Here is a 72,089-nt window from a genome sequence, read left to right as displayed (position 1 = left end):
GCCTCCAGCCGGGCTGGCCTCTGAGGGTCCCACAGTAGCCCTGAGAACAAAGGGAAAGCTTGCTGTTAGGTTGCTCTAAAGTGGACTCACACTGGCCCTCAGGAGTACCATCCTCACTCTTTGCCATCACACCTGTAACCAGGACAGCTGTAAGTTGTTGGCCCTGGCTGTGGTGGACTATACCAGTATCTACCAGTATCTGGGATTTCTGGCCAGTACATGGTGTCAGTGCACTGTTGCCTCAGCACACTCTGTGATGGCCTTCATAGCTCTTCACAGTGAGGAAGCAGTTTGAAGATGACTCCAAATGCTCTTGACTCATTTCTTCTAAAGCTGTACCAGGTCACATCAAATTGACCCTTCTTTATTCCTGAATTATTGTTCAGCCTTCCCACCTGCTCCCTTTCTGGGGATTGAAGGTACACAGAACATCTATGGCCACCGTTGGCCCTGGATCCTGGACTTTTACAAAGCAGGAGAACCATATCCTGGAGGTGTCAGTGCATAGCGATCGAAGCTCACTCTGGTACGATGGGCCATACCTGGTGTGCATAGGTACCTTGGCTTCTGCACACAAGCATCACTCATGGTGCCGCAAGGCCCCCAAGTGGTGTGGTGAAGATGAGGTGCGCTCACACACTCGAGTGCCATGTTCAGCATCAGGCACACATTAAGCATCCTCAAAAGGTAAGGTGGCTGGGCTGGATGGACGTCCCTGCGTCATGAAGGACATCCAGCCATTCACAGGGTCTCAAGCTGAGTCCAGAGAGGAGATGCCCTGAGGTGGGAGCTTCCCTGGGGGCTGCGTGGGGCACAGGAAGGGGTCCCACCTACCGACACCGCTGAGGTAGGGGCTGATGGTCCTCCAGGCGCCGATGCTGCCCTGCCGCATGCGCTGCCCCACGGCCAGCTCCAGGTACAGGAGTGGCATCCCCTCCACGATGAGCATGATGACGTAGGGGACCAGGAAACTCCCTGTGGGAGACCAGAGCACCGGGTCAGCGCGCACAGAGGGGCTCACCCCGCCCCAGTCCTCCTTCCACCCACCCAAGTCGCCCTCACACTTTCCCAGTGAACCTCCATTCTTCTGGCCATGTGTCTTCCTCGCTCCACACACCCACCCTACAGTTCCTCTCACCATACGTCTGTCTGACCATCCTTTGATTCATTTATTCATCTACCCATGCTTTAAAAAATTCCTTCTGTCCCTCATTTTTTTTCCTCAAAATGTCAAGCAATAACCCCAGCAGGCCTAGTGAGCCCCACGGTCAGCTTGTCTCTATGACAGGACCTACTTACTTGACTACTACTCGGGGTCAGGTAGAAGTTCAAGGCCTGGTGCCAAGTTGGAATGGGGACATTTTTAGCGCTGCCCAGTAATCACTGCCCATCACTCTCCCACCCCCAGTAACACAATTCAGGCAAACGAGCCTGATAACCCTCTTGACAAGGACGTTGAGATAATTGAAAATTCATGTAAAAATAAAGTAAGTGCAATCCATGTTATAAATTGTATACAAACATATGAAAGTGAATAATAGACATATATTTATTATCTAGAGCTTAAAACAAAGAAAGCACCAGGGGAAATCTTTAAAACTTCAGGTTAGGCAAAGATGTTTTAGAATAAAAAGTAAAAGCGGCATCTTTGTTTTTTTTTGTTTTTAAATTTTTCAAAAATATTTTTATTTTTAACATTTAATATTCATAATTTTAAAAGTTCTTTTTGAACTGGCACATGCTTGTAATCTCAGCATTTGGGAAGTGGAGGCAGGAAGTTAATGAGTTCAAGTATATCATCAACTACATGTCAAGTCTGAGGACAGATGGACATATGAGACTGTCATCAGAAAAAATTAATTTTGATTTTACATGCATCAGATTATCATACTGTACCCTATATATAATACATAATTTAAAAATAAATAAATATTGAGTAAAAAGTATTAAATGACACATCATTTATGTTGGTTACTGAAACTTTTGGTGTCTCTTTAAGTTGAGTGCTCACGGTGATCGTTTCTCTTGCTAACCTTTTCCCCAAAGACCTCAAAGACTTACATTTCTTTTTTTTCTCCACAGACTAAAACTAAAAACCACCTTAAATTTTCTAGTGACAAAATATGAGTAAATGCAAAGAGGACTGTAAACGCAGAAGTCCTAGGACGATGACAAACCACATACTGTATGAGAGGACACAGCCTCCAACTCAGACCACTAACACTGGTCATTCCCACCAGAACCCAAAAGCCCTGTTCTCATTTCTCTGTTAATCAGGTTCTAGTTTTTTGAAGTCCCACACGCCCTGCGTTCTTTATTGTTTGCTCTTCCTTCTTTTTTTTTTTTTAAATACATTTTTATTAATTTATACATATTACATCTCAGTTGTTAGCCCATCCCATGTATCCTCCCATTCCTCCCTTCCTCCCACTTCCCCCCTACTCCCCTCCCCTCCCCTAAGTCTGTGTCTGAGGGGGACCTCCTCCCCCTGAATATGCTCATACGGTATCAAGTCTCTCCTTGGTGACCTATTATCTTTCCTCTGAGTGCCACCAGGCATCTCCATCCAAGGCACATGTTCAAATATGGGGCACCAGAGTTTGTGTGAAAGTTAGATCTCCTTCTCCACTCAACAGTGGAGAATGTCCATCGGCTAGTCCAGGTAGGGGTTCAAGGTTTTTACTGCCTATTTTTTCCTTGGCTGTTGCCACAGTTTGCGGAGGGCCCCAGGGCCCAGACTTGCCTGTAGTTTTCCAGGACCCACTGGATCCTTCCATTTCCTCTTTCTCCCAGGCTTCTCACACCTAAAGTTTCAATAGGATGTCCTCCCCTCTTACCCACTATTCTGGTAGGTACAGTTTTTCATGGGGACGTACACCTTGGACTAGTGTCTCGATATAAGTGAGTATATACCATTTAGCTCTTTTTGCTTCTGTGTGAACTCACTCATTATGACAATTTCTAGTTCAATCCATTTGTCCACAAATTTTGGAAATTCCTTGTTTTTAATAGCTGAGTAGTATTCCATAGTGTAAATGTACCACAGTTTCTTTATCCATTCTTCTATAGAGGGACACGTAGGTTGTTTCCAAGTTCTGGCTATTATGAATAAGGCAGCTATGAACATGGTTGAGCATATGTCCCTGTTGTGTAGTAGTACATCCTCTGGGTATATTCCAAGGAGTGGAATAGCTGGGTCTTGAGGAAGCCCTATTCCCATTTTTCTGAGAAAGCACCAGATAGCTTTCCAAAGTGGTTGTACTAGTTTGCATTCCCACCAGCAATGAAGGAGTGTTCCTCTTTCTCCACACCCTCGCCAGCATGTGGTGTCAGTTGAGTTATTGATCTTAGCCATTCTGATGGGTGTAAGATGGAATCTCAGTGTCGTTTTGATTTGCATTTCTCTGATGACTAAGGAGGTCGAGCATTTCTTTAAGTGTTTCTCAGCCATTTGATATTCCTCTGTTGAGAATTCTCTGTTTAGCTCTGCGCCCCATTTCTCTATTGGGTTATTTGGTTTGGTGGTGTTTAATTTCTTAAGTTCTTTATATATTTTGGATATTAGACCTTTGTCAGATGAAGAGTCGGTGAAGATAAAAGCGGCATCTTTGGAAGGAAATGTTGAGAGACTGAACCACATTACATTTCCCCCCTTGAATACCACTTAACAGAACAAAAGGCCAACTTCAGACTTGGAGAGTGTATAGATGAGACAGTCACAGCGCAACCTCACACTGACAGACACGCCACTGAATGGCACATTTTGGTGCACTTGTGTTGCACCTCAGCGTACATGAGACTGGGCCTTTCTGAGGAACGGGAAGGCACCGGCGGGGACCACGGCACTGCACGGCACGGCACGGCACGGCACGGCACGGCACGGCACAGCAGCACAGCACGGCACGGCACGGCACGGCACGGCATGGCACGGCACAGCACGGCACGGCACGGCACGGCACGGCACAGCACGGCACGGCACGGCACGGCACGGCACAGCACAGCACAGCAGCACAGCACAGCACGGCACGGCACAGCACAGCACAGCACAGCACGGCACGGCACAGCACAGCACAGCAGCACAGCACAGCACGGCACGGCACAGCGGCACAGCACAGCACAGCACGGCACGGCACGGCACGGCACGGCACGGCACGGCACGGCACAGCACAGCACAGCACAGCACAGCACAGCACGGTGCTTTGAGCCAGTGCTTTCTCAGTGAGGGCAAGAGTGAGATGTGAACAGTTTTCATAACAAACCTCACTTCTCTGATCACAACGATCTGTCGCACAGGCCAGAACTGTGATCGCCTAGTCACTGCTGAAATATCCTGCCTACAGACACTATGAGCAGGGACATGTTTCTAACACACGGCCAGAACAGTGCCTGTAAGTGGCAAATAGCCTCATCAGGAGACAACTCATTAGGCAAGTGCACATTTGTACAAACAACGGGACAAGGGAAATGTGCTGCATATTAATATAAAACATTTTGCAATTGCTTTGAAGTAAGCCCCCTAACCAGCCCTCTTCCAAATGAACTACTCCCATTCCTCTTTGATTTAAAATTTCTGATGTACAAGGAGGCCTTGGCATCGCAGGGAAAGAGGCTGCATGGCGCGCACTTCGTGAGTTAAATAAGTCACTGTTCTTCAGTGCTCCTTCTACAGGAGACATCTCTCCCCTACCCCGTGGGCATAGGCTGGCCTTGGAAAGAGCTTTGCCCATCAGAATGCTGTTTAAAAAGCCGTGGAGACTTGTGACTTTTTCCTCCTCATGGAGTATGCAGTGTACATCAGGTACGGAAGTCCCTCCAGGATGGGAGACTACGTGCTGGAGAGTCGTGGGTACCTAGCTCAGGTACTGGAGGTGGAAGGGCCTGCAGCCAAACAAGCAGGACCACATGAAACTGTAGAGCAAGCACTTAGGTGTCCCACGGTATGAAGTGACTAGGGTTGTCGGAAGCCACTATTTTCCCCCTTTACACCCCAGCACTTCCACTTGGGTCCCATAAAAGCAAGATTCTCCGACTCCAATTCAATTAGCAAAGCCAGGACATTTGCTGTATAGACACTGGAATGTTACCAGTTTCTCAGAGTAGGATCCAGCGTACAGTCAGATCTTCAGATCTGGTCTTAAAGTCGCTTTCTTTCTTTCTTTCTTTCTTTCTTTCTTTGTTGTTGGTTCATTTGTTTATTTTTCAATGAATTTGACACTTTAGGAGTTTAGCAGAGAGTTATTTGTGGAATGTCTCTCATTGGAGTTTCTGGCATAAACACGAAAGCACCCTGACGTCCTCCTGCAGAGGCACAAGAGGGCCGTTTGCTCCTTCTTGGCAGGGTTCACTTCCCTCATGTGGCCTGTGTACCTTCGGCTAGATCTCTCTGCTGAAACCTAACTCTCCCCTTTGGAGGAGGGACTTTTTGTTTGTTTTTTATTTAGAACATGGTCTCGTTATACAGCTTAGGCTGACATCTTTCTGCCTCAGCCTCCCAAATGCTGTGTTGTAGGCATTCATGGCCACTGCACCGACTTGGAGAATTTTGAGACCAGTTGGCTACTGCATTCTCTTTCTTTTGTGTGGTTGTTGTACGTGAACCAGTAGCTCTTACCTAAAACGGTGCTTTCTGAGTTCAGCGTACTTTATAATTCCTCAGCATTATGTCATCTCCACTGCATCTCTACACTGGTTTTTTAGCTCCTAGCTTATAGTTTTGTCAGAGACTCTGCCTACTTTATCCCTCAGCCTCTTACCTGGGCAAACCCGTTTTTCTTGCTCCTTATATTTGAAATAAAATTTGTGCTCCCTCCTTGATCTCTGAGGACTTATTTCCCTCTGTGGTACTGGAAGATAATGGTGGAAATGTCTTGGAACTTAGTTATGTTACTAATAACAGGGCATCTAAAAAAAATCATATAGGTGCCAGTAAGATGGCTTAGCAGGTAAAGGTGCTTTCAGCCAAGCCCGATGACCCCCGAGCTTGACTCCTCGGACACAAATGGTGGAAGGAGAGAACTAATTCTCAAAAGTTGTCCTCTGGGCGCACCGCCTGTAGGAAGCTGTGTCGTGTGCAGCCGGCTGGGAAGTAAGAAGGGCCAATGGGACCTCAAAGCCTCAGGAATGAAGAAGACATTGTCCTTACCCTGGAGTGGCGTGCAGTCAGTCTAGGAGGCAGACACTAGAACACAGTTGCCATATAATGTAAGGAAAGAACTGAAGAGGCATGCCTCAGAACTGGGGAGACACCAAAAGGAAGTGGCCTTGGAGAAGGGAAGAGCATGCCCTGGAGCTTGAAGCAGAGAACACAGCAGCTGTTCAATGAACTATTTGCTTACATATGTTTGAGCATAATAATTACAACCCGGACAGTCACAACACTTGGGAGAGCGGGCCCTGCCATGCCTGGGCAGCACAGTACGGCTCACCCTGGTAGAGGGGCGCAGGTGACAGCACCAGAGAGCTGCAGTGTCACTTGTCTGCTGTAAGGTGGCAGAGGTGATGCCTTTTCCCCCTCCCCCTTGGCCACCTTCAGTAGTTAGGAGAGTTGGCTCGGAGGGCAGGAGAGCTGGCCCTGCTTCTTTGCTGGCTGTAGCACTCAGGAGAATGGGCCCCACATCTAACCTGGGCAGTACAGTAAAGCTGGCCAAGATGGTGAAGGCGGGGTGAGCCAGCCCCTCACAGGCTGCAGCACTTGGGAAATTAGATCCTGTGCCTTGCCTGGGCATGGGTGCCTGTGAGTGGGCCCTGCCTCCCACTCAGCTCATGGCTGAAATGGGTGGCCTAGCTAGAGCAGAGCTGGAGAACTCCCCTGGTGGTACAGATAAAGAAAAGCCAGGACGCTAACCAGCTCAGCTACCACCCATGCCCAGATCCAGGGCTCTCAGTTGGCCCACCCCAACATCTATGTAATCTGCAAACAGCTGGGACTGTGAAAGGACCAGTCCTGCTGATCCAAACCTGTAGGATCTCCATGACACAGGGCAACAACAGCATAACTGGCAAGGGTCCCGGTGAGCACCCAGTACTGATGGTGTCACAGAAGCCAGAGGCCTGGGACCAGACCGATGACTCAGTGCAATGGACGTTTGCAAGTGAAGGTAAGTGGACTGGGGATATACTGTGGGACACACTGTGACAATCCGTGATGTGATGGCATTCCGTGTGTGCGTGTTCCTTATTTTGGAAGAGAGGTTGCAAGAGCAAAGGCCAGATATGAGGGGGTGGGGAGGTGAGTGGGCCTGGGATGCATGATGTGAAACTCCCACAGGATCAATAAAAAGTTAAATTTAAAAAAGTTACCCTGACTTCTACACAAACAAAATAAATAGATTAAAAAAAAACCAGCCTAAGAATTCACATAGAACTATTTTAACCTCCTCTGACTTTGCTTGTGTGTGCATTAGATAAGACACAGGAAAGTCTATCCGTGAGGAAGGGCAGTCAGAGGTACTCTCTGAACTTATGATAAGACACTGTATATCAACATAGAACAAATAGCACCCTCTGAAATGAACTTGCTGTGAGAAAGAGAAGAAAGCAGAGGATTTATATTTACTGGATATCATGAAGAGCAGTACAGAGGAGAAGAGGGTTCATAAAGATAAAAAAGTAACTGGGCAACAGTGGCGCAAGCCTTTAATCCCAGCACTCAGAAAGAAGAGGCAGACGGATCTCTGTGAGTTCCAGGACAGCCAGGGCTACCCAGGAAACCCTGTCTCAAAAATCATAATAATCAAGTCAAATAAAGATTAAAAGAAAAAGTATGATGGTTGATTTTACAGCCCAGTGGGAGCAAAAAGCAGACCACGATTGAAATGATAAGGAAAGCTCACAGAAAAAGAATCATAGGTGAACTTTGTAAGAACAGAGAAGGCACGGCTAGTGAGCTTGAGCCCTCACTCTATCTAGGACTGAGGGGCTCACGACAACACAGACCCAGCAGTTGGAACAACTGCAATTATGAGATTTGTAAGACAGTTTCCTAACAGCGTGATTGAGATTATACAACACCACACACATTTCTGATATTTCAAGTGCCTAGGTTACCTAAAAATTAATAAAATTAGCTGCAGAATTCTCCTTCACAGAATTAAACATCTGAAAACAGTAGGAAAATGCAGATTTTGAGCAAAAGAGATTGCAACCCATTCATAGTGCTGCAAAGGAAAGATGGTCTCAGACACTGAGTCCTTTATTTTCTGTTGCTGAAAGAATCCCTTGTTGATGAGCTGCAGCACAGAGTCAGAAGAAAGACTCAAGTATAGAGTTGTGTAAGCAAAACCATGAAGTCTAAACACAGAGCTGTTAGCCTGGTGGTGGCGGCGGCGCACACCTTTAATCCCAGCACGTGGGAGGTGGAGGCAGGTGGATCTCTGAATTGGAGGCCATCTTGATCTACAGATCGAGTTCCAGCAGGACTACCAGGGCTACACAGAGAAACTCTGTCTTGAAAAACAAAAACAACAACAACTACAACAACAACAACCCCCTACAAAAACCAAGCCAAAACAACAACAATCCTTGGTGGTTTCATTGGAAAAATAATGTAAAAGAGAAAAGGAATTCATGAGTAGGACAATGTAATATTAACAGTAAAATCGTCATCGTTACATGTATGAAATACCGGATTATATTTTTTAAATGTGCTAGATAGGATGAGGTAAGGAAAGGAGCAGGAAGAAAATGTATGTTGTGGTGTGAAAGTGTTCCTCGCGCTTCAGGAGCTGGAAGCCTAAGTCCTTAGTTCGTACGGTACCGATGTGTGGAGCTGGGGCCCGTGAGAGGTGGTTAGAATAGGGGTGCTCTGGGCTAACGAATTAATGGAACATATAGTTAAGTAGCTCTGAAATCAAAACAACTTTTTCTAGGCACAGTTGCTCTGTTTCATGCTCCTTTGTCATGTTGTGACACAGCATAATGGCTCGCCAGGTGCCTAGCAAACTGCTCTGAAGGCTGATCTCCACTGTTAACTTGGCTAGAGTCATTTTAGGAGCACACCTCTGGATGTGTCACTGAGGGTGTTTCCAGAAAAATCTGATGCGAAAGGGAAGACCTACCTTACATTCAGGGGGCACCATTCAGGTGGGCTAGGGTTCCGGGCTGAATAAAGAGGAGAATGAGTGGCTGGTAAGATCATCTAGTCAGTAAGCTCTGGCCCTTCGAATATGAAGACCTGAGTTTGATCCCACCCACAGAAAGAGCTGAGTATCCCTTCCATGCCAGCACTGAGACAGGAGACAGTAAATCCCTGGGCTGCTGGGCAGCTAGTTGGACAGAATTGGTCAGCTGCAGGTTCAGTAAGCTCGGTCTCAGAACACAAGGCGGATGGCGGGAGATATGACTCAGTGGTTGAGAGCACCTGCTGCTCTTGCAGAGAGGACATGGGTTCAATTCCCCCACAGGGTGGCTGACAGCTATCTGTAACTTGTTTTAGGGAATTCAACACCCTCTTCTGGCCTTCTTGGGCACCAGGCATGGACACAGGCATACACACAGACCAAACTCTCATACACGTAAAGTTAAAATGACTCTTTTTTAAAATTAAGAAATAATGCTGAGCGTGGTGGCGCACACCTTTTAATCCCAGCACTCAGGAGGCAGAGGCAGGCGGATCGCTGTGAGTTCGAGGCCAGCCTGGTCTACAAAGTGAGTCCAGGACGGCCAAGGCAACACAGAGAAACCATGTCTCAAAAAAACAAAATAAAACAAAAAAGAAAAGAAAAGAAAAGAAATAAGGTGAAGAGCAGTTGAAGGTGACACAATGGCAACCTCTGGCCGCTATATATGCGAACAGATAACATTCCCCACACACCCTGTGCATGTGCGTGTGCCTGTGTGTGTCTGTGCTGTGTGTGTATGTATCTATGTCTGCATGTGTGTGTGTGTGTGTGTGTGTGTGTCTGTCTGTCTGTCTGTCTGTCTGTCTGTCTGTGTCTCTGTGTGTAGAAATGACAGTGATGGTGGTAGTAGGGAAAACAGCAGCTCCCGTGCCCCTGCTGCCACCACTTCCGGGATGGAAGACGCTGTGAGCCCAATGAGCTCTTCTTTCCTTGGGTGCCTTTGTAAGGTATTGAAATAGCAATGAAAAAAGTCGCCCGTAGAGGCATCATACTCTACGAATGTTCAGCCTTCAGACTCGTGAGCTAAACACACACCCGTGCATTGCAAATCACTCACTTGGTCTGTCCAGTTATGACAACATAAAATGGAATTTCAATCTGTTATGGAATTTCAATCCCACAGGGTAATGTCAAAGGTAACGTTTCATGATTGACACTGACTGAAGAAATAAATATCTTTCTTTCAAAAAATTGAATTAACTATTAGTAGAGTAAAATCAGAATTTAAAACGTAATCATTTGAGAGGAAAAAAGCAAATATATTTTATAAGAGATCAAAATAAGGGCTGGAGAGACGGCTCAGAGGTTAAGAGCACTGGCTGCTCTTCCAGAGGGCCTGAGTTCAATTCCCAGCAACCACATGGTGGCTCACGACCATCTATAATGTGATATGGTGCCCTCTTCTGGCCTGCAGGTATACACGCAGACAGATCATTCATATACATTAAATAAATCTTTTAAAAAGATGAATACAAATAAAGCAAATATAGTCTGATAATGATTATAAATGGATCCAACTCTCCCACTAAAAAATTACGATTCAATAATAAGTGTCAAACCTTAGAGCGATTAGGTTCCACAACTGGAAAATGGTTAAACGTGTTGTTACCTCTATAAATGGAGTGCTATAGAGCTATTTTATTTTTCTTAAAGAATATGACGTGACTTTGAAAACTATTACAATAGTTTTTTCCCTTTTACTGTTTCTTCTTTTCTTTCCTTCTTCCTTTCCTCCTCCTTCTCTTCTTCCTCTTTTTTGTCTTCTTCATAGATTTCACTATGGATCATAGACTGGTCTTGAACTCAACGTTTTTCTGCCTCACCTACCTGAGTGTTGTTATTAATCATGCCTGGCTAGGCGTTCTCCTCTTTCCCCCTCCCCCTCCCTCCATGTCTGTCTGTCTGTCTGTCTCTCCCCCCCCCTCTCTGTATGCATGTAGGATGGGGGCACTCATATATGTCAAGGCCTTTTACAGGGGTAAAATGCAAAGGTTGGAGGACAATGTGCAGGAATTGGTTCTCTCTTTCCATCATGTGGTTCTGGGGACTGAACTCAAGTCATCAGGCTTGGAAGCAGAAGCCTTTACTCACTGAGCCAAAATGACCCTAGGCTAGGTCATTTTAAGAGCAAACCATCAAAGTGAAATGTAAAATGTGGTTCTAATTTTTAAAGTAAAAATAGGAACAGTTATTATCTTTGGGTGGTGGAATTTCAGCTATTTTATTGTTTGTTTTTGTTTTTTTGTACTAAGGATTCAACTTAGGGCCTCGCTCTTGGTAGGTGAATGCCTTACTACCTGGCTATATCTCTAGACCCTGATTTTGTATTTTATTATTCATATGCTTCTCTATTTTCCCGAATTTCTACTCATACAATAGTTTATTCTACAGTATGCGACTGCCTCTCTGATGATCATCGTAACATATCCTATCTGCTGAACCCAGGAATATCACTGAAGAGTCTTTTCTGTGTGTGACATTTATCCCTAGGGCCAAGGCCTTACATTGTGTGTTTTTTCTCTCTGAGACTCAAAAGAGAGAGAAAACCCAACGTTAACTTCTTAGCGGAAGTCAACCCGTGTTTCCAGACTCTGGGTCTCCCTCCACCTTTGTCCTCTACAAAGCCCACAAGCAAGTGTCCACTAAGCCGACTCCCTTCTTGAGGCGTGAGCCTCCTTGACTTCTGAAGGACACCCTAGATGACCTGTAGCTTGCTGTGATGGGGACCACTTGAATAACCACTGTTCTGCTCAACACAGGACCCATTTTACTCCTTCCTTATCTTCATCTTCCCTCCCACTTCACTTACTCTAGAAGTTCCCACTGGGGGCTTGATGAAGGTCCGTATTTTAAAAACAAAGAGCACAGGTGAGGAAGACTGAAACCATCCTTGTTCCCCATGACAACCTGTATCTAAAGCTGCCAGAGAATCTCTCCTAGGCCTTCCTGTATACCTGTCTGGTAACATCCTCCCTTCATCCACTACCAAGCATGTCCCTGGCCACCATTCTGCTGTGCTTCACAGTGATGACCTTGTCATTCTCTGGCTTAGCTCCAGCCTTGCCCTCAAGAGCGAGAAGTGAGGTTCTTCCTCAGTCTGTGAACCTGAGCCCTTGAGGACACACGGGCTGCTTATTCACCCCACCTCACCTCTCCTGCCGTTGCTGTGCTCTCTGTCTGCTTCACGTATCACGGCCACCTGGGGTTTCTGGCCATGGATGCTCAATGTGTGCTCTCTGTGCCTCTTGCACAGTTTACTCTGCTTGGAGTATTTTACCCTTCCTCTGTCTCATTTAATGATGCCATTGCTAGAAGCTTTCTAGATGCCCTCATACATCCAGCCCTCCTTCAGTTTTTCAGTACACAGCCTTCTGTGAAAGCTCCACCTGCCCTGTGCACAGGCTGCGTATCCATTTGCCCCCTTCCTGTCCCAGTGTAGTCAGTGTAGTCTCCATCTCTGCTGGCTCCCCTACAGTACAAGTCCTACCTTGTGGCTGATACTGAGTTAATATTTATGAAATGACTTAAGTGCCTACAATGTTTATACTATTCATTTAAAATTGTTTTATGCTTCTTACTGCTTAAAAGAAAACATAAGACAGTAATTATAGGCTGTAAAGAATCCCACAGGGAAGTTTTAAACCACTCTAGGTTCATATCTAGACCAACTCAATCAGGACTTCTGGGAGTGGGGTCCTGGGAATGCTCACACACACACACCTATATATATATATATATCACAGCTACTGATGACTCATGCAGGTGAATGGAGGCTTTCCCACCAACACATGGACATTAAGTTTTTTCATTTATCCTCTTCTGTCCCGAGCTGACCATGGTGGATATGCCTCTGGAGGCTGAGACCCAAGGAATACATGTCCTGAGGATTTCAGCCCGTTTGGGCCACCACTCTGTTTGTTGCCCTCTGGTCACCACATCCCTCATAATAAGAGTTGCGTGAGAAGTCTATGGGGAATTCCAGCCCCTCCCTGGCCTCACAATAACAATGCTTGATCTCTTTCAGGCATTGCTGCTGGAGCAGACTAATGATTCAGTTACTATCCTTGGAAAGAAGTTAGAGATGCAGGTTGTTAGCAATGGCCACCACTTTTAGAAAGAATTTGGAAAAATAGATTGAGTACTAAGGCTAGGTAAAGATGTTTTGCTAGTGGCTCTGATGTAGAAAATCTTAGGGAACAATTTGAAATTCAGAAAAGTACAGTCTTAATAGTTGATCTAGGGACCTTTTGAGGTTGGAGAGCAAAAACAATACCCCAATTAGCACTAGCTGATGTGATTCTCCCACTGACGCTAGGGTTCAAAGTGATTAATTTTTTTATATCCAATTTTGCACTCAGCTTCCTGATTTAATAAAGATTATTAATGAGTAGATGTGTACCTGAGGATTTAAAGTAAAAATGACTGCTTTTTTTATACAAAAGTTTAGGTTTATGATTCTTTTGAGATTTTTATAAGATTATTTATTAAGATAATTGATTCTTTGTAATCCAAAATTACAACCTGCCTGATTTGGAAGTTTTGGTTTCTTTGAAAACTCAGCTATGTTATGTAATTATGCCTTTGTTTAATCTCAAGTGTGGGATTTTAGTTTAGGCTTTAGTGTGTGCACAGCTGACAACTGCCTCCTGTGGGGCCTGTCTTTGCCTGCCTCCTGCAGCACAGAGCGGGCATGGTCTAGGATTGTGAGTAAGATAAATAGGAGAGCCTGGAGAGAGAAAGTGTGGCGTGTGGTGGTGGCGTATGGCGTGCAGCCGATTGTAGAGACCAGAAATGGATGAGAGAAACATTTCAACGTAGTAGCTCAGAGAAGACTGTCTGCTGTGTTTGCTGTTGATGGAGATTGGTGTTGCCACAAAAGAACCCAACTGACCCTAAGCAGTTGGGAGAAGTAAAGGGGTCTGTGCCCCCCTCTCCCCACTAACATTCTTTCTCATAACCAGGGTTAAGGGGTTGGTGGAAGGGTTCAATGCCTCGAATAAAATAGAGGTTTAAAAAACACTGCCAGTAAAGAGAAACTGGCTGAAAAAATTTACCTTGTTTGTTTACACTTTGTTAACCTATAACAAATTGCTTATTTATAAATATATTTGGGTTCTTGGGAATAATTTGTTTTTCATATTTGTTTCTCATCCATAATATGTAAAACATTTGATCATGTGAGGGCACTGAGGAACACGTTTTTCCTACATATACTCATTGTAATTGTTTGCTTAAAAATAGAATGTAATTGCATTATAATTTTTATAGTCCTTGAAAGATTTTGCTGGGATATATATAAGTTGTGGGAAAAAAATAAAGTTGTTGGAGTCTGTTGGAGTTTCTCCATCCACTCAGTATGCAAGTGTGTGTATGTGTATATATGTAAAGTCGGTTGGAGCCCTTCTTTGAAGTTTGCTCCATCCGTTCAATAACAGTCCAAGCATGTTGGAACATGTTTGTTGGAACTTGTTTTATTTCATGTGTGTGTGTGTGGTGTGTGTGTATGTGGTTTGTATGTGTGTGCATGTGTGTGTGTGTGGTATGTGGTGTGTGGTGTGTGTGATATGGTTTGTATGTGTGTGTGTGGTGTGTGTGTATGTGGTGTGTATGTGTGTGTGTGTGTGTGTGTGTGTGTGGTGTGTATGTGTGTGTGTGTGGTGTACATGTGTGTATGGTGTGTGGTGTGTATGTGTGTGTACGGTGTGTGTGGTGTGTGTGGTATGTGGTGTGTGGTGTGTGTGATATGATTTGTATGTGTGTGTGTGTGGTATGTGAGATATGTGGTGTGTGTGTGCATGTGATGTGGTGTGTGTGTATGTGTATGTGTGTGTGTGGTATGTGAGGTATGTGGTGTGCGTGTGTGTATGTGTGAGATGTGGTGTGTGTGGTATGTGTGTATTGTGTGTGTATGGTGTATGTGTGTGTGGTATGTGGTGTGTGTGTGTATGTGTATGTGTGTATGTGTGTGTGTGTGTGTGTGTGTGTGCGTGTGCAGGAAACATCAGCTTTGTCTCTCTGCAGTTACAATCAGTTGTGGCTTATGATTACCACCATCAGTGGAAGCCCCCTCCCCACCAGTAACAATCATTCTAGCCTGGAGAATCAAGCGTTTTACCCTCAGAGAAAGTCTGCTGGGTGATCAGCCAGCTGCGTATCTGCACCCTGCCTCTGTTTACCCTGTGGTGTTGAAGCTGGTCTTTGGCACTCTCCATCATGGGTTGAGACCCCACAAAGGAGGAATGGCTTAGTCTAAGTGTCTGGGGAGGAGGCAGTTTCCAGGGAAGGATGAGGGGATGACGTCCATGGAGTAGAGGGAGGGCAGCAGGCATTGCTATGTGTACTCAGAGAAGAGGCTGGAATAAAAGGGACACAGGACTCTTAAAGGAGAAAGCGGAGGATACCCAAGCCCTGGGCTATCTAAAACCCTGACTGAGAGAACCACAAGAGGAAGTCCTGTGTTTATACAGAAGCTTCAGAGTCCCATTTGGAGACAGGGATAATTTGAGCCTCTGTCACTCCTCCTGAAGCTACCTCTGCTTCTCTGAGCCTCTGTCACTCCTCCTGAAGCTACCTTTACTTCTCTGGGCATGTTTTCCCTTTGTAACAAACAGAGTCCACCCTAGGAGTGCTGTGGAGACTGGCCTGAACATCTGCAGAAAATGCTCTACAGCATGCCTGGCTGACATGTGGCAGAGGCCTGGTAAAGTAGGTCGTCACTAGAGTGGATGCTGGAAACACTGGAGAAGAACAGCCGAGGGTCCTCTATGGCGCAGACCACAACTTTAGGGCCGGGCACCTGGAAGTTCATTTTGGAAATTGCATGTGCTACTTGGAGACTTAATGCCTGACCTCTGACACTCAGGATCTGTTCCAGCAAGAACTATAGGAACAGCACAGCCTGAACGTGCACGCACATACTCTAAGTGTACATGGTAGGGTAGTTCCCTGTCCATTCCCAGACACGCTGGTGTGCACCATGCCCAGGCTGGTGCTGGTGTGAGCCATGATCACCACAGTACCTGACTCCACTGGTGTACAGGCTCTCCCAGAGCGCCTCACATAGCTATACCAGTCGCCACCTCTTTCCTTGGGACTGTGTAACATTCTGGGGCCAGCCACAGTGGGAATATTTATACCAGGACCAGGATGGAAAGCAAATGCTATGACTTAGGCCCCAGCATGCAGGCCAGGCCCCCAGCTGCTGATATAATGGTGACATCTGAACAACCATTACCTTTCTTCCAGATATGGTCTGAAGATAGGCAGTATCAGTCTCAGGCCTGCTCATAAAATGTCGGATTTTGGATCTCTGAGGGGACAATCCATTCGAGATGTAGCATTTTGAGCAATTTGGGTTAGCAGAATTAAGAGAGCTAAAAGAGTTTACTTCCTGTTCTGGAGAGAAATGAGGGCTTTGAAGAGGAACAGAATATTAGCTCTGAGAATGATATTGACCCTCTAAAGAGTCAGATGCCCTCTGATTTCCCCTTGTTTAAATATCTATAGAATACGTATGGGGAAGCCCATAATTCATATTTTCTCCAGCCTTCCAGACATTTTTACATGCATTTGAACCCCCCTCTCTCCCTCTCTCTCTCCCTCCCTCCTTCCCTCCCCCCCTCTCATACACACACACACACACACACACACACACACACACACACACACACACATTTATATAAGCTGCTAGTGGGTGTTTGTTTTCACACATTGGTATTCAGCGTATTTGCATCCCAGAAGGAATTGACACCTTAGACTTTGGCCTGCTGACTTTTTTGAAAATGGGATTTTGTCAAGTTTCTTCATCATCCTTTTTAGTCTCGCTTTTTTGGCCTTGTCGCAGGGAAAGTTGTGCAGAGAAGAAGGGGACCTGGAGCACAGTGCTCAGAATTAACCCTCTTTCTTCAGGGCTGAAGGGAGCAGTCACACAAAGGGCCCTAGTCTGTTGGCTTCAGGAAGGTATTTGGCAGTTTATAGACAAGCTTGTTGTGGAGTGCTGCGACTGTGTCTGTGTCAGGAGATGTTTTATAGCCTTGAGATTCTAGAGCAGTGCTTCGCAGCCTTCCTACAGATCCTCACACTGCGCTGACCCCAACCATAAAGTTATTTTTGTTGCTACTTCATAACTGTAATTTTGCTAGTTATGAATCATAATATAAATACCGTGGGAGATAGAGGTTTGTTAAAGAGGTTGGAGCCCCGAGGTTGCAAACCACTCCTCTGGAGTCTAGAGTTTTTTCCATGTTGTGGCTGGTCCATTCTTAGAATGGAAGCTAAGAATGAATTTAAAACCACTTTGGTTTAGTGGTGATGTAATTAACTTGTTGGCAGTTGACTACATGGATCCAGAGTGGAATGGGAGTGACAATAGCACTCCCCATTGTCGCCTGTGTGTACACGTGTGGGTACACATGTGTGTATATACATGTGTCCATGTATTAATGTAAGTCTGAAGTTGATGGTGGACATCTTCCTCCTTCAGTCTCCACTTGATTTACTGAGATAAGTGCTCTTAGTTGAACTCAGAGTTTGCTGATGGGCTAGTCTAGCTACCCAGCTTGCTCTCAGGGTCTTGTCTTAGCGCCTGAGTGCAGACCCTTGCACTGGGGGATTAGATGAGCAGAGTGAAAGGAAAACTTGAACTCTCCCAGTTTGTGAGCACCTGCTCATTTGACGTCACAGGTGAAGGGACTCAGGAAGATCAGCAAGGGAGGGCAACATGAAAGCTCTTCAAGTGGAGAGCGGCAGGAGGTGGAGAGCGGCTGCCTGGTGGGTGGTGGGTATGAACCTGTGGCTCGTTACGGCAGAGAGGAACTCAGGGACTGGGCCGGAGATGAACTACATACAACGAAGCGGAAATATCAGCCAAGAAACCGTCAAATGTCTACTGTGCCAGGAAAAACAGTTTGGCTTTTGTTCTGGACACGTTTGCTTTGTGTCTAACCTGCAGTTACCCCCTCTTGCCTGCTTCACACTAACCCATTCACCAGCTCCACCCTCAGCCTCAGCCCCAAGCCACCTGTCTGAACAATCGCACCAGACGCAGAGTTTCCTTTGCTTTCTTCTTCTTCCGGTATCTTGGAGGTCTCCCCATACCTATTCAACCTCACAACAATTCGGCCTCATTTGTGCCACCTGAAGACTGTTCAGGTGATGGTGCCATGATAAACAAGGAATTAAGCAGTCATGTGACTCTGTGGTTTACCTGCCCTGGTGGTTGGGAAGGCTGGGACGATGGTATTAAGGCAGGTGTACTAAGCACACAAATATGTGAAAATCTGCTTCTGACAAATCTTTCCAAAGCCAGTTAGGAAGCATTAGACACATGGGATGGCATATGTCCTCTACACACGGAGCATCTGAACACTTCAAATTAAAACAACGGAGCCAGAGAATTAAGAATGCACTGTTTCTTTAAATCTATAGATTAGCCTTTTGTTGGGTTGATTTTGATCTGGCTAGAGTGACAGGAGGGAAATTAGATTTTTCTTCAACAGCTAACTTTTATACTACACTAATTTAATATCTTTCACTGTCCAATGGTGAGGGAAAAAAAAGGTGATTAGATTGCTCTTTCCCCCCACGTGTAAATACACACACATGCTATTAGGTAAACAAGAGCCACCTAGAGAACTATTGTGAACACGTTAAAATATTTTTCTCTTTTCCTCTGTATGGTTTTAAGCACAACTGTTACACAGTTTTGAATCATACCTTCTTTTCCCTCCCCTTGTCATATGATAAAAATGGTAATATAAAATCTTATTAAAACTTTATGGCTGTCAAGGGCACTCCTAAGTGGATGGTCCACAGTTTATTGGACCAATCCCTTTTCTGAAGGGCTCAGACCCTTTCTAACATTTGATCTTATTGAAAGACACTGAGCAGATTATTTTCTGCCTCTGTTAGAATGCTGGTTTTTCCTTTAGATGAGGTTTTAGAAAATGGAATTGAAGAGGGGAATCTTTTTTTTATACTAAGACTGCTTCCAAACCTCGGGGGTCCCAGTCCCAGGAGTTCCCAGCTCCCAGTTAAGGGAGCACAGGGTGAGGGGCAGCAGTCTGTCCCACCCCTCACCCTTAGTTTTCCCCCTGGGTCAGAGGAAACATTCATAAAAACAACAGCAGAACCAAGAAACAAATTCTCCGGGCATAGAATTATTTGTTTTTCCTGCCTTTTGTGATTCCAAATCTAAACCAAGTCTTCGCATTTACAAACCAGGCTTTTTATTATTATTATTATTAAGAAAAATTAAAGAAATCTCTCACGAATCCTTTTGACTTGTTTCAACTTGTGGTCGGGGACTTTCGGATCTGCAAGTTGCATGACAAGTTCCTGTTAAACAATTTACAGCTCACTTTTACACCTCTGTGGAGGAGTGACCCGCCTCCACGGGACAGTAGGTTACCCACCACTGCCCTGGACCTGTCAGAGACGCAGCTCGGGCTCAGTACAGCAAGACTTAGTATCTTAGGGCAAAAGGCCCCGTCCTTGGCGTTCTGGACCGCGAAGCACTTTGCTGAACCGCCACCCTGAGTTGGGACGAAGGGATTAAACGCCACCGCCACTACCACTCAGCACCCAGGCACCCTCCCCGTCCTGCGTCCGCACTCACCTCCGCCGTACATCTGGCACAGGTAGGGGAAGCGCCACACATTGCCCAAGCCCACCGCGTAGGAGATGCAGGCGAACACGAACTGCAGGGGGTTGCTCCACTGAGGCCGTACCTTCTCCATGTCCCGCGCTCGCCCTGTCAGGGCCTGGCCTCTGGCCGCCGCTGCCGCTTGCCCGCCTTTTAATTGCTAATCTCATTAACGCGCCCAGAGGGGCGAGGCCCGCAAGTGGGGAACGGCGAGCCCCACCCTGCTGAGCCTAGTCCATGAAGGCGCCCCTCCTTGGTCCCGGGTGTGGACTTCAGAGCTCGGGGAAAGGATCGCGGTTCCTCGACCTCTTACTGATTAATCGATGACAATTACTATATGCCTGGCACGGCTGCGTGACCGGAAAACACAGCACCTCCCACCCTACCAGGGCTGACATTCAGGTGGCAGAAAGTTTTAAAGGCCACGGGATGACTTGTTCTTAACTTCTTTTGACCCACTGGGGCAGTTTCACTGGGTTCATACCACCTAGCTCACCTAAGTCGGAGATGCAGGGACACTTTAAGCGAAGAGGTAAGTCCTAGAGACAGACAGGGACTCAGGGCTGCCAGAGGAGAGATGGTTTTTGCACAGAGAAGTGGTGGGGAGGCTCAGTGGCAGAACACTCCCCTAGCACTGGAGAGCACTTGTGTGAGTTTGATCCTAGCACACACGCATTCTACAGGCCCTGCCTGCACCTGTAATGTGGGCACAATCAGGTTCTGAACACCTGCTGTGAGGCCGAGGGGAGCCACAGTCTCATCCTCTAGGCGAGGTGGAAACCGAAGATTTCCCACGCTTTTGCCAGTCCAACAAGGAGGTACACAGTTGAACCTGACCCCACGAAGTTTGCTGCAGTGATGTAATCTGTTCTTCGTGACTCTGCCCCACCCCCACCCCGTTCTCCCAACAAGCTCAAATTATCTGTCCTGGAACTTTTGACCTTAAAACAGTGAAGAAGAAAGCAAAGTCACAATACAGCAGCAGGGACTCTGGACAGTAGGGCTCAGGTGATAGATTTCTTCCTTTCCTGCCTCCTCCCATGCCTAGGTCCAGTCTTGTGTTGGTCCAGTTTGTGGCTACTATGAACAGAACCAGCATATTCCTCTGATGGAGGGACTGACTGCTCGTCTTTGGAACTGTGGGCAGCACTAGGAAACACCTTCACGTCCTTGTCAGTGCTAGCTGCTCCGCACTCTATCAATCACTCCCTGGCCTGTTTCTATTTTAGAAATAATTTATTTTATATGCATTGGTGTTTTGCCTACACACATGCCTGTGTGAGGGTGTTCTGGGCTCCGGACAGCTGTGAGCCACCATGTGGGTCTGGGAATTGAACTCAGGTCCTCTGGAAGAGCAGCCAGGGCTTCTAACTGCTGAGTCTCCAGCCTCCTGCCCTCTGCTGTTTTAAAAAAAACATAAACAAACATTTATGGGGACAGGTGCCACAGCACGAGTGGAGGTGAGATGATTTGTGGGGGTCAGAGCAAGTGACCCTACCATCTCACTGGCCCTGCCATTCTGTTTATAAAGTTCTGTCTAGACTTGTGCTGATGCTTCAAGTTGCCTTTTGATTTTCCTGACAACTGACAAATCTGCTACCTTTCCATATGCTCACTGGGCCACCGAAAGAGCCTCTTGCCATTTCTTCCTCTGCTGCCTTCTGGCCCTCCCGAAGTGTCTGGGCGGAATGTGCTTGGCTAACATGCACTTGGCCCCCGTGCTCAGTTCCTAGATTTCCATAAACTGGGTATGTATGGTGCTGTGTACCTGTAATCCCAGAACTTGGGAGGTAGAGGCAGAAGGACCAGAGGTTCAAGGCTATCCTCATCTACATAGCAAGTTCAGGACAGCCTGCTATAGGAGACCCTATCTCAAAAACAAACAAGCAGGCTGGAGGTTGAGGTTCAGTTTTCAGCACCTTCCTGGTTAGTCCACTGCCACCTGTACCTCCAGCTCTAGGGGATCTGATGCCCTCTTTTGGTTTTGGAGGGCACCTACATACATTTGCATACATATGGATACAGTACACACAAAATAAAAAAAAAATAAAAAAAAAATTAAAAGTTACCTTCATGGTCTTTCCTCCCTCTTATGTCTTATTTTAAACAACATTTTCTTGCCAGGTGAGGTGGTGAACTCTGTAACTTCAAGGGCAGCCTGATTTACATAGTGAGGCCAGGACAGCCAGGACTACATAGGGAGACAAAACAAACAAACAAACAAAAATAACAAAAGCCCAACCTCCTCTTTATCAACCCCAAGGTCATGAAGTTATCCCTGGACATTCAGCTCCTTAGCAAAGCAAGTCCCTGCATGATGGAGAGTTACAGCCTCCTGAGACTCTGCCACCAATCCTAGATGTCCCTGCTTCTGCAATGGCTGGCTGGCTCCGCATTCCCTCCCCCCAGTACTTGGAGAGATAGTCGTGTGCACAGTCCCTGGCTTTCTATGTGGATGCCAGGTATGGAGACTCAGACCCTCACGCCTATAGGCAGACCCTTTACCAGATGGGCCATCTCCCCATCCCCAGCAGTCCTGGCAAATGGTCTGCCTATAGGCACAGTGGAGAATAGTTTGGATGAACAAGATGTTGCTGCCTCTAGTTATATACTTATACGTTTTTTGGCATCAAAAATTAGTTTTTCTACAGCATGCTTGGCTACACAGTGACATTTGGGAATTGGACATCTCAGAAAGATACCCAGAACAGCTACCACCTGCTGGATACAGGAGCTGACATGGAATGTGTTGGTTCAATGGAGGCAATGTCTTTTTGTTCCCTACCCCAGGAATAAGACCAGCATCTGTACTTACCTTGGGAAGCACCTCTATCTCTATCTCTCTGTGAGGTGTGTGTGTGTGTGTGTGTGTGTGTGTGTGTGTGTGTAACACAAAGAATCACATAGGCCAAGTAACTGCAAACATAGTAGTCAGATCACTATGCCATCCTAAAAATCCATTTGAAAACTCAAGTCTGACAAGATCCATTGATTGATTGATAGGCTGCTGAAATCACAGAGTGTGGTGGTGAGGACTTCCACATGAAGAGAGAAATGCAGTGTGCGGACACTGATGGTAGGCTGACAAATGTTTATGCATTTTCTGCAGAAAAATCTCTCATCTGTTTGTTAATTTCTGTGGTGTAAATACCCCAACTTCAGGCCATCTTGTGCCTCCACTATGGCAACCCTGAGCTGGTGTTCTCACCAGGCACATACAGCAATATAGCCATATAGGTATAGCCTAAACAGCTTAGCGGATGGTAGAGAGCACTAAATAACTGGGAATGGCTCTTAAGTATTAATTCTTCTTTAGATAATCTATATGCTCACTTACTCTTCAGCAACAGATTTAATAAAACAAGTTCTCAAAACCCCTGCACGAGCCCCAAGCACGTGTAGCATACTCAGCACCCCACAGAGGACTGGGCAGCAGAGTGAGCTCAGCTCTCTAAGCTGGTTCTCTTTTGGGGTGTTTGGAGCCCCAAAAACAGAGTTTTCAGACAAGCTGAAGTGCTCAGAGGTGCCTGCTCTGGCTTAAGGACGAACTCTCTTCAGACTGTACCTTTGCTGTGTCTATGACACCCAGACACAGAGGCCTGCGGTCCGTGTTATCCACACTGTGGAAGAGAGGAGGAGGGCTGAGTATGTGGGCGTGGGTCACTAAGTTCTATACTCTTGCCCGCCCTGTCAAGGCCATGCAGCTGTCAATCATTTGCTCATCTTCCTGATTTCCATTGTTACCTAACTACCATCTAGAGCTTCCAGTTCCTCACAAGATAAAGTCCAAACTCCTTAGCTTTGTTTGCAAAGCTTTGAGAATTTTTTTTTAAATTGAGTCCTGAGGAATTTGACCCTTGCATACCTGGGTTCTAGAAAACAGAGTTTAACCCTTAAGTATAAAAAATACACAGCATTTTTCAGCAAGTGGGAAAAAAAAATCTACCTTCTGAGGATGAATAGGACACAATGTCAGCCACAGTGCAGAAAGGACACCTACAATGCACTTTTCTGAACAAATGCACCTCTGCAGGGCTCGAGGCACCATAGCTGCCTCAGTGCACTTGTTATTCTTGCAGAGGACCTAAGCCAACTCCCAGCACCCAGGTGGTGGTTCACAACTGTCTGAAATGCCTTTAGCAGGGGATCTGACACCCTCTTCTGACTTCTGAGGGCTCTGGAACATTAAAATGAAGCTTTATGAGACTACGATGCATGTAAAGTTAGTCCTTTCTCATGGATTTTAAGATAGACATTAAAAAAATTAAACAGACTCTTCTCCTGTATTCCCAGGGGCAGATCTCTCATACTAGGTACTCTGGCCATTTTCAGAAACTGCCCACAAAGCCCTAGAGTCTCTAGGATTTTGGTACTGTGCACAGAGTGGCCCCAGTAACTTGTGAGTATTTTATTTCTGTGTGGTATTTGCCAAGTGTTAAGGTCTTGCCAGGAACTTGCAGCTAAGCCCATTTTTATAAAGAACCTGGGATTTGCTGTCCATTATGACATTTGCGGCTGGTGGCTTCTGTGTGGGGAGTAGACAGACACAGAGCATGCCCATTGTTACACAACGTCCACTGGACAGTCCTGACCTGCTGTGAAGCAGGCCTCTCTGTGTTCACGCTGTAGGCAGCTGTGTGAGACAGAGCAGTATATTGCATGCTGCACTGTTTTCCTCAGGAGAGGATGTGTCTTTCTTCTGGGTGCTGACCAGGGCATCACAGGCTTCTCCAAAGCTGTAGAACCTCTTCCTCTGGCAGCGAGGCTACATATGCTAAAGGTGACTCCATCCTTTAAGGCAACTCTCACTGCAGGATGGGAAATTCCTGTGCTCTCACCCAGGTGCAGGCCCCTGTTCTTTCTGCCTTTCTGTCTCATGGACTCCAGCCTCAGCTCTGCATCTCAGCAAGCCGTGACCCTGGCCCTCCCCACTTTTCTAAAGTCTCCCCCTCTGCCTGGACCTCACAGGTGGTGGATCTGCTCACACTTCTTGCTTCCACCCACATTTCCCCTGTACCTTCTGTGTTTTATTCCTGTGCAATCCAAACCCCCAGAGCTCTGGACCCTTGGGCTGCTGTTAGGAGCTTCTGGAGAAGCTTCAGGAGGCTGTGGCTGTGTGTGGCAAGCACAGGTGCGAGATGTCAGCAGGGCCAGGTGGGAGATGTCAGCAGGGCCGTGCCCCATTATTAATCATCTCTGGCTGAGGTGTTAACCTGTGGCCCTGAGTCCCATCTTCTCTGTGTGCCTCAAACCTTTCCTCCCACATCGATTATTCCACTGATGACTTAACAGAAGCCCAGTGATTCCATAGATAGCTAAGGGGGAAACTCTCAAATCTGACATCAACTTTCCTTCCTAGTTATCTTCAGCAACTCCTTAATAGTCAGCTCTCTTTTTCTGGCATTCATTTCTTACAGGTCTTCTCCTCCTCCACTTTCTCTCCTTTCCTCTGCTTGCAAATATTCTCAAGGTCTGCTAACATGTTTACAAACTTTTTAGGTCTGCTGGTCACCAATTCTTTATCTAAATATGTGGCCCACATTTGTTGCTACTTATGATGCCCTTACTATTTTGCAAAGGGTAGCAGTGGTCAAAATTACAACGAATTTATTCTCAAACATAGCACATCGTTCTTCTTCTTCTTCTTCTTCTTCTTCTTCTTCTTCTTCTTCTTCTTCTTCTTCTTCTTCTTCCTTCTTCGCTCTGTTATGCAGGAGGGGTAGGGAAGTGCCCTTCTTTCTGGCTAAGCCTCCTCACAAGCCAGGACGACAATGTCCCCTCAGCTTGAGTCATCATATATCCACACTGGAACTACTACCAGATACCTAGACTGACACACTATGTGCACGTTAACTTTTAAATTAAGGCAAGATGTCATAACCGAAGGACAATTTCCTTTGTCTCAGGAAGGGGTTGTCAGCACCCGTTCCTCTCCTGCGTGCCTTTCAGATACCAGTCCTCTCCCTGAAAATGACCTATTGACACTCCCCTACTTTTCTGTGCATTCACTTAGACACAAATCCCTGAAAACTGCCTGGATTTTACCTGTGTTCAAACTTCATATTATGGGAAAGTTTAGTGTTGCTTCTTTGGCATCTGATGTCTGCCACTCATACTGACTTCTCACATTTACACTGGCGTTATAGCTGTAGTGGTTTTGCCTAGTCTGTAATAGTACTTACATGGTTATAAATTTATATGCTTTGCTGTTGATATATATATCTGGGTTATTTAAAGTTCCATGCTGTGATGAAGAATGCTGCTAGCTACTTTGTGGTACTTGTATTCTGGTAGATAGGTATTAATACAAATATTTACATGGACAGCAATGAAACATGCCAAGACATCTTACAAATAATCCATGCAGTAGTCATAAAAACACATATATGAATATGCATGTAAATGGATAAACATGAATGTTTATGTGCTTGTATAACAGTACTCCTGCTGGGTGGTAGTGGCGCACGCCTTTAATCCCAGCACTTGGGAGGCAGAGGCAGGTGGATCTCCATGATTCGAGGCCAGACTGGACTACAGAGTGAGTTACAGGACAGCCAGATCTGTTACACAGAGAAATCTTGTCTCAAAAAAACAAAACAAAACAAAAACAAAACAAAACAAAAAAACCAACAACATCAGTACTCCCGTATTTATCTTAGAGCTGTAATTGCTCATATTTCACATAGTCTGGTGAAGGAAAATATTAAAATCCATCATCAGTACAAAATACAAAGGGAGACCAAGTGTGATGGAATGTGTGTAATCCCAGACTCAGTGAGGAAGAGAAATGAGGGTCATTACAATTTGGGGCTAAGGATGTCCCATTCTCTTAATTACTTACTTACTCAGGTAATTAATTTTATTCCTTCTCAAGTCTCCGATGGGGTTGAAGACCAGATAGTTTAGTTTTAGTTTTACAATTAAGCTTAGTTGTATAGGAGTTAAGATGCTTTCAGGTCTAGGTAGATGTTTTAAGTTGATAATGATGAGATATGATAGATATTGATTTACATTCAGAATTTTAGATGCACCAAGATAACAAAGATGTTTTCTTCATGGCTGCCAAATACAAGTAGTCAAAACACTATGAATGTAACATTTATGTAATTCCTGATTGTTTCATGGTTCTTCTTGCTGTAGGCAGTTTATTGTATATATGTATAATAATATAAATGTATGTGTAAAAATTATTTAGTAAAAAATTCTAAAAAACAAAAACAAACAAACAAAAAACAAAATTGAGGCCAGCCTAGGATTTGATTGTTTCACTGTGAGATTTTGTTCTTTCTATATTTTTCTCTAGTTACTTGCAGAGAATTGCTTAACCTAACCCTTTTATGCATACACCTGTGAATATATAGTGACAAAATAGATAGAATTCATCTATGTAATAGTTGCATTTGTTATGAAAGAAATTTTGGGGGAAATGGATACTTTTTGAAATATGTATAACCTTTCTCAGTCTATATTTTGCACTTTTCAAGCGGGGGAACAGTCTTGACCCTTCACTGAACACTGATTTCCAAGCAGTTTAGATTATATAACAAATTTGACAGGAGGCAGACAGCCCTAAGGACAGCAAGAAGTTGCTAGCCAGAACTGAAGACAAGGTGGCAATCACAGAACTGCGTCTGAGGTGACAGCTACAGGCTCTGGCTGTCTCCTGTCCTTTTCTGTTGTGAAATTTACCAAGATGAGAAAATAAAATCAAGCAAATGTAATATTTGAAAGCAAACTCTGGAAAAAGTAGGGAAAATCTACAATAGATGTTTTTATTAACATAATGGTAGAAATGCAGGACTTCTTAAGACTTCAACTAATATAAACTCAGCACAGTGTGGCCTTTTACCCATACACCCACCTCCAGAGGACAGCGTGGTCAAGAGTGTAACTAACTTGGATGAGTTTCTGTGAATCGAAGCTTGTGGAACCTGAAATAATTAGGTGGTGTACACGAAACAAAGTGGACATTGTTTGCTCAGAAAGGCCCAAATGGAACAAATACATTTTTCAGGTCAGTTCAAACAGATGCAGAAATAAGCTTATTTAGAAAACACTCTGGCTTCTCACCATGACCACTCAGCTGATCACCGTGGGTTAAGCAAGACCCAGCCACGTGTTATGGAAACAGAGGAGCCAGGGAACAGCGGTGAAGCCTTGGAGACTTTGTTAGTCTTGGCTATATTTATTCCTTCACCTCAAATATTTTTGATGGGAACAAGAATCAAGACTAACTAGAAGGCATAATCTGGTGGGGAAAACAGCTGGAGCACCGTGGAAATATTTTCCAGGGTCAAATGTGGCTGGGGCCATGCTGTCTTTACTAGTGACCCCTGAGAGATCCACCGTGTCCTGCTGGGCTGTTTTGCGTTTGTTCTCTCATCTCACAACAGCAGAAGCTCTGTGAGTCCCACAGTGCCAGGAAATACATATGCTTTGTTTCACAAGCTCAAGGTTCAAAGTATATTCAGATTTCTTTTCACCTCTGGATCCTCATAGAGTGGTCTGTCAACGAGCGTGGGCAGCACAGGGGAGAGCTTCAGACATGCAGACTCTTGGGCCCACCTTAGAGAACCCAGGAGTTTGTATGTAGGTTGATATCTTAAAAGCATACTGGATTAAAAAAAAACCACACTTTTTTTTTGAGATTATAATCACATAAATTTTGCCTTCCCTTTCCTCCCTCCAAGCCCTCCCATATGCTGCTCCTTGCTCTTTCAAATTCATGGCCTTTTTTCATTGTTGCTACACACACACACACACACACACACACACACACACACACACACACACACACACACACCCCTTAAATACAGCCTGATCAGTGTGTATAATGTTACCTTTGGTGTGTTTTCGGGGCTGACCATTTAGTATTGGATAATTAACTGGTGCGCTCTTCCCTGGGGAAGACTATTTCTTCCCCAGCATTGCTTAGTTGCCTGTAGCTGTGCGGGGTTGGGGCCTTGTGAGCGTCTCCTTACCCACTGCAGCACATCTCCTGTTCACGTCCTCGTTCAGTTCGTGCCTAGGCGGGCACGCTGGTGAGGCTCTGTAATGGCTTGTCATTACTAGGAGACACAACCGCACAGCAAACTCTGACCTCGACTCTTAAGAATCTTTCCACCCCTTCTTCTGCACTGTCCCCCAAGCCTGACTTCCATCAATTGTTTTGTAGATGTATCTGTTGGGACTGGGCTCTACAACGCAGCCTTTTGATTGGTTGTGGTTTTCTGTCGTGGTCTCTGTCTATTGCAAAGAGAAGTCTCTTTGATGAGGGTGCATGTTGTCTGTGAACATAGTTGTATATGAACAACTATTTAGAATGTAGTTAGGGGGTGTGCTTGTTTAGTAAAGGGCTGGTCGTAGGTGACTTTCTAAGATCCACAACTTCACTAGCCTTGAGCAGCTGGCTAGGTTTCCAGCACAGTCATGCGTTCTCTCTTGTTGAGCAAGTCTTAAGTCCAGTTAGGGAGCTGTTGGTCACTGCCGAGGGATGTGTGCTGCCTCTGCACCCTTAGGTGATTGTGTGATGCTAGCCACTTTCTGTAGCTCTTAAGCACCATAGCTAGGCATACTGAATTTTATACTTGACTACATATCAGAATAATCTGTGAGACTTTGAAAAAGCAAAAGCAAGCCATGTGTGACTGCACATATTGTTATCCCAGCACTCAGGAAGCTGACGTAGAAAAATCAAGAGCTCACATGCACATTAAATAGCTACGTCCTGTCTAAAAAGTAAAGCAATAACCTCAAAACCCCAAATCCACGGATGCTTGTCTCAAGGAAAAAAATGTAGTTGACAGCATTGTGCTGAGTATCTGGCACCTAAAGGTTGTTGTGGCAACGGGTATATACTGCCCTTTTTATTTTCAGAGAGCAAGAATGCTTCCTTGCCACTCCTTACATGTCACTGAACTTTTCCCTTCTGAGCTCGTCCTCCATTCTCCACCATCTCTAATGCCATCATTTATTGTCAACTTCTGATTTTTCTACTTTTAAAATTTCTTCTATAAAGCTGGGATGGTGGTGGCACATGCCTTTAATCCCAGAACTCGGGAGGCAGAGGTAGGCAAATCTCTACAAAGTGAGTTCTAGGGCAGCCAGAGCTACTCGAACAAAACAAACAAATCTTCTGAAAACAAAACAAAACAAAAATATCTTCTGTAAAATAGGTTCAGATCAAGTAACAGGCATGTGTGGGAGGGAGGGAGGAAAGGAGGGAAGGAGAAAGAGAAGGAGTAAGGAGAGGGGGAGAGGGGATGGGGAGGGAGAGGTGGGGGAAGAGGATGAGAATGTGTGTGTGAGCGTGTGCGTGTGTGCGTGTGTGTGCGTGTGCGTGCGCGTGTGCGCGCGTGTGTGTGTGTGTGAGCGTGTGAGTGTGTGTGTGTGTGCGTGTGTGTGCGCGCGTGTGTGTGCGTGCGCGTGTGTGTGTGCGCATGTGTGTGTGTGCGCATGTGTGTGTGTGTGTGCGCGCACATGTGTGTGTGTGAGCGTGTGAGTGTGTGTGTGTGTGTGTGCGTGTGTGCGCGCGCGTGTGTGTGTGTGTGCGCGCGTGTGTGAGCGTGTGCGTGAGAGAGAGAGAGAGAGAGAGAGACAGAGAGAGAGAGAGAGATCCCAGTAGTGCTGGGAATACTGCACCATCATTCCCAGGTATGACAAGGATAATTTTGCCATATACGTCACACAAATTTCTTCTCATGAATTCAAGGAGCCCAAACCTTTCCCTGCTTTCTGAGATGCCGATAGAGCCTGGAAACAGCTCAAGAACCACCTAGGAGCAGCTTTGCTAAATCCACTTCCTGCAGTATTTCAAGAAATGACAGTCTTCCACAATTTCTCTTCTGATTTTTGTTTCCATTTCTTAATATCTAACCTACCCAGCATCATAATTTTTATTGATGTTTTCTGTTTTATTTTGATCCATGAAGTACTTTTGTGTTGTGGCATGTCACAATTTATGTGTAACAAAGCAAGTGTCCACATAGTTACCACATACAAAAGTCGGAGAGTATGCCAGGCGTGGTGGCGCACTTGGGAGGCAAAGGCAGGTAGATTGCTGTGAGTTGGAGTCCAGGACAGCCAAGGCTAAAACAGAGAGACCCTGTCTTGAAAAACAAAACAAAACAAAACAAAAAGTTGAAGAGTACAATCTGTCCACTTCTTCAACTTTTCTCCCTTCCCCCAGAGATTAGACAATCTGATTTTTCACAGTATAGAGATTATAATTTATTACCTTTCTTCATGATTCTATTACTCTGTTGTGGTTTGAATGTGAACCGTTCTCCCAAAGATTCATGTGTTTCAACAGTTGGTCCTCAGTCAGTGCTGTTCTGGAAGGTTGTTGAACCTTCAGGAGGTGGAGCCTTGCTGGAGGAGAGGACCACTAGGGTCAGACTTAAAATTTTCTGCTCTGACTCCACCAGCTGCTCTCTGTTCCCTGACTAGAGAGGAAAATTTCTGTCATCTTTCCTACCAAGGCACACTATACCCAAAACAAACCCTCTTTCCCTTAAATGATTTTTCTTTTCTCTTCCTTCTTTGTTCTCTTCTTCTTGTTCTTGTTCCTCCTCCTCCCCCTCCTCCTTTTTCTTCTGGTCAGATATTTGGTCACAGGAACGACTACACTTTCCTGCATACTCTGAAAAAGAAATGCTTTTGATTTGCATGGGTTTGAGCTTTACAGTGACATCATCTCTTTCATGTTTTACTTTCTTTACTGCCCAGACATTCTGTTTGCAGCTGTTGTTTCATTACTCTGGACATAACATCTGGTGATTTTCTAAAACTACTGTTTTAGAACCCATTTGGCTTTGAAACATGGAGCAGTATAAGGCTGGCTGATTTTCATAATATACTAGTACTGTGCTTAAGAGGAAGGTGGGGTGCAGTGCAAAGAGGGTTATGTGTGCTGTATTTACTGGGCCCAATGTGTTACTTCAGTCTCTATATTCCACTTCCTTACTAATTCTGTTATCGGCTTGATCAATCAGTCACAGGGAGAATTGTATAAAATCATATACAATGACTATGGACATCTTTCTGTTGTGTCAACTGTTACTGTATAGAACTTGAAGCAACAAAGACCAACTGAATTACATTGCTGAATTTTTCTTATAGGTGAACACTTTGACCATGTGTGGTAGGTAGACTCCACAGCCTCAAGTTCTGCTCTCATAGCCCTGCAGAGCGCTGTTTTCAACATGCACAATCATTGTCACCTAGAAGCACTGGCCATTTTGTTTTCTAGCTTTTGCTTTGGTTTAGACCTCCAAGCACAGTGTTGATGCAACTTGGGGATAACAGCAGAACTCACTGTGTTCTGGAGATTAAAGGGTTAGCATGTGACACATCACTGCTAATCATGGTGCTGAAGCTTGTCAAACTAGGTCAAACCATGTCACTCTTTGGCCTTAACCCTCTGAGCAGCTCTCCCATTCAGCACAAAAGACAAAGTATTTGCAGTGAGCTATGAGGAACCATAGCAGTGACCTGACCCCTCACTGCTTTTGTGACCAACTTTCCCACTATTCTCCCTGTTCAAGGCTCCAAGCATAGCACACCACCCGCTGCTCTACCAGAGCCTCATCTCTGCACTGCTGTGTCCTCTCCAGACACCCATGCGCAGCTCCCTGACTTCCTTCACGTCTTTGCTTAGAAAGTTTCATTCTCATCCTGTCCCTAGTGGCCGCCCTGTCTCTCTTCCTAATACTTCCTCTAGTTACTCAGGCCAGCCCGTTCTCACCGGCAAAAGTCAACAGCAAAACTAGTATGGTCTCAAGCAATGCCCTGCGCGACATACCTCACTGAAATGGCACCTTGTCAGTCCTCTTCTTGCCCTGTCTGACCCAGACAAACCTCTTCTTGCAGATGTATTACCCTGAGGTTGCCTCTAAGGACCCTCTAGGTTTCCCTGTGGCCTGACAGGCTCCTGCTATTTAGTTTCCTTGCTGACTCTCTCTTCTCTTAGATGTCATGACGTCAGGGCACCCTGCGCTCCCACCTTACTCCCTTGGTGGGACCACCTCTGCCACGCTTAGCATGCCCATTCCTGACGCTCCTAGTGCTTCGCGTCTAACCCAGACCAAGCCCCTGTGTGGTACCCCATTTGGCATCTCAGGCTTATATAAAACAAGTCCTACTTTTCTATCCCTGCTTCCAATACAACTAATACAGACTGAGCCCTTCCAGCCTGGCCCAGCTGCAAACCCTTGGAGTCAAGCCCCGAGTTCTCTTCATCGTCTGTGAATCAGGGATGATACGCTGTTAAAATTTTACCTCCAAAACCAAGCTCTCCTACAGTGTTGGCAACTTGGAAAGACTGAGCAATATCCACTAATATTGAATATTCATGTGCTGTGACTGAGAAATGACACCACACTTTATGTTTATATAATTCTCTGTGCCCAAACTGGAAACCTCCAAATGTGCATCACTAGTAAAACAGGTGATTAAAGGACAGGGTATTCACAAAAGGTGAATTCTATATAGCAATAAGCAGCAGCAAATGATTGCTATATGCAATAACAGAGATGAAATCTCTGAAATTTTACCCCAGTGGTGGATGGAGGAGGACGCAGTGGAATACATAGGATGTATGGTCCCATTACATAGTTAAACAATGGAAACAACATAGCCAGACAGCCCAGATGAACCATAGGTGCTACAGCTCAGGAGAGTGGGTGCTTTTGTAGGACGAAAGTACCTGGGAGAGGCCAGAGTGCTCTGTGGGTGCAGATACGGGGTGAGTCTTCATCTGGGCTCTAGAAGAATCCTGTGGCAAGATTCTGTGACTTATGTGCGTATGGTGTGTACACCTTGCAGTCTGCTGAGTCTCAAACACTCGTCCCACCTGCACACTTCTAGTCTAGCTTGCTACTTTTACCTGTGTGGCTCCCGAATGGCTCGGATGGCCACAGAATAGCCTCCTCTAATATTACTGTCAGGTGTGTTTTGTTTTGTTTTGTTCTTTTTAAATCATCTTAAGATTCACAACCTTGCAAAAGCTTTCCACGTTCTTAAGTGTAAAATCCTGAGCCCATAGGGCTGGATAAACCAGTAGTTAAGTGCACTGGCTGCTCTTGCAGAGACATGGGCTCTGTTCCCAGCACCAGGCATGCATGTGGTATGCAAAAACACGCAGGTAAAACACTCATACATATAAAATAAATAGCAAATAACTCTTTAAAAGTTCTAATCCCAGCATGGGGGAGGTGAGGCAAGTGGATCTCTGTGAGTTTAAGGTGAGCCTGGTCAACAAAGCAGGCTCCAGGACAGCCAGGGCTACACAGTGAGACCCTGTTCCAAATCAATCAACATTGAACCTTACAATATTCCCACTGGCAGGCTTCAGCCACATGATTCCTCGCTGCCTTTTAATGTACCAGATCATCCCCAGGCAGTGCGTGTGGCTTGCTGTTCTCACTGCTCTTGTTCGCTGTCTCACCGGACTGTCCTGACCACACTACTGACCTGCAGTCCTCCAGCACCCTTGTCTAGTTACTCTACTTTCCTGTTAACACTGTTTAACACTTGGTGCGTCCACCTACAATCTAAAGGGTTCTTCCGGATGTAATTAAGGGTCTCAAGATGAGAGCATGCTGGATTAGCATGGACAGTAAATCCAGTCCAAGTGCTCTTGGGAAAGGGAACATAGAAAAGAAGGTGACAAGAGCGTAGAGCAACGCTCGGAGTCAGAAGCCCCAGGAAAGGCACAGGGCACATCTTCATCAGAGTATACAGCAAGAGCCAACTTACCACATCTTGACTTAGGGTTTTTGGCTTCTGTAACTAAGAAAGAACACACTTCTGTTATGGTAAGCCACCAACTGTGCAATTCGTTAGACCAGCCATAAGGAGCTAATGCCTGTAGTTATATAATCTAGTTACTAATGTTTGTTTTCTAGAGCATCTTTAACCCCATTAGGCACATGGCGTTTCATTCATGCTGTATCTCAAATGGCACACAATAGGCACCCAAGCAAAAAAAAATATATATATATATATATATGAGGTTTAGTAAATATCGCTGAAAGCACTGTTGAGATTTGGTTGAATAAATTATGATAGACCATACACTGGGGCACTTCTCAACAGTAAAAGGAATATGTTACTGGCACCTACATGGAAAAGGACAGATCTTAAATAGTAAATATACTTAGTTGAATGAAAGAAGCCACATTTAGCAATTACCTTATGATTCTATCATATGAATTTTTTAAAAGGTACATTAAGCTATCAGATCAATGGTTGCTCAGGTGCCAGAATCAGGAAGACTGATACAGGGGCTGGGAAAGATACAATATCCTATTTCATAATTGTGGCAGTGTCATGTGGGGATTCACATTTACCAAAATTCATTATATATTCCCTTAAAATGGATACATATTACCTAAAAGGTCTGATAAAACAAAGCAATTAAAAATAGGATAATGTAATAATCATCTAAAGTAAACCCTGTGGATCCTAGAAAAAGCCTAAAATGTCATTTTGAGGTCGAAAAGTATGTGGTAAGAACACTCAGCACAGGAAACGGAAGCTGGGCAGCTGAGGACTGTAAGGAACAGTCACAATACCAGCCACAATACAACACTGATAGCTGGCTCCATACTGTCCACTCTGAAGACACGCCCCATTGCTGTGGAGCCCAAGTCACGCAGGACCTCTGCTGGGTTGATGGGAACTGTCCTGAGAGACACAGCGAGTTGGTCATTGTTCCTACTACTCACTCCCTTTCTGCTCTACTGTCCTGTTCTCAAAACAGGTTTACTTCAGATCACTGTCTGTACTTATAAATGCTGGTTCAAGTATTCAAAGGTTTTGCTGAATATGACCGGAGATCAAGCTTTTTGAGAAAAAGTTAATTATTTATGGGCTTAAAAACATTGTTGGCAGCTTTCAAGTAACAGATGTTTACCAAGGAAGGAAAATTCCAGACCAGTTTTGATGTGAATATTGTAAAACATTCAATAATATGTCAGCAATATATAAAAGGACAACTTATCACTGAAGTCAGAGTGCAGGGGGAGGCAGGCCATGGCACAGATATGCCGGGCGCCTGAGGGCCACAGCATGAGAGTCAGCAGGTGGCTTAGACCCTGGGAAGACAAGACACACTGGGCCTGAGAGCAACATCTTCATACTTCAGATGACTGCTGCTGGGCAGTCTCCTCCCCTTTCCTCCTGAAGGAGCATAAGCTTGGGTGAGGCACTTTCTTCAGCTACACAGTCCTCAAGGCGCAGATATGGCTCCTGGATACCTAGGTATACAGCAGCAGCCAAGTGAGATCAAGGGCAGACAAGACAGAGGGGCTGGTTTTAGGTTCGGGCAATTTATTACTTGCATCAATAACAAACGAGAGTGAGGCAAAGGTGCCAGCTTCTTGGGTCTCCTTCCCACATATCAAAAAGGACAACAGCTCATCAAAGCAGTTGGGAGGTCTCTATTACTGAGGAGCCAAGTCTAGACCCCCTAGTAAGTATTTCTCATTTTGCAGGTCAGTCTATTCTGAGCTCACTGCAGCCTCCCAAGGGACAAGGATGTGAGTGGGAGGCGGCTTCAGATGGCTTCCCATGCTCTCCTGTTCTGGGAGAATCAGAAGGCATCTTGCCAAGTCTAAGATTAGAAACAGTTTGATACTTGCCTGCAAGGCCTACTAGAGGACAGAGGCACCCTCCTACAGCACCTACCCACTGCTGTGGCTAAGCACTATTAACAGCTGAGGGTAGTTTAAATATTAAAAAAAAAAAAAAAAAAGCACCCGGGAAAAGAAGGTCCCAAAAATCAAGATTTCAAGACCACCCTGGGTTATGTAGTAAGACTGTCTTTAAAAAAGTAAACCAAACTTAAAAAAAAATTAAGCACTGTAATTTACAATACGAATATAAAAAGAAAACTGCATTATCATCTTAGTAGATGCAGAAAAAGAATTTTGAAAATTTTAACACCTGTTTGTGTTTTTTTTTTTTTTTTTTTAGGAAACTAGGAAAGAACTTCCTTAACTGATACAGAATATTGCGTATATACTTCTTTTTAAAATATTTAAAGCATTTCCCCTGAGACTGTGAATGAAGCAAAAGTGTGTTTTACAACCATTTCTAGTTAACTAGAAATCCTGGCAAGTGCAATACAGCAAAAGAAACAACACACAGAACATGTACTTATCCTTACAAACTTCATGTATCTAAAACAAAACTGATAACCTGGAGGACTGGTAATCTCATGTAAGGCAATCTAGGAAGTCTTGAGGATACTGAAATGCCACACACCTCTAGACCTCACTCTTAGGAACAGGTGCTGAAGCCCTCATCCTGGATGGACATGAGGTCCTAGTAAGCTTGTCTGTTTTGCAAGGCCACATTAGAAATGAAAACAGATATTGACACACTGGGTAAAACCATTTTGTTAGCACCCAGTTTAATAGGAAAGGACACAGGCAAACCATAAAACATAGACACAGCAATTCAAAGAACTGCTTTTGTGTTTACAAACTTATTAAAGAGTTAGCTTTCTTTGAGAATACTGAAGTGTATAGTAGTCATTAAAAATTATGTTTAGTAACTTCCTTTTACAAAGGTAGGAGATTCTATTCTACATTAAAAACTGTTTTAGTGCCCAGGTCATATGGAAAAATTCAATATTAAATAATTAATTTATAGAAAACATTTGATTTATCCTGAACTATATGACTAAAATCCAGTTATATTTGAGTACATGCCATGTGTGTCTTTTTGGGTCTGGCTTACCTTACTCTGGATGATCTTTTATAGTTCCATCCATTTGCCTGCAAATTCCAAGATTTCCTTGTTTTTAATAGCTGAGTTATATTCCACTGTGTAAATGCACCACAATTTCTTTATTCCAAATTCTGGCTATTAAAAATAAAGCTGCTACGAACACAGTTGAGCAAATGTCCTTGTTGTATGGTGGAGCATCCTTTGGGTATATAGCCAAGTGTGGTAAAGCTGAGTCTTGAGGGAAAGCTATTCCCAATTTTTTGAGAAAGCACCAGATTGACTTCCAAACTGGTTGTACAAGTTTGCACTCCCACCAGCATTGGAGGAGTGTTCCCCTTTCTCCACACTTTCCACCAGCATGTGCTGTCACAGACCCAAAGAAGGTAAGTAACAAGGAGGCCCTAAGGCAGGATGATTAAGTCTCACTCAGAAGGGGAAACAGAATAGATAGTGCGAGTGGCTGAAGAGAGGAAACAAGGTAGGAGAGGGAGCACAGAGAGTGATGAGGGTGGAGATCAGACCTGGAGAGCGGGGTAGGGAAGACAGAGGGTCTGCCGAGAGAAGACAAACCGTGGGTGGAGGCATCTCGGTGACAAGCTGGAGACACAGGAGAGGGTAGGCTTCAGGGAGAATAAGGAGGTGACTCTAGCTGAGACTCCTAGTAGCAGGGGTCATGGAGACTTAAGACAACACCCTCTAACTAGACAGGACTTCCAGGGGAGGGAGGGGAACACCAACCCACCCACAAAATTTACCCTGCCTACAAGATGTACAGGGTACAGCAGAGATTGAGGGAATGTCCAACTGGCCCAACCCAAGACCCACCCCATAGAAGAGCTCCAACCCCTGACACTATTAACAGTACTCTGCTATGCTCACAGACAGGAGCCTAGCATAACTGTCCTGAGAGGCTACACCCACCAGTGGCTCAAAACAGATGTGGAGACTCATAGCCAAACACTGGGTGAAGAGTCTTGTGGAAAAGTGGGAGGATGGCTAGTAGGACCCTGAGGTGACAAGAGCCTCACAAGACGACCAATAGAACCAACAAATGAGGAGCCAGAGGGGCATCTGGAGACTGAAACACCAACCTAGGACCATGACTAGATTACACAGATGTAGTCCATGGCAGCCCATGTTTTGTGTGTGTCCCCTAGTAAGGGGAGCAGGGGCTGTGTCTGACATGGACTCTGACTGCTTTTTGATCACTTCCCACTGGCAGGGCTGCCTCACTAGGCCACAGGGGAAGAGGATGTGCTCATTTCTGTGCCCACCTTCTGGGGTGGGAAGGTGAGGCTCCCCTTTTCTGAGGAATAGGGGAGGGGAGAGGGGAAAAGGAGGGAGGGTGAACCAGGAGGAGAGAAGGGAGGTGGCTATGATAGGGATGCAAAGTGAATAAGTAAATAAATTAAGAAAAAAAGAAAACAGTTGATTTTATAACCTAGATGAGTTTGCTTTTTTAAAAACACTGCTTTAGACAACACTTTTGCTGAGAGCAGTTCAATTTCATCAATATCTGTACTGAACATATACAGCTGGGTGGTAATGAAAGACACCTTTAATTCCAGCACTGAAGAGGCAGAGGCAGGTGAATCTTTGTGAATTCCAGGCCAGCCAGGTCTAAATAGTAAGTTCTAGAACAGAAATCCTGTCTCCAAACAAAATAAACAACAACAACAGCATGTACAATGAGTGGGCCTGACACAAATCACAAAGACAGAGGGTGGTACAGGTACAGAGTCCAGGGTTCTTTTTTTTTTTTTTTAAAGCCCAGGCCAAATTAGTGTTGAGGGTTAGCAGTCTAGGACAATCCCCATAACTCAGGGTACAGTCCTGGCTTCCTCACTCCTCAGGCATTGCGCAGTGGTAACATTCTTTTCCACCCCTTGCCCTATGCCCTCATCCTTCCTGGGACAGGCTCCCAAGTAGACTACTTAAACCAAAATCTCATAGATTTGGGAGAAGTCCAAAGAACAAAGCTGATCCGTGAATAGCCCCAGAAGAGAACTTTGTAGGCACCAGCACTCATGCACACAATTTAAAAATTGGCATGAAGTCCAGCAGTGGTGGCTCACGCCTTCAATCCTAGCACCTGGGAGGCACAGGTGAGAGTTTCAGGCTGGCCTGGTCTGTAGAGTTCCAGGACAGCCAGGGCTGCACAGAGAAACTGTCTTGGAGAAAAAAAAAAGCACAACAAACAAAGATTGGCATGAAGAAAAAGGCAGATTAGCCTCTATTAATACCTCAGATGTCGTAGCAACATTTGGAGGTATCCAATTTCCATTCAGAAATATGCTCAGAATCAGGCCCAGGGACTGTAAAGGTTATACAGAGGACCACATTCTCAAATTCCATGCCTGGAAAACCTTGTCTGATCCTGTGCTCTAGTTGGAAAGGGGTTAGACCTATCTGGGTCTGTCCAGATCCTAGTTTCCCAAAGTTCCCTGAACTCCAGGGTCTCACACAAGTAACTCCCATTCCCTTCCTTCAGGAGAGTCGCCTCCCATTACATGGAACATGTCCTCTTTTGAAAGAAGCCTAGTAAGGCTTGTTCTCGGTCAGCATGGAGGGTAGTGTCCCTGGTTCTCAGTGTCTCCACTTAATTCAAAGCCATGGCTGCTGCCCAGGGAGGAGTGGCCACAGTGGCAGAAGGTGACTTACCTCATTTGTCATATAGAGCTGGGACTAGTGCTATGTCAGGGGCAATGGGTGTTCATAGGAATGCATGGTGATATTTGGGGACAAGGTGAGCAGGGCTAACCAGTAGAAGAGCTAGTTGAGGGGAAATCTAGACTAGAAAAGGAGGACGAAAAAAAGCTCCCTTTGGCTTCAGTACAATTCCCAATGGTAAAGAATGTAGCTTGTCCTGTTAACCTTGTTGGTATTTCTCTTTTGTCTTATTGTTGAAAACATGGACTACCAGGCACCGCCCCCAAGACAAAAGACTCTACCGTGGTACACAGGGTGGCAGAGGCTGACTGGGCGCATACTGTATGAGCTGCCTCCTGGTTGCTTTAACGTACCACCCTTTACATCCAGATGTTTACTTTGTGATATAATTCACATATCAAATCAACCTTTTTGAACAGTCTGATTCAGTGGATTTTAGTATATATATATATATATATATAAAACGTTGTATAACTACTACTACTAATTCTCAAACATCTCAATTAAAAATAAACTTAGGCTGGGCATGGTGGTGCTTGCCTGTAATTTAGCACTTGGGGAAGCAGAGGCAGGCAGATCTCTGTGAGTTCTAGATCAGCATGGTCTACAAAGCAAGTCCATGATAGCCAAGGTTACACAGAGAAACTGTCTCATCACAACACAACAAAACAAAACAAAAACCACAAACCAAAATAAAATCCACATACTCAAAAACACAAAAACAAAAAACCCCCAGAAACCAGTAGCCATTGACAATCACTCCATCGATTCTTAGCTTTGCTTCTAGGCAGCCCCACCATGTGGTTTCCTGACTGGACCTGAAGGCAGTCTGACTAGAGGGAGAGCTTGACCCTCACTCATTGCAGCTGGACACAGCACAGATCAGTATCTCAGATTTGTCATACTTCAGTAGAAGTATTTGGAGCTGTTTTTGCAAATGTCTTAGGGTTCCAGCATGCACCCAGACCAAGAACAGAGGGTCGGTTACAGCTAAAGCTTTCCTCAATAAGGTTACCACAGGGCCTTTGTCAGTCGCTTTGCTCAATTCTGATGTAACAAAATCCTAATGTGACATGACCACAAGGGGCCAGAGAGATGGCTCAGCAGATACAGGCGCTTGTGGCTATCTCCCCTTCCCCAAAGCTTGCTATTTAGACAAAAGCCAGCATCCCTTCAGGGACTTGAGAAAAATAGTTCCTACTCGCTAAAAGGAAGCATTTTCTTTATTGCTGGTAAAAGGGATCCTTGGGGTACCTGCAGTTTATTAAGGTCTGTGAAGGAACCAGCCTCCCCCCCCCCACCGCCAGGATCCCCATCAAGGCCAAAGTCTGAGAAAAGTTGGCTACCCAGTCCTCCCTTAAGGACCCCCATTAAGGCCAAAGCATGTAAATTTCTAGAGGGTCCAGCTTGACTCAAAGACAGCCAGCTTGTGTAGGGTCCAGCCTGAACCAAGGACAGACAGTAATATCAGATCACTGTGTGTGTGTGGCAGGGACAGGAGAAACCTTGAAAAGTCCAGTTGACTCAAAGACAGTTTGTGTTTAAAAATTGTACTTACCCCTCCCCAACTAAGAAAGTCCCAATGCTGCTCTATTAACCAGTCAAATTTCTCTGCTAAGTTCTGCTTAATAAAAAGCTCATGCTTCTGCTTCTCGGGGTCTCCAGCTCGAAAGAGCTTGGCAGACCCTGTAGCGTTGGCTCAATACATTCCTACGCATTTGCATCGACACTGGACTCCGACTCTCATTGGGGACTCCGGGTATACATTTATCTTATATTTATAAGATATAGTTTACAACAAACAGCTAAAGACAGACAAAAATTAAACACAGATATGATAGTCCTCAAGCTTATCAGACATCTGCTAAATATGACATTAAATATATTTAAACTAATTATGACAGAAAACCCTACATCCTAACAGTAACTCCCATGGTCCAAAAAAAAATCTGACACGACAGACTCCAACTCTGTACCCTCTGTCCCTCCTCACAGGCCTGTTGTGCACTTCAAAGTCCTCCACCCCAGGTTCCAGGTTCCCTCCCTCCCAGGTACCTGTTCCTTTTAAACCCTGGAAATTTCCTCCGTCATCTCCCCACCCCCATGCCCTTTCCCAAGGGACAGCCTTGGTGGTTTGGAATAAATTTTTCCCCTTTTACGCACAGAGCTATTTTGGTTTTACTATACCCAATTCATTCATGTGGTATTGAAACTCAGGACCAGTCATGTCTTTTTTTTTTAAATTCAGTTGCCAAGTCTGATGAGCTAAGTTAGCTTCCTGGAATCACATGGAGAGAGCCAACTCCCACAGGCTGTCCTCTGACTTCCACATAAACACCGTGGAATCCACATCCCACACTCACACAGGGAATAAGAACATTTAAAAAATCCTAAAAATCTACTCTGTTTCTCAATTTCTTAACCCCCTTTAAGGATTTATTTATTTTATGAGTATATATATATGCGCGCATATACATGCAGTTGCCTGTGGAGGCCAGAAGAGGGCATCAGATCTCCTGGAACTGGAGTTAGATTGTTGGCGACTTTGTGGTGCTGGGAACTGAACCTGGGTCCCCTGCAAGACCAGAGCAGGCAGCTGGGTGCGCTAGAGCTGAGCTACAGGCAGGGGTGCTGACTCCGGGTCCTCTGAGGACTGCTACCAGCTCTCTGGACCCCTTCTTTATTTCTTCACTTTTGTTTTCTTCTTTCAGCAGTGGAGGTTGTACATGGTAGGCAAATGCGTCACCACTTAACTCTATCCCTAGCCCTCTACTCACTTTTGTTTTGACGCAGTCTTGCTCAACTGCTCAGAAGGGACTGGACCCCACTCTGTAGCCCTTTCAGGCCTTGGACTGTGGTCCTCCTACGCCAGCCTCCCAGGCTGCTAGGCCTGTGTTCCCAGGTCTGATTTCTTGCTAGCAAGTGATCATATTTCTTTTTTAGTGCTCATAAACCCCCATTTTAACAAATTGATATTTGGCTTGGTATTGGGCTTATGGATAAATTTTAAATTACAAAGGATGGGAATAGGGAGGTCACTCAGTGGGTAGAGCATAAAAACCTGCATTTCAGTCTTCAGCACCTCTTGACACTGGCATAGTAACACAGGCCTATAATCCCAGTGCTGAGAGGGAGAGACAGAAAGAACCTTGGGGGCTTAGTGGTTGTCCAACCCAGCCAATCGGTGAGCTCTACACTGGAGATAGAGCCTGCCTCAAAAAAAGAAAAAGTAGAAAATGCTACCACATTGACCTCTGATCTACACACACACACACACACACACACACGCACACACACACACACACACACACACACACACAATTTTCAAAGTATTTTTTGCTCATAATTAACAATTTGTAATTAAATGATAGTTATAAGTACAAAAAGAGAAAGTACTATAAGAGATTGATTTTTAAAATTTTCTTCTTTCTTTTGATTTATTTATTTTACTTTAAGTGTTTGCGTGTTTTGCATGTATGTCTTAGTACCACATGAGTACCTGGTGCTTGTGGAAGTCAGAATAGTGTGTCAGATGCCTTGGGACTAGAGTTACAGATGGGTATGAGCTGTCAAGTGGGTGCTAGGAATTGAACCTGGCTCTCTGCAAGATCAATAAGTGCTTTTAACTGGTAAGCCAGATTTTCAGCTCTGAAAATTTTCATTAATTAACATTCTAAAATAGGTGATTGATGGCAGTATGAAAGATACCTTTATGATTTCCCTTCAGGAAATATTGAATGCCTTTTGTTTGGTTGCTTGGTTTGGTTTTTGATGGTGGTTTAGCTTGCTGAGATGGAATCATCCTCAAAGACTTACTTACATGAGATAAATCATATCTTAAATTTCTAATGGCAAACCTTAGAACACAGACACTATTGCATAAACAGAGGGCAAACAGTACCAAAGTTTTATAATCTAATATATTAAAAATGCAAGCATGTAAAAATGTAAAGCTATAGAAATTTCATTCAGCTTATCAAAATGGAAATTACAGTAAAGGCCTTATCAAATATTATTACATACTAGAGAGCAAAATATTCTATATAATCAAATTTATAAGACTAATAACTATTTATTTAATACAGACAGATACAAATGTAAGATGAGAACAAAAACCATTTAATTGTCAAAATGAAGTTATTAGTAACAAAACCTTTTATATTTTATTTTATTATTCAGATTACATCTCAAGTGTATCTTTCTGTCCCCCCACCCCTGTCTCGCTCTAGTCCCCTCCCCTAGACCTCTGACAGAAGGAGACCTCCTCCCCCACCACATGACAACAGCTTATCAGGTCTCATCCGGATAGTCAGCTCCCCTTCCTCTGACTGGCACTGGGCCTCCCCACCAAGGGGAAGTGGTCAGATTGGGGACACAGGGTTCATGTCAGAGGCAGTCTCCCGTTCTCCGCACAACTGTGGAGAATGTGCTGACCATTGGCTACATCTAAATAGGAGGTCTGCATGCATTGTCCTTGTTGGTACAGCAGTTTGTGCGGCCCCCCTGGGTACAGATCTGCCAGCACTGACGGTCTCCTTGTGGGGCTCATGGACCCTCTGGGTCCTTCCATCCTACCATTCTTCCGTACCACTCTCACCTGGATTACATTTTATTTTTGCGAACAAATGTCTCAATCATAATTTTGAAGGCTTGAATTTTAAAGTTAAATCAAAGCTGCATTTTATTTGGTTTTGGTTTAGTGTAGGGACTGACCCCAGAGCCTCATGTACAGCAAACTAAGAGCTGTACCCAGCTCAAGGCTTCAGTAGGATGGGTTACCAGCAGACTGCTCAGTTTCCAGGACACTAACAGCTCACTCAGAGCTTGACCTGGTTTCCTAAAGAGCCAAAATGCCCTTTTCAGCTAAGTGAGGTAAATCTTAAAACTAAGAAACCAAGTGAAATAAACATTTAAAACTGCAAAAGCAAAACAGAACGGTGACAAAGCCAGAAGCAGTAAATGTGTAAGTTGAAAGAGGCATCACATTGATTATGCAACCTATTTGTTTATCTACTGCTGAACAGCTTTTAAGGTTTCCGAAATATTTTTGAATTTATTATTTAATATGAAGAACACACTACACAGAATATTTTAAAGCCACTACTAATAAAACAAATAAAAATTTTACCCAGCAATGTATTATGCATTTCTTAGCAAGTCTTTCCTTCCTGGAATTAAGCTGAGAAAGATGTAGGGAGAATACAATAAACAGGTTCTGAACGACACATGTTCCGTTTAATCAGAAGTTCTGGCTTCTGACTTACACTGAACATCCTGGTCCACAGTGATGGGATGGAGTTTAGAGAGGGAGCACAGGGTGGAGCCAGAGCCCTACATGGAACTGCAGTGATCCAACTACAAATAAGGGGCGAGAGAAACGTGTAGGAAATGTTGGCTTGTTACTGTATTGTCCTCTTCTTTTTCAGATTCATTCATCCTAAGATTGCCTTCCCTGTTTTTTGTTTGTTTGTTTTGTTTTTTTTAGGGAGAAATAACCTAACTATCATTTGTTCCTTTTAGTATTTTTAACAAAGCCTACAAAAACCTCACAGTACATTCAAAGCTAATACTAAAAGCTGGAGTGAAAATAACAAAGAGGGGTAAGCTCTTCTCAGTGTAGCCTTACTGGGAATAAACTGCCTATCTGTGGACACAGAAGAGCGCCTCTTAAGGTTGTCCACACAGGATGTGACGTGTTTGCTTTGAGACATAGGAAAACTTCCTCCATGCTAGCATGTGAAGGTAAATGCTTTCTCCTGAGGTTACTGCCTTGTGAGCTTTATTCTCACACCACATCATTGACCACACACTGCAGGTGTGATGTCCTGTTTCTAATATTTATATATGCTTGTTCAAGGAAAAGTACACTAATAGAAACATTAAAATCTCTTGAAAATGCCATTTCTCTACACACACACAAACCACAACCCAAAGTCCAACCTGGAACCTAGTCACTGACTTTATGTTGAGTCAAAGTTTGAAAAACCTCTAATTCACATATAAGCTAAAAGGATATTCTGCAAATAATTATAAAGATTACACGTCCATCTGATTTCTAAACTGTGAGACTATAGGTTCAATGTGACTGCTCCATGTATAACACAGACCCATGATAAGTCAGGATGTAACACTGTCTGCAACTCCTTTCACAAGCAGCACTCACAATGGGGAGACGCCAAGTTAACTGAGGCATCACTCACTGAAGCTCACTCTCCCTTGTCACTGATTAAAAATGCTAACCAGAGCAGAAAATAAACATATGTCCCATGAGTTTATACATTTTGATGATTAGACAGAGTAAATTCATTAAGGTTTCATTATTAAAAATAAAAGGTTTATTTGTGCATCTTAACTGCGTGCCTTTCTGTTCAGGGCTGTACAGCATAGATGCTGCCAGCTTCTCTCACAATGGGAAGGTCACTCTCTAACGCCAAAGGATGGACGGCTCTTCTTTCCACTCTTTTCTATCATGAAGCAATCTCACTGTACGAGCAGAGACTGGGGCACTTGACAGCGGTGTTGGGGACAACAGGAAAGAACCATTACATTTTTTTCTCTTCTCAGTTACAGAACTGAAGATAAGAATGTTAGTTCTAATGTTACAGGCAAAGCCTAAACACTAGGAAAAGGAAAGAGCATGACAAAATGCTTCAAATACATGCCTGATGAGGGTGGAGACAGCTTGTATGTTCGTGTGTGGCAGATTTAGACAAAACCTTCAGTCTTTAATCTTCAGATTCGTATCTGGAAAGACAATTTAGAGCATAACGTCGTGACCCTTTTCTTCTTGCTGCTGTCATGGTGCCTCTGGTAACTGGCCCAGGCAACTCCATTCCTGCTCACTTCCCACCCTTAGCATAGAGAAGTCAGCCTCACCCAAGGCTAGTGTTACAGTGTGGTGACCTGGGGTCTACATCAACTCATCTAATATGTCCTCAGATTCCAGGCCTGCATCTGGAATTCAGACCTATGATAGCCTACTGCAATTACAACAACCCTCAGATCAGCATGAACAGCTGACATGACTATGGGTTAAGGGTTAACAAACTCCCTCCCAAGACAAATCTAATCTTGAATTCAGTTTACAGATGTTTTCCCTGAGAACAAAACGTCAGCTTTAGCTAGGTTTCTATGCAAAGCTACTGATGGCAAAAGTGACCCAACTAGCAAGGGACATCAGTACCAGGAGAGCAGCACGGAGCATAAACACCTGGTGCTGCCTTGCTGGCGGCTGCTTCTGTGCCACTGCCTGCTTATGGATCCCGCTAAGGACCTGAGCACAGTGTGGGAAAAGGCCCAGCTGAGCCTACAAGCAACCCTGTGGACTCCACAGTGGCCAGCCCAGGGCCGGATGCGGTGGTACCAGCAGGCAAGCGGAGAGAGGGACCCCATGGCGGCCAGCTTACTTTGCCAGTCTTTTCCGCAGGTCTTTGATTTGGTCATTCTTTTTGGTGAGAATCTCTTTCATATTTCGATAAGCTGCTGTTTGTTGAAATTTCTTCTCTAACTCCTGCTTTGTAAAAAATGTCAGCCCATTACTAAGAAATGTTAAGGAAAGAATAACAAATGTGATAAAAATGCACACTGTTTGTTAATTTTCTAATTCCTTAAAAACATACTTGTATAAAATTAAAACCACCTGAACTTAAAAAAACCCTTCAAATGAGAAGCTAATAAAACAGTACAATTTTCCAAAGTAACAGTGTTAGCAAGTAACTGGATCACACTCTGCCCTAGATATGGGAACCTGTACAACAAACAAACTAAATTTCACTTAAAATATGTACAATATTTTTCTAAACCCACATTTTTCTAAATCCCAAGGAAGAAGGTTTTTGAGAGTCTTTAAAAAAATCTTTCTTTTCTACTTACGTGTATGTGTTTATGATAGTGTGGGTTTATGTAAATGACATTCATGCCAAGAATTGGTATTATAGGCAGTTGTGAGCCAGCTGATGTGAGTGCCGAAAGCCAACCCCATCCCATCTGCAAGAGCCATAACCACTGAGCCATCTTTCTAGCTCTTGAGGACTTTTTAAGTTCCCAGGACTGTGCACACCTGGTAGCACACCTGCCTAGTACTCATGGAGGGCAGAGGCAGGATGTGGAGGAGGAAGAAAGCAGTTTATCGATTATCACAAAGATGGGAGAAGGCGAGTGGCCAGAAATGATAGCTCTCCAGAACATACACTGGCTAAAATGCAGGACAGAAATAATCTTCCCACCCCGAAGCTGTCTAGCATTTATCTAGTCATGTTTGCTCCTCTCCACCGTATGCCTCAGATAATCAGACATGAGCAGGTGAAATCCTTCAGTACATGCCCCTGACCTTCTCAGCCATGCTCAGCTGCTCCTGGACTCTGAGCAGGTCATGTTTGGCTGCTGCTAGGTTCTCCTCCAAAGACTTCTGGTTTTCTGTCTTGTCATTAAGTGTCTTCTGAAATTCACTCCGAAGAGCTGCAACTGTGTTTTCCAAGTCATCCAAGTCTTGGGCCTTTATAAAATCCTATGAAAAATAAATACACGAGTATAATTTCTCTTGATCCACTAAATAACAGTTGTTTTTAAAACAGTTACCCAACAACCAAGGAGAGAAAGAGTAATGGTGTGCTGTGTGCACACACAGCTTTTCTCATCAGTCTGGGCAAGTGCCAGCCCCGGCAAGGGTGCCAAGTAGGCTCAGTCCAGCCTCAGCCTCGGTGTACACATAGCAGATACTCAGTAGTCACTGTATTACAAATATAGAAAACAGGATTTTTGAACTGCTTGAATTTCAGTTAAAAAATGAACTAGACAGAAATGAGATCTTATTTGGCAGTTGTGTGTACCAGAGTTGGAATGACAAATCATTTGGAAAAGGGTGGGTGGGGGCGGGGCAGAGTTTCCTACAAATCAAGCTGGCCCCAAACTTGCTTTGTAGCCAGAGATGACCTTGAACACCCACCCTCCTGCTTACACCCTCCCAGGTGCTAGGATGATGAGCAGGCAGCAGCATGCCTGGTGTATGCGGTACCAGGGATCAAACCCAGGGCTTTGTGCTCACTAAGCAAGCATTTAGTACACTGAGCTGTATCCTAGCCCCTGACAAATCATTCTGAAAAGCTAAATTTAAAAAAACAAACTTTTCTTGCTCTTCATTCCAACTTTTCTGGACTTAATTCTTTGTCCTGTAGCAGCCTATTTTCTTTCCCACCACATCTCCATTTCTTGGGTCTGCCTTTTGGTGCGGACCCCAGTCCCCTGGTCTCTCACGCTGCCGCGTCAGCTTCTCCTCCTGGTCCATCTCCATTCCTTCATGTTACCCTACAGAAGCACTCCATGTGCTTAGGACACAGAGTGGGCAGTAGCAAACAAAGAACAGAATACCCACCCAAAAAAGACACAACCAGATATCTGCACCAAGAAACACTTCAAACACCTTAAATGCAGATGCCTAAATCTCAGCACAAAACTACCAACATGAACATGTGCCTCCTCCAGACCCCAGGAAAACATGGTAACAGGACTTGAGCAACACAAGACAAGGGCTTCACAATAGCAATAGGAATCTGTTCAAGGACCCTAAGGAAGACATAATACTTAATGAAGACAGTGAAAACACAAATGGGTGAATGAAATAATAAAAACATTTCAAGGCATGAACGTAGAAACAGAATCACTAAAGAAAATTCAAACCAAGCTGGGCATGGTGGCACACACCTTTAATCTCAGCACTCAGGGAGACAGAGGCAGAAGGTCTCTGTAAGCTGAAGGCCAGCCTGGTCTACAAACTGAGTTCAGGACAGCCAAGGCTACACAGAAAGCCCCTGTCTCAAAAAGCAAAGACAAAACAACCAAACAAATCAAACTAAGAACTTCACAGATTACAAAACATGGACAAAAGAATTTCAGGTCTTAAAGACAAGATAAAAGAAAAGGATAGTTTAGCCAAAGAAAATGTTAAATCTTAAAAAAATCCATGTACAAAATAGCCAGGAAATCCAGGACACTGAAAAAAGCCAAAAAGCAAAAACTAAATCTGGGGCTGAAGAGATGTCTCAGAAGTTAAGAGTACTGGCTGCTCATCCAGACGTTCTGAGTTCAATTCCCAGAAACTGCATGGTGGCTCACGACCATCTGTAATAGGGGCTGATGCCTCTTCTGTCATGAAGGCACACATGGAAATACACATAACACATATACATAAAATACAAATATAAATAAATAAATAAGTAGATCTTTTCTTTAAGAATCTGCAATAATAAGGACAGGAGAAAAAGAAGAGACTCAGATCAAAGTTACATAAACTATTTTTAACAAAATCATGGATGAAAATTCCCCCAATCTAAAGAAAGAGGTGCTTATCAGGATAAGAAGCATACAGAACACCAGATATATAGGACCAGAAAATAAATTCCCCACAACACATAAAAATCAAAACACTGGGGGCTGGAGAGATGGCTCAGAGGATGAGTGCTCTTCCAAAGGTCCTGAGTTCAATTCCCAGCAACCACATGGTGGCTCACAACCATCTACAGTGAGATCTGGTGCCCTCTTCTGGCTTGCAGGCAGAATACTGTATACATAATAAATAAATCTTAAAAAAACAAAACCAACCCTGACTCAGAGCCAGTGTGGCAGTGCATACCTTAAAAAAAAAAAAAATCAAAACACTAAATGTACAGAACAAAGAAAAGATACTAAAATCTGCAAGAGAAAAAGACCAAGTCACATATAAAGGCAAGGCCATTTGAGCACCATCACCTGACTTTTCAATGGAGACTCTGAAAACCAGAAGGGCCTGGACAGTTCTACAAACTCTTAGAAACTACAGATGCCAGCCTAGACTACTATACCCAGTAAAACTGTCAAAATCATAATTGACAGAAAGAAAAATATTCCACAATGGAACCAAATTTAAGTGATCTACTAATCTAGTTCTACAGAATGGACTGTAAGGAAAACTTGAGTCTGGGAAGAATAACTAAAAAAAAAAAAAAGTGCAAATAAATAATCCCAGAACAGTAAATTTAAAAAATGGAAAACCCATATCACAAGAAGAAAATAACAGGAATCAACAGATACTGCTCATTAATAACTCAGTATTAGTGGTCTCAATTCACCAATAAAAAGACACAGGCTGGCCAGGCAGTGGGGGGAAACATTTTTAATCACAGGACTTGAGAGGCAGAGGCAGGCAAGTCCCAGGACAGCCAGGGCTACACAGAGAAACCTTGTCTTAAAAAAAAAAAAGACACAGAAAAACAGATTGAATTAAAAATAGGATCCATCTCACCATCAAGGATAGACATCACCCCAGGATAAAAGCATAGACAAAGGTACTCTAAGCAAATGGACCCAAGAAAGCAAGAAGGTATAGCCATTTTACTATCTGATAAAATAGACGTCAAACCAAAACTAGTCAGAAGTGATAGGGAATGACACTAAATACCCATTAAGGAAAAACCCACCAAGAGGATATTATAATTCTAAACATTTATGCACCAAGCATAAGGACATTCAGCTCATAAAAGAAAGACTACTACAGCTAAAGTCCATATTAATCCTTACACTGCAATAGAGGGTGACTTAGCCCACTCTTGCCAATAGACCGGTCATTCAGACAAAATACATCACAAACCAAATGGCTTTAGTAGACATCTACAGAGCATCCTACTGAATCACTATAGAGTATACTTTCTTCTCAGCAGCTCATGGAACTTTCTCCAGAACTGACCACATACTAGGACACAAAATAAGTTTCAACAGATACAAGAAAATTTAAATAGCACCCCACATCCTATCTGACCACCGTGGATTAAAGCTGGCTATCAACAGCAACAGAAACTTAAGGGAACTGCACAACTCACTACTAAATGAAAAAAATGGGTCAAGATAGAAATCAAAATGGAAAATAAAAACTTTAAAATTGAATGAAAATGAAAACATAGCATACCCAAACCTATGGGATACAATGAAGGCAGTTCTATGGGCAATTAGTAGCACCAAGTACCTACATTAAAAAAAAAAAACTAAACAGATCTCATATTTGAAAGATTTAGAACAACGAGAAGAAATGATACAGAATAGAAACAAAACAACAATACAATACAAAGAACCAATGAAGCAAAGAAGTGGTTCGCATGCATGCAAGCACACACCAGGATAGCTAAAACAACCCTAAATAATAAAAGAACTGTTAGAGGTATCACTGTCTCAGATTTTAGGTTTTATTACAGAGCTATAATGATAAAATAGCATGGTGTGGCAACAAACAAACGGATCAGTGGGGTCAAGCTGAAGACCCAGACATAACCATCCTATAGACATCGGATTTTTGACAAAGAATCAAAACCACCCACTGGAGAGAAGAGAGCATCATCAACAAATGGTGCTGGTCAAACTGGATGGCTGCATGTAGAAGAATCCAAGTAGAACCACACTTACACCCTGCACAGAACCCAGTCTCAAATGGTTCAGGGGCCTCAGTACAGGGGCCAGATACACTGAGTCTGACAGAACAGTAAGCACGGAATAATAGTCTTGAACTCACTGGCACAGGAGGAGAGGGCTTCTGAACAGGACACTGACAGAACAGGCAACAAGACTAACAATTAACATATGGGGCCTCATGAAACGGAAAAGCTCCTGTAGGGCAGAAGACACCAGCATTTGTACAAAATGACAGGTTACAGAATGAGAAAAAACTTTTATCAATTATACACCAATAGAGAATTAGTATTCAAAATAGATAAAAAACTAAAATAACCCTGACCAATAAAACAAGTAACCTAATTTTAAAAGTGAGGTATACAACTAAGCATAGAGTTCCCAGAAGATGCAAAACCAGTGACTGAGAAAACACGTAAAGAAATGTTCTACATGCTCAGCCATCAGGGAAATACAAACTACAATCACTTGAGAGTTCATCTTGCCCCAGGCAGAATGGCCAAGATCAATAAAGCAAATGACATCACAGGCTGCCAAAGATGTGGGAACACTGCTGCTGGGAGTGCAAACTTGTCCGGCCACTATGGAACCAGTGAGGTGGCTCTTCAGGAGATTGGAAACAGAGCCACCTCAAGCTCCAGCTGTCCCACCCTCGGGCATATACCCAAAGAACTCTGCATCCTACTACAAAAACTTGCTCATCCGTGTTGATTGCTGCTCTACTCATAACAGCCAGAAACTAGAAACAGCTTACACGTCCATCAATTGATGAATGGACAATGAAACTGTAGTACATTCATTCACATAATGGGATTTTAGTCAGCTTTAAGAAAAATGATTTTTATGAATTTCACAGGTAAATGGGTAGAAATAGGAAAAAAAATCATCCTGAGTAAGGTAAAAAAACAGACTCCAAAAACCAAACATTGTATGTTTTTTCTCATATGTGAATATTAGGTTTTAAACTGGTGGTTTTTGTTTTGTTTTGTTTTTGTATCTTGCTATAATAAAAATAATCAGAGCTTAGGTACCTAGCAAGGGACTACAGGGGAAGTGAGGATCTCTTAAAGAAGTAGAATAATATGGGGAGAAAAAGGAAAATGAGAACAGGAGGATTAAACAGGGAGGAGATGGGAGAGAGGGGGAAGGCAGGAACATGGGAGGACACTAACATTAAAGGCTATTAGTGGAGCCACTGGGCATTACTACTGCAGAAGCTTCCTAAAAATACATAAATGAATGGAGTCACCAAACAATAGGGAGAGAATGTTCCAACTAGACGTCTTATGCCAACAGGCAAAACCTGCAGAGCCAGGAGTGAGTTACATCTTGTTGAGCTGTTAGCCCCTCCAAGTACCTCAGGCTCCTGCCCAAGCCGTGATTCACACTCCACAATCCACTGGTGAGGCCTTGCTGCTGAAGACAGCACTCACTTACGTCACTGAACTTGGAGAAGCTGAGCTGGTGCCTACTAGAAGCTTCAAGCCTACTGACTAGCACTCTGGAAAATACTCTGCACCCTACTGAAGGAGAAAAATATCAGTGCCTCACGCTCCCCCAGCTATGAACCCTGAGACCTATAACAGTAACCTGCCTACAGGACACTCAGGTACAATAGTCACACAAATGTTACAGGAGTGACCAGCCACTTTTTTATTAGACTGAAGGCCCACTCCATGAAACGGAACCCATACCAGACACTGCTAAGGTGGCTAAGAACCCAAGACTAGCTAGATCACAGACCGAGGGAAAAACTTGATAGCATTGTTCTGTTAAAGAACAAAGCAATAAAATGGCATTGTGCTATACCCATAGATAAGTCTGCTTAATCCACATCAGAGAAGCTGCTCCTTGCAGTAGATGGGAACAACACAAAGAGCCACAACTGGACAATGTGCAGAGAGAGAGAGAGGCGTTGGAGCACTCAGTCCTCAATGAGATGTTTTCATCAAAACCCTCTCCTTAAAGCCAGAGAGCTACGCATCACAGGAGGAAGACAGACTTTAAGAGCTGGAAGTGAGGCATGATGCAAAGTCAAGCGTCTTTCAGACATAGCAGGCCTGATACACATATGAGGCACAGGGTCTGTGGAATCACGCATGACCTGTACAGGTTAAGCCAGGCAGTGTCCCAGCACTGAGAAGGGGAAGCAGACATGGGATGTGACCCCGAACCAGGAAGAAACCTGCAATTGATTTTTTCTGGCAGAGGGAAAATCAGTTTGCTCTAATGGAGCCGGTCTGGGTATATCCACCACACACTTCAGGGTAGGCCCATGCCCAGAAGTAACTGCCTAAAACAAAATAAACTCAGTGTTATTTTTGTGGACTTTTTGTTTTATTTTTCTTTGTTTTGACATTTTTTTCTTATTGTTCTTTTGATTGTTTATTTTGATCTTCCTTTTTGTGTTTTGTGAAGTGTGTGTGTGTTTCTTTTTTTGTTTTGAAAGATAACAAAGTTGAGTGAGTCAGGGTTGACTTGGGAGGAATTAGGGGAAGAGAAAGCATGATCAAAATATAGGGTGTGGATATTTTCCATTAAAAATGAACTAAAAAGAATTTTGAATAAGGGGGAAAACCATAGTAAAGATTTTGAATTCTTCAAATTGATATATAGGTGGGCTACTATATAGTTCCAAGTTCCAGTCAAGCTGGAAACAGTGAGATTTTTCTCTCAAAAGAACAAATAGTGTAGGTGTAAAAATAAGATCAGTCACATTCATATAAAAATTTAATAGGTATGGTTTAATTATTATTCAAGAAACTATGATAGAGAACATTATAAGAGTTTCTAAATTCACAAGGTTTTAGGTTTTCTCTGTTGCGTTATATATAATTCTGCATAATTTAACAACTGCAGCACTAATCTTACATCTGATCTTGATTTTGACTGGGTTAAACTCGTGGCAGAAAAAAAGACGGCACTGATACCACAGAAAAAGGGCCTACACTTGCTCAATATGGGGAGGAAGCAGTGTCTTCAACAGAATGAAATAATATACTTGACTTTTAAAAATATTTAGTCTCAGCTGGGTGACATGGCGCACACCTTTAATCTCTGCACTTGGGAGGCAAAGGCAGGCGGATCTCTGTGAGTTCGAGGCCAGCCTGGTCTACAAAGCAAGTCCAGAACAACCAACACTACAAGAGAAACGCTTGTTTCTAGATTTTTTGTTTTTAGATTCTAAAAAGCTCTTTCAATTAGTAGAGGCGTGTATCCACTTTGCTTTTGTATCAAATGGTAAGCTTGAAGCAAAACTCCAAGTGGTTTAAAAATAAATTCATTGCCCAAAAATGTTTGTAAATGCTTAAATTTTAAGAAATTATAAAGTTGTTCTAGAACATTCACCTATTTTTCTCCTAGCAATGTAAGAAATATCACATCAGTAAGTATCTACAGATAAAATCATATCTGAGACTCACTTTAAAAAAACAGCTGAACAGAAGACGGTAGAAGCAGGAGCCAGCCAGGCCGTGTGCCTGGTGACCACAAAGCTGAGCCCTAGGTTCCTGGGCTCAGTACACTATGCTCTGTATTTCTGCACATTTGAATTTGTTCATAGAATAAAGTTTAACAAAAATCTAAGGAAGTCTGGAGATATAACTCAGTATGAGAGTGCTGGCCTAGCATGTATAAGCTTTGGGCATTCCATAAGAAATAATTATGTTAGAAATGAAAAAAACATACAGAGGTAGATTTAGGGATTATTTAGCACACTAGATTATTATTACCATTATTTACAATGACAACCGTAGAAAAGACAGTTCTGCACTGAAAATTCACATAGATGGCTTTGCTCACATAAAATCACAATACCCGTCACACTCAGTGTTGGACTCCAGGAGAGGCAGTGATCCACTGCTGGACTCCCAGCAGGTGGAGCAGTTGTCAGCTACTCTCAGGGAGGCTTGCAGATGTCACTGTATCCCACAGCATACTGGGTACAAATGAAGGCCATAACCAATAAATTCCTTGCACCGTCACCTCACCCAAGGAAAACTCAACATTCAGAATAAAACTCAAATGTAAATTTTCCCTCTCAGTTATAACTAGGTATAAAAGGGAAAGGAGAAAAAACTCAACAATAATAAATCTACCTGCTTGCTGTTAAGATCTCTAGTGCATGCTAGTTCTGTAAACTGTGCCTCTTCCCTGGAAAATGGATACAGAGTGGTGTTTCTGAGCCAGGGCGTTGATGTAAGACAGCACTGGCATTCGGCGGGGAGAATGGCGCGGGCAGACAGAGTACGTGGAACAGTGATTATGACTAAAGTTTCCATTCTCTGCGGAAGATGTGGAAGACAGCTAAATTGTTTTACCTGTTGATTTCCTTGGTCAAGTTGTAAATCTTGAAGTGCTCTTTCCAACTTTGATTTCTCATCCAGAGCATGTATAGCCTATAATCAAATGTAAGCAGAATACACTCAATTTTTCCTCCCTAGGTTAATTCCTCAATAACTATATTGAAGGATTTCTCAGTTACCTGTATTTCAATGGTTTTCAGCCTTGACTTTAATTTCTCATTCTCTTCTTGAAGTCTTAAAATTTCCTTTTGTGGGTAAATTCAAATATTATTATTATTATCATTTTAAAGATTTATTTATTTTAATTTTATGTGTATGGCTGTTCTGCCTGACAGATGAGGGCATCAGATACTCTGGAACTGAAGTTACAGACGGCCACGAGCCACCATGTGGGTGCTAAGAACCAACCTGGGCTCTCCACAAGAGCAGCAAGTGCTTTTAACTACTGAGTCCTCTCTCTAGCCCCAAATTTTATTATTTTAACCAAAATGTGTTTAATATTTGAAATGATCATTATTTGTTTCACTTAAAAAATAATTAAAATTATACAATTGCTCAAAAATCTGAATGCCCTGAAGACTAGGAGTAAAATCCTACTTTCAGAAAGCCTGACTCAACCCCATAGCTATGAGCCAAGTTTAGCTCTACAACTCACAGTTGCGTTTCTCTCAGAAACACTTTTTCTTCTTCGGTTCTGTTTTCAGCCATTCTCCGTGCTTGACATCTCTCACCTAGCTTTCTGATTGTGCAGCTTGGGCATATTCTTGGCCACACTGCTGCCAACCCCAAAACACTCTACCTTCATCATTCAGTATCCAGTGTTCAAGCTCCCGAATGGCTCTGAGCTGAGGCCAAACGCCCTGGTCCTTCTGCAGTTCTGATGTACGCAGCCCCCACCTGACCAGTCTGCTCGCACTTTACTCCTATACATGCTGCGCTCTGCTAGCAGCTGCTCTGTTCTCCTGCCCAGCAGACTCCGTTAACTTAGCCTGTCTTCATCTGTAAGATGCTCTTCTTTATTATATGCGGACACCCACAGACCCCGTTAGTGCTCTCATCTCTGCTTCTGGAAATGTCAGTTCCAACTTTCCAATGAAATAAGCACAGTTTGAGACGCACGAGGAGCACACTGACTTTGATGTAATGACATGAACATGTGTAATGAATGCCAAGAACATGGGAGCTGAGAAAGACCTCTTTGTGCTGGTAATTTCTGTAAGCATTTAAAGGAACCTATACATTATTGTGGATTACAAACGTCAAATGCATACCAGAAAAACATGGTTCAAAATTCCAGGCCCTGTACTTTACTGCGAAAAACTTATCAGTCACTTCAAACTCTACAAAGTAAGCATGCCCTCTTCTGGTCATTGGGTTCCATTCAGTAAAACTGTCAAAGACTATTTCTCTCACCCTAGCATTGTTCAGGAACGGGAGAAGAAGAAGGCACAAGCAAGGCTTTCCCATTTCTCAATATAATGAGAATATTACCTTGTTTAGCAGTTCTGTTGTTCCACCTTCATTAATTGGAACAAGTTTCGGCTTTGTGATATCTATCATGGGCTGTAACAAAATAAATAAACCAATCCAAAATCAGTAAAGCAAGAACCGTCATGAAACATTTGCACTTTCTAAGTGGAAGACATAATCTACAAACACGCCCCCCAGGCCCTCAGCTCCACAGGTGCAACGCCTCTTGATGGACTCAGTCTGTTATGTCCAGGCCTCTGCTGTGCCCTATGGAGCTCAATGTATGACAGAAAAATGAACCCTCCTCCTCCTCCATCTTCTATTAATACAAGTGGGAAGGAGGGAGACAGGGACCTCAGAGCCAAACTTGCCTAGGACTGGGATTTTCATCTGTGGTAGCTGAAATGATTTCTACATCAATATTATACTATGAAGCTGTAATGGCTGAGAAAGTACATATAAACAATAACTTAGCACAGATATTTGGGTATTTTACTAGCATGTACTAAAAGTAAGAATCCATGCCCATTGACCCAAAATTTCTTAGTCAGAAATATACTCTAAAAGAGTTATTGAAAAATGTTTGTGTGTCTATACATGGACTCACCTCAGGAGTGTTTAGCTACCTGCCACGGGGGACTATTTATGATTTACGGTGTATCTAGTAAGTGACATCACAGCACAAAATTGTTCAGAAAGACTACCAGAATGTCTCCACCTCCTGTCTAGGGTAACCTGCCTATGGCACAGGGCCAGGAAGCAGAGTCTCGATATAACCACAGACCTGGTCACATGGATGTGTGCTCAGCACCAGCTGAAGGTGGAAGGGACTCAGACTGTGCATGTTGTACATCAAAACAGACAAAAACAGCTTTTCAGTTACTTCTAGAACCTTTAATCTTTGTCTGTAAAATAGATATGGGAAGCTGAGGAAATGCCTCAGTGGAAAAGGCACTTAGCACACAAATGTGAGAACTTAGGTTTGGATTCCTGATACTCATATAAAACCCAGGAAGGCATGGTAACCTGTCTGTAGCCTCTGGGCTCAGCAGGCAGAAACAAGGGATCCGCACAAAGAGCTGACGAGCTACCCTAGGTGAACTGGTGGCCTCTGAATTTAGTGAAGTCTCTGCCTCAGTAAATAAAGTGGAAAGTGAGCAAAGAAGATGCACAGCATCAACATCTGGCCTCTAACACACAGGCACACACGTGTGCACTCCTCACACATACACAAACAAGCATGTACACACATGCATAACCACACACGCAAAAATAAACATGGACTTAGAAATACTAAAAATCACCTTTTTATTTGAGGATGTAATCTCTGCCTTTTCAAGTTCAGCCACTTGGTCTAGTAATTCTCTGTAGAACAAACGCTAGTTTAAGAGACTACGCATTGACAGTAGACTTCTGGCACACAAAAGAATAAAAACAATTTCACAAGAACCAACCTATCACACACTAGGGAGAGGAGCGTAAAATGGTATAAAACTGGTATTTAGGGGGCTGGAGAGATGGCTCAGAGCTTAGGAGCACTGGCCGCTCTTCCAAAGGTCCTGAGTTCAATTCCCAGCAACCATATGATAGCTCACAAGCATCTACACTGAGATCTGGTGCCTTCTTCTGTCCTGCAGGCATTACATGCAGGCAGAGCATTGTATACATAATAAATAAGTCTTTTTAAAAAAAACTTTGATATTTAATGACAAATGGTTGAGAATCTCACACCCCTGTGAGCAAATCTGAACTATGTACAGCTCGTGGTACTTGTATTTCTCTTTATTTCTGAGGTGCAGCACAATTTTTCTATTATACAATATTCACTGTTACCTAAGAAAGAGTCTGATTTGTAATAGTGTTTTCTTGGATACAAGATTACTCCACAGTATCTACTGACCAAGAATACTGGCATATCCCATGCAAAGACAGATGGTGTGAGCAAGCGCCTGATGGACACGTAGCTACACTAGCTTACAGATCCTTCTTATGCAAACATCAGCAGCACTCCGTATTTGCTCACCAGCCATCTACTGAGAAACTGACAGTTGCAGAATCCACGTCACTCCCTGCTGGGACTGTCCTCTGCACTGTTCACCGTTTTCCACTTGAGGAGAGACTGTTTGGAGAACAATTCCCAGGACCTGACTGTGAGCTCTTCTTGATTCTGGCATGGTTTTGTCTGTCTGTCTGTTTTAAGATAGGGTCTTACTGTTTAGCCCCAAACATCTTGACCTCAGAGTCTGTCTGCCTCTCCCTCTCTAGTGTGGAAATTAAAGGTGTGAACCATTATGCCCAACTGGAATGCTATTTCTTTCTTTCTTTCTTTTTTTTTTTTTTTTGGAATGCTATTTCTTAGAACCAACTTCATGGATCTTACTAGAGTTTTTGAATTTATGAGCTTCTCAATACTGCAGAGCTGTTAAGCCTTTTAGTTTACATTTCCTAAGTGTATGTTTCAAATGCAGTTATCTAGACACAAACCTGCTGTTAGTCTGAACAGATGGAAGTGACACTCCACTACAGCTTCGCTGTTCTGCTCTTCACTCCTTAACAGTTCTATATACCAAGACTACGGCAGCACTAATCATGACACCCAAGATGCCGAAAGGAATAATTACTTTAAATAGATGAAGAGCAGCTGCATGTAGCTGTACCTAAGAGCCGTGGAAGCAGAGCATCTTTAAGGGCAGTTGAGTGCTCCTCAAGAGATCACCTAGTGACTGTACCTTGCTGCCACTCTACCCACAATGCCTCACACTCCAGCCCAGGAAAGAACTATCAGTTATTTGCTAACTTTTAAGATCATGGTTGGGCCTCTATATGTCAACTGCAGGTGCAAACTTTACCTGTTTTCAAGCTCAGAGATGTCTGTCTGTAGCTTTAGGTACCACTTCTCAGCTTGGGAGAAGAGCTGCCGCAGGAGCAGGACGTTGGTGTAGGCTGTGTTGATGAGCTCGGACTCCACCTCACTGTGCACCACAGCCTGCAGCCCATTCAGGACTTCTGAAACCTCATCCAGGGTGAACGGCTCCTCCACCAGCCTGAAAGCAGTATGACCTCATTGGCTAACTACTCCTGGGCACAACTTAAAAAATACAAGTAAAATAAATAAACCCACATAATGACGTTTAAAGAATTAAAAGATTACAGGATAAACTCTCCGGGAGAGATTTATTAAAATTATTAGATTGTGGATAATTCTTCAAATATCTTCATTTTAAAATACAACTACATGATGAGAAATATCCCTGAAACCTTCACCTACTCTTATAACTTTTCAATATTATTGTTTTGCTTTATACTCCTCTAAATTAGTCTTACTATATTTAGCAATTTAAAAAGTTACTTAGAATACATACCTTCTCCATTTTGTTACTTTTCTAGCATTTTAGTAATCATATGAATTACTTAAATGTTAGTAAATGCCTGTGAGATATAACTGCAGTTATATATTAATTTTCTTAACAGTCTAGAAACACATAAAAAATACTAGCATCTTAAAGGACCACTATGACACCATGAAAGTGAATGTCTCCATCAGTAGCAGCATAAAAACTGTTCTCACTGGAGACACGTGGATTGGGAAGGAATCTCAACCCAGGGGAACGAGCCATCGTCCTCAACTGTACACAGGGCTGGGAGGGCAGCTCCACTGTGGTGACGAAGCCTAACAATTTCAGCAAAGATGACCAACAGAGTCCTTAACGAATCCTGTGGACAGCTACTAGTCTCAATGACAGTGTTACAATAACACAATTTTTGTTTCTTCCAGCTTTGCCCTCAGACTTTTAGCCTCACCTTTCCTTCTTCCAGACAAAATCAAGAGTCAGTTATATTTAGTCTTAGCACAATTGTACTCAAGTTAACAGTAAATACTTTTAGCACAGTTATATTTCACTAAGTAGTATTTAACATGCAATTCTTTAACATCTAATTACAAGAATTTAGCCATTCTTAAAAATACTTTAATTTCATAAACTCCTTATTAAAATGTTCATGTTTTCTACATTCTTTAATAGACTATATCATAACTTTGCCAGTTACATTGTTTTCATCCACTAGGACTAATAAACCAGATCATCACATTAAGTTAACTGCTTGAATAGACACTAGTTCGAGGCTGATGACCTCCACAACAGCTATAGACAACCTAGAGACCTTTCCTACTTACATGTGACTTGACATTTAACTACTTTCCTTTGTTGGTTCATCAAAACTTACCAACTTTTGTTTCAAATCAACTAATGGTTTGGTACTACCCTCTCCTAATGCTTCTATATGAATGGCATAGGTTCATACCTGCCATATCATATGGCTCTACTCTCTTAAGAAATTAAAGTTGGGCTAACGAGACAGCTCAGAAGTTAAGAGCACTGGCTGCTCTTCCAGAGGTCCTGAGTTCAATTCCCAGCAACCACATGGTGGCTCACAACCATCTATAATGAGATCTGATGTCCTCTTTTGGCACATAGGCATACATGCAGGCAGAGTACTGTATACATAATAAATAAATAAATCTGAAAGAAAGAAAGAAAGAAAGAAAGAAAGAAAGAAAGAAAGAAAGAGGAAGAAAGAAATTAAAGTTAAAGTTAGGCGGGCGCAGTGGCGCACACCTGTAATCCCAGCATTCAGGGAGGCAGAGGTGGGAGGATCTCTATGAGTTTGAGGTCAGCCTGGTTTACAAAGCAAATCAAGGAAACCAAAGCTCCCCAGAGAAACCCTGTCTCAAAAAACCAACAAACCAACCAACAAACCACCACCACCACCACCAACAACAAAAAAACCCCTCAAAACAAAACAAAACAAAAATCCCCCCAAAACAGGGAGAAATTAAAGTCACAGACCTGTATGAATTTAAAAGTTTATCTGACACTTGCAGTGTGCAGTGACTACCATGCGTGTGTCTAACAACTGTTGCTGCCTGACACTTGCAGTGTGCAGTGACTACCATGCGCATGTCTAACACAGACTGTTGCTGCCTGACACTTGCAGTGTGCAGTGACTACCATGCGCGTGTCTAACACAGACTGTTGCTGCCTGACACTTGCAGTGTGCAGTGACTACCATGCGCGTGTCTAACAACTGTTGCTGTCTGACACTTGCAGTGTGCAATGACTACCATGCGCGTGTCTAACAACTGTTGCTGCCTGACACTTGCAGTGTGCAGTGACTACCATGCGCATGTCTAACACAGACTGTTGCTGCCTGACACTTGCAGTGTGCAGTGACTACCATGCGCGTGTCTAACACAGACTGTTGCTGCCTGACACTTGCAGTGTGCAGTGACTACCATGCGCGTGTCTAACACAGACTGTTGCTGCCTGACACTTGCAGTGTGCAGTGACTACCATGCGCGTGTCTAACACAGACTGTTGCTGCCTGACACTTGCAGTGTGCAGTGACTACCATGCGCGTGTCTAACACAGACTGTTGCTGCCTGACACTTGCAGTGTGCAGTGACTACCATGCGCGTGTCTAACACAGACTGTTGCTGCCTGACACTTGCAGTGTGCAGTGACTACCATGCGCGTGTCTAACACAGACTGTTGCTGCCGCTCCGTTCCACTCCACGCCACAACTACTCTACTTCACAACTCTGTGGAACTTAGTGGAGCTTCTCTCAGTGACCAACGTGACTCCGTGCTAGGCTCCCTATACCAGCTACAAGAAAGAATCCATACTTTTATGATTTCTTAATCACAATTTAACTTTATCCACTTAAGACCCTTTCTTTCTTGACAAATTTTCACAAGAACCAGTATACACTTACTGCTTTATCCACTTAAAACCCTTTCTTTCTTGACAACATGAACCAGGCATACACTTAATGATTTTTTAAAAAATAAACTCAACCCAGCAACTGAAATAGCAATTTAAAAATTTTTAATTTTAATGCTCTTAATACAAGAGACTCTAGAGATATACTAATTTGAAACTTACCTGCTAAGGAATGACAGTAAGAAAATATAAGTCTTTGTTATAATTAAAACATTATGTTTATGTAAGAGCAGAATACCTACATATACAGTAAAATCACTGCAGCTCAAAGCATAGTCTAAGCCAAAGAACTCAGGCAGCTTGTCCTGGTGTTGGGTGGTGTGAGACCCAGGCAGTGCATTCAGACTCAGGGCTGCAGTGACGTCACATGCTAAGACACTGGCAAAGGCTGCCAGAACACTTCAAAGTCATTTTGCATTTAATTATGAACTAATTTTTAGTGATTGCATTTTTAGAAATCTTTTACTACTGTCAAATTTTCAAGGGGTCTGCATTCATTCAGTTCTATGACCCACAGCTTTAAGAAGTTAGGCCTAAAGTCTCTTGGTACCTGCTCTCCTTGAGGTCTTGAAAGCAGGAGTCTACCGTTTTAAGTCTCAAGCCTCTTTTTGAACGAGCAAACCGCATGTAATTAATGACTTCATTTTGATGGTGCTCATTTAGGCCCAACTCTGCCTGAAAAGAGAGAACTGGTTAGGCCAAAGGGTACGACAAAAGAGCTAAGATGAAAATAAACAAGAGTCTGTTGGTCCAGGTGTAGTGGCACAGGCCTAAATCTCAGCACTTGGCAGGGGAGGGTGGATCTCTGTGAGTACAGACAAGCCTGATCTCTAGTGAGCGTCAGAACAGCCAGGGTTACACGGAGAGACCCTGTCTCAAATAAATATAATAATGATAATGATAATAATGATAACAACGACGACAATGATGGTGGGACGATGATACTGTGCTGTCCTAACTGCTAGGTGTCTATCCGGTTGCCTTCTCTTCCTACCTACCCAGCTAGAAACTTCCCTGTAGCCACATGACTACTCAGGAACAGAAGTAATGCAAAGAGGTGAGGGGATATTTTTCTAAGACGTAGGCTATGGGGTATACCTTATTCCCTGTCATTGTCAGTGTCTCTGAACATAGGCATATTGCTTTTATGCCCCAGGGCTGAAGAACAGAAAGACGAAAGAGCCCTCTCACCTCCTGGGGCAGCAGTGACCTCAGACGACTGTTATGAGAGGAAAATAGACAGCCACATTCTTTAGTACACGGATTTTCAGATCTGTCATGGAAACCTAACCTTACCAAATATAGCCTTAACAAGTGTCTCTGGTTTGAAATTAGCCACTTGTCTTTGTTATAAGCCAGATACTGTTTTAAATTAACCCAAATCAAGAAGCTGCACAGGTAACTGCAGCTCTCAGACTGATCAGAGAAGTTTCTTTGTGCAATAGATAGTGGTTAATGCAGAAACCACAACTGTTCAGTGCACAGAATAAGCAGCCTTGGCCACAACTTGAATATGTCTGTCACACCCCTCCCCCAGCTCAGACACTATCACTGAAGGGGACCAAGGGACAGATCAGTGAGGACCAGATCAAAACCACGTCTTCTAGACACGACAGGGTTGCTGTGCTAGGAATTCACAACCGTGTTGCTTGCACAACCCAGGCCAATCAACAACCCGGCATGGAAGCAGGGACGGCCTTGGGAGATCCCACTCCTAGCGGGGAAGTTACAGCCAGCTGATGACTTATTAGAGGGCGGAGAGTCAGTTTAAGTGCGGCCCATGGTAGGTTATGGTCTTCCACGCTCATGAGTATATGGGCAGCAGAAACTGGACGGGGTAGGTTTAAAACAAAACCAAACAGGGGACAGAAAGTGCAAGATAAATCTGGAAGGAGCCAGGAGGGCTAAATATGATTTTAAATATATTGTACGCATGTATGACATCTTTAAAGGATAAAAATATTTTTTAAAAAAGTTTGGTGAGCAGCCTATTGCTAAAAAGTTTTTATTTTATGTGCATTGTTTGATGGATCATTTTGCCAACTCTAGTATAACTTTCAGTTTACTGATTCCCAAGTGTTAGTTACCCAAATGACATAAAAGAGCAAGAACGCAAGCGCTAACCTTTGAGACACCACCAGCATCGTGCTCTCTGTCTTCTGAAATCAAGGGTAGCAGGACCATTTCTAAGCTCAGGACTGATTAGCAAACGGCCCCTTTTGTTCAGATGCGTACAAAGTGAGGGCTTACTGAGTTCTGACGGCTGGGCTACGCCGGCCGGCCATTCGAGCTTCACTCCAAGTAACTTCAGCCCCTTTTCCTTCAACTTCACATAAAAATCTATGTACAACTATTTAAATTAGCAAGCTGCTGGGTGAACCGGTGTCTGCTTTTCAGTCCGACCTGTCTGGAGCTAAGCCCCGAACTCTAACACTGCGCTACATTCTGGCCCAAAGCTCCTCCTTCAGAAAAGTCAGATTCAACCAAGCCCACAGAGAAAGCTGCGATCTGCCCGTAAATGTCGACACTGGCGCGTGTGTGGCGAGGGTGACCTCACCGCAGCTCGGCCGACGTCATCCCTTCCCCTGCGAGGCCCGGGCGGTGAGGCCCAGCTGGCCGCTCGCCCGCGACGTGGACACTCACCATGGCCGTGGCCGGATCAGACGGCAAACAGGGGCCTGACGAAAGGGGGTTGTTTAGAAGCCGCGGGTTGCCAATGGGAACGGAAACACGTGAGCCCTCGGATACGCACTGTCATTGGCTGTTAGCGTCACGTGACAGAAAGTGGTGCTTAACTGGCTCATTTCCTCGCGTCCATTGGCTCCGAGATCCGGAAGTCCCACCTCTTCTGCCACGCTAACCTGGGGCGGTGCCTGCCGTTGCCAATGGCAACAGAGAGCTTGCGAGGCGTTGGCTCGTTGGGCTCAGGAATTCCAGTCGTTTTGGCGGCCTCGGAGAATAACACGCAGGGTGACTGCAGCAGGCTGACAAGCTAGTGCTCGCAATGATTTGCGCCCTTCCTCCATCTGCATTATTTTATAATGCTGGCAGAAGTGACAACTTTACCTTTAAAAAAAAATGTGCAAAAACATAGGATTATCATAGAGCCGTGAATTAGAGAGATAGACACTAGATTCGCCTGGAGAAGTTTGTGGAATAACGCCCTGATTTCCCCGGCGGAAATTTTCACTCAAGCTGGAAGTCTCTAGAATCTGCAAGTTTAACCGTTGTTCCAAAGTAATGACGACCTCTTATTAAGATTAATCCCAGCACTTGTAAAGTAGGGGCAGGAGAATCTCTGTGAGTTCAAGGCCATCCAGGGCTACATAATGAAACCCTGTCAAAAAAAAAAAAAAAAAAAAAAAAAAAAAGACACTGTCCCATAAAAGGTAGGTATACTAAGTACAATTTAAAGTGAATCAAAATTGGGTGCTTTTAGATTCAGATAGATTTCAGAGACCTGGTTCCGGAACTACTTACAGAGGGAGAGACTGAGAATCTACAGACTGATGAGGTAGATGGGGCTTTGAAGCTTGAATCTGAAACCAAAATAAATATGTTTTCAAGACAAAAATAATTAGAAAACCTACTGCCAAGTCTTATAATACAGTGGGTATTAAATATGGTCTGGCTTCAAGAGTTTCATCTTTCATTTTTCTATCTAAAGGACAGTAAATCTGATAGAAAACTTAGTAGTTGTCACAGCGGCTATGTTTAATAGCCTAAATCAACTTGAGGGATGTCTCAGCATGCACAGGTGCTTCCTGGCAACCTGATTACCTGGCTGCACCTTCTGGATCCACGTTGTTGACGAAGAGAGCCAATTCAGAACTACTCTAGTGTCCTCTGATCTCCACATGAGCACAGTGCCAAACACACAAAGTACGAACAAATAAGCCATTTATGATAAAGCTAATGTATAAAGACATGATATCTTTAGGAAAAGGCACAATAATGAAAACCATACTCATTAGTTAAGTGGTCAGTACCTCAGATGGATAAGGGCTAGAAGGAAACTGTTTTCAGCTATGTTCAGAAAAGCCACATGTTGGGGAAGGCAGATCTGGAATGTAACCACATGACCACTGCCTGGGGTTTTAATTACCATCCTAGTACAGACAATAGAATTTTCTAGTCCACACTTTACCCACTCACCACCCATGAGGTAAAGTTCTGCCTTCCGTGTAGGGGCGTGTCATGAGCAAGCTGTGTCAAAAACTGGTACACTTGCATCTTTTCACACTATCAGAACTTGTTTAAGAATAATGGATTTTTAAAAAAGAATAATAGATTCATAAGCTGCTTCAATTTTATTTTTGGCTGCAATTTGCCAAGTGGTCGTCCTATTTTTCGATCTTTACTAATTTAATTTTTAGATCATGCATTATACATCATTCATTAAATATATATATAGTATATATATAGATGCACACGAGTGTGCACATGTGTGTATGTGTGTGTGTGTGTGTGTGTGTGTGTGTGAGAGAGAGAGAGAGAGAGAGAGAGAGAGAGAGAGAGAGAGAGAGAGCGCATAACTACAGAAGGGTTAAAGAGGCTATAGCAGAATTCCAGGAGACCCAGCTGAAAGGGAGCAGCAAGAAGCTGACATGAATGCAGAGGGAACCTTTGCAAGGATGGCAGTGGGGCGGAAGGGTGGATCAGATCAGGTAACAAATCTCCTTGGAGACTGTTTAGAGATCCACTGTATAGACTCAGGCTGAAAGGATCCTCAGGGTTGAGCATCTGAGGTAAGACGCAGGGCAGTGCTTCACGGTAGAGCAGCCTAGGCGATGACCGTAGAGGTGAGGCGAAGGACCAAGTCCTGATGGATGAACGGGCGAGGGGGCAGACAGACTAATGGTAGTTCAAGTAGACAGGCCAGACATCGTGGTGCACGCCTTTAATCCCAGTACTTGAGAGGCAGAGGCAGGCGGATTTCTGTGAGTTCAAGACCAGCCTGGTCTACAAAGTGAGTCCAGAACATCCAGGGCTACACAGAGAAACCCTGTCTTGAAAAAAAAAAACCAGCAACAACAACAAACAAGAGATAATTCAAGTAGGCTGTATTATCAGTGGAAGCTCAATTAAGCTGAAGCCCCTGGGACATTTGGGAGTTCTTTGCCAGTCACTCCTTTGAGTTATACACGCTAGGTGCTCAAATGTCAGGTCAATGAGGCTGTCACCGTTGCAGTGTTAGGTAGGTACCCTTCTCTTTATGGGGTCCAGGTGAAGATTCTGTGTTATGCCACCATTACCCAGATTGAGAGACTCCCCTCCCAAAAAAAAAAGATCACCAGGACTTGATACCGATGCAATATACCCAGGGTCCTGTATTACGGGCTCAGAGCTTTGGATCACAATCCTTCCTGACTCAGCAAGATATGAGAGTGATACTGGAGCTTTGAGGGTAATGGGTTTATAAAGTAAAAACTGTAATTGGGGGTTAGGGTCACAGGGAAGTAAGGAAAAAACCATAAGCGGAGGTCATGAGTCTCAGGAATGTCAACCTTCAGGCAGGTCGGGTCCAGCAGGCTGAATCTCCAGGGAAGTTGTTTTATCTCAGAGGATCACTGGGTGTGAATTGTATTTAATTGTTCCGGTGGAGTTTCTGGAGAGTGCTGGCAGGCCCAGTTTATGGCAGTGTGCGGTCATTCCCAAAACACAGGAAGGAGCGGGGTCACCTGGAGGGCAAACGCTCAGACCACGGCGGCATCAAATGTAGAATAGACATTATATATAGAACATGGCATCAGTTTTGTCCCTGCAGCTGCACCCTTTCCTCAGTTTGGTGTTTTGATAATTTCTCTAGTGTCCCTGATAGGCTGGTATGACCCCAGTTTATAGGCTGATGCTCTTTATTGCCGGAGACTTTCTTGCATCCGTGCTCTGCGTTTTGATCAATCCCACCGCCATTCTCATGTCCCTGGCTCCAATTCCAACAACAAGTTCATGAATATCCCAGGGTTGTGGAACAGCAGGAGAAGGGGCAGTTTGCTGCCTTGGAGGAGGGGTTGGCAGAGTGCTGTTACATAGGAGTCCTTTACTTAAATGATGCAGAGATTTGTACAGGCAGGTGCCCATGGAAGGCTAAGAGCAGCAGCAGTGTACTTGTGAGTGTAAACCCAAGCACCCCCAGGCATGGGAGGGTGGTCTGGAGATGCTAGCTTGGCTGTGCCCAACTTCACCTTTGTCCAAGCTCTTCATCTTTTCTTTCCCCTCCTCCAGCGGCATAGGAGCAGAATCTGTGTCCTTACAAAGTCCATAAGGATAGACAAAGTCACCCATAATGAACCCCTCCAAGCCCAGTTAAATGTCCACTTTATCATGTTATGTCTCACATTTCTGGTCAGTGCTTGTTGAATTACATAACAAAAGTCACCATTATTTAGTATCTGCTATGAACTAGACACATTCTGAAAGGACCAGACAAACTCCATTTTGAAAAAAAAAAACCTTCATTTTGTGTTAAACCTCCCCAAGGACTGAACCCAGATTCCAGAATAACCACAAACTAGTCTAAACAGAAATATATTCCCTAGCAACACAATCAGCTCACCTTAGGAAAGTCCAAATATACTCTCTGCTGGTCATGCTGATCAGCAGGTGGTCTGACACATATCAACAACCAATTAGGAGAAGCCAGGCCAGAGTTCCTAACTCCCCAATGACTACTTCAACCAATCTTTTCTGTAGGCCAACTTGCCCCTACACCTATTACCCAACCACGAAACGCCAAGGCTTGTGACTCCGTTTGCAGCTTTTCTGCCCAAATGTCATCCAATCACATACTGTAAAACTCATCTCTTTGTCTAAAACCTACAAAACCCCCTCTCAATTGAAACTCGAGGCTGCTTTCCTGCGTCTGCTGTGCCAGTGCATGGGAGGGGTGGCCAGGGTTCGAACCTGCAGTAAAGACTTCCTGGCCGTTGCATTTGGACTCAACTTTTGCGTGGTCTGTTTGGGGGAGTCTCTCAAAAATTGGGCATAACAATTCCATCCAAATAGTAAATCCTCAAATGTGATTACTTCTCATATAATACTGGGTTTGCACATGGAGAAAATAGTTTTACTATGCATTGTGTTTTCAAATAATTAAACATGGTTTTTCATCAGTCTGCAATGCTGAGGAGATGAGCATTTCCCCACAGACAAACCTCTGCCACACTGTGTTATTAATGCAAGGGTCCAAAGGAGGGAGTGTGCGGGGCAGCTATTTTATCTGTCAAATTGTTTGTGCCTCAGAGATTTTTAAAGTAAGGACTACAGGTAGTTAATGGCTGCTAAGAGAGGGAGAATCAGTTGTCTCCAGGAACAAGCCTCCTGATAGGTATCCAACCCTAAACATATACACATATGAGCAACACTAAATAGACTCGAAGAATGTATTTATGTTATGCCCAAATTGTGAGAGACTTCCTGAACAGACCACCCCCGAGCCGAGTCCTAATGCAATGGCAAGGAAGCTTATTGCAGGTTAAAGCCCGGACCACACCTCCCGGGCACCGGCACAGCAGATGCAGGGAAGAAATGGGTTTCTATGGCTCCTCAGTTTGACCAGCAGAGAGTATATTTGGACTTTCCTAAATTGAGCTGATTGTGTTGCTAGGCAATAGTTTTCTGTTTAGACTAGTTTGTGGTTTTTCTGGAATCTGGGTTCAACCCTTGGCCAGGTTTAACACAAAATGGAGTTTCTTTTTCAAAACAAAGTTTGTCTGGTCCTCACATTTATGTATTAGCATATATATGTATATATATATAGTAATAATAATTAAATAAATAATTAAATTCAAAAGGGAGTTGGGAGGCATGAGAAGAGTGGGAGGAGAGAGAAGAAATAGTGGAAATGATGTAAATATAGTCTTTATGAATGAAATAAAAAATTTTAAATTAAAAAGAAGGAAAATAGATAAAGAAAATGACAAGGCCAAAAAAAAAGGT

General features: G+C 43.7%; 2 protein-coding genes across 6 annotated transcripts in view; both read right to left on the bottom strand.

The window, feature by feature from the left end:
• LOC311580982 (sodium- and chloride-dependent transporter XTRP3) overlaps positions 1-20,011 on the bottom strand; it is a 47,160-nt gene extending 27,149 nt beyond the window's left edge. The window contains exons 1-2 of the mRNA XM_084752817.1: positions 19,735-20,011; positions 835-975 (exon numbers count right to left, since the gene is read on the bottom strand). Of these exons, the coding sequence (XP_084608943.1) occupies positions 835-975; positions 19,735-19,855 (262 nt within the window). The 5' untranslated portion in view covers positions 19,856-20,011. The remainder of the gene's footprint in view (positions 1-834; positions 976-19,734) is intronic.
• Positions 20,012-35,701: 15,690 nt separating this feature from the next.
• Positions 35,702-66,913, bottom strand: LZTFL1 (leucine zipper transcription factor like 1). 5 transcript variants are annotated; one of them, XR_014773738.1, is made up of 11 exons: positions 66,276-66,672; positions 64,702-64,826; positions 61,220-61,414; positions 59,675-59,735; positions 58,392-58,463; positions 57,080-57,145; positions 56,916-56,993; positions 48,497-48,673; positions 47,574-47,677; positions 46,830-46,911; positions 35,702-36,020 (listed from the first exon to the last, which is right to left on the bottom strand). XR_014773738.1 is itself a non-coding variant. In XM_084753400.1 (10 exons), exons 1-10 carry the CDS (start codon positions 66,795-66,797, stop codon positions 46,893-46,895), a joined length of 900 nt encoding a protein of 299 aa, XP_084609526.1. In that variant the 5' UTR covers positions 66,798-66,913; the 3' UTR covers positions 45,621-46,892. The 5 variants fall into 5 exon arrangements, 3 of the variants coding, with proteins under 3 accessions (XP_084609526.1, XP_084609527.1, XP_084609525.1); XR_014773739.1 differs by lacking the exon at positions 35,702-36,020 and adding an exon at positions 45,621-46,673; XM_084753400.1 differs by lacking the exons at positions 35,702-36,020; positions 66,276-66,672 and adding an exon at positions 66,795-66,913 and having other exon boundaries at positions 45,621-46,911.
• Positions 66,914-72,089: the final 5,176 nt, after the last annotated feature.

Source organism: Acomys minous, assembly GCF_964271855.1.
Source record: "Acomys minous genome assembly, chromosome: 13".
In the NCBI taxonomy this organism is placed as follows: Eukaryota; Metazoa; Chordata; class Mammalia; order Rodentia; family Muridae; genus Acomys; species Acomys minous.
The sequence above is the reverse complement of the archived record's forward strand: the minus strand, read 5'-3'. Positions and strand labels throughout refer to the sequence as shown.

Bases quoted from the DNA above. Each gene is read 5' to 3' on its own strand.
- LZTFL1 (XM_084753399.1), bottom strand. From the start codon at position 66,335: ATGGTCCTGCTACCCTTGATTTCAGAAGACAGAGAGCACGATGCTGGT. The intron at 56,994-57,079 runs GTAACTGAGAAA...ATTTGATTATAG, and splicing joins TGAAAACCATTGAAATACAG to GCTATACATGCTCTGGATGA. The intron at 47,678-48,496 runs GTCAGGGGCATG...TTTACAAAGCAG, and splicing joins AGCTGAGCATGGCTGAGAAG to GAGTTAGAGAAGAAATTTCA.